The sequence below is a fragment of the Nelumbo nucifera genome, chromosome 1 (genome assembly GCF_055504915.1).
Source record: "Nelumbo nucifera cultivar China Antique chromosome 1, China Antique-T2T, whole genome shotgun sequence".
In the NCBI taxonomy this organism is placed as follows: Eukaryota; Viridiplantae; Streptophyta; class Magnoliopsida; order Proteales; family Nelumbonaceae; genus Nelumbo; species Nelumbo nucifera.
Genome location: NC_142649.1, coordinates 140,461,078 through 140,520,666, shown reverse-complemented (window position 1 = coordinate 140,520,666; position 59,589 = coordinate 140,461,078). Strand labels below are relative to the sequence as shown.

Here is a 59,589-nt window from a genome sequence, read left to right as displayed (position 1 = left end):
TTTTGTCGGTTCTATCAATAATTTAAGTTATTCATTGTATTCATTTCAGTCTGAATTTGATGGGTAGTCTTCGTTTGAAATTGATCGGGATATTAATAAATCAAATTTGGGTATAAATACATTGGATTTGATTCAATCCATTTACAGCTGCTACTAAATAAGAAGTTTCTGCAACCCCTGGAAACTTGACAATACAAACATGGTGGGATCCATGAAAAAGAAAAACCACATTAAAAGACACAGTTGGATACACGATACCTTCTTGTTTCTATAAATCTATGTAGGGGTATAGTAGAGTTGCATAAAGGGGTTGTTTACTTAGATATATAAAACCACTACTACTAGTCCAATGGATAAGCAATTTACAGTTTGGTTTCTTTTGTCAATAAAGAAAGATCCATTTTATTTTATAAATATACAAGGATAAATATTTCATAAGTACATCATCAGGGCCCAGAGCCCATACAAGAGGGGGTCAATCCGGCCCATAAGGAGTTCACAAAAGCCATGATGTTTTTGTCATGCCATGTCATGTCAGTCAATCGGGTCCGATTATGATATGAGAAAGATATGATATCTAAAAACTTCTAACCAATCAATTAGAATCATAAATGTAAAATCCAATCAGATGTTATTTATTAAAATTCATGAATAGATTTTGATTGATCAAAACTTTTCTCATACCGTGTCTTTCCCGCAGCATAATTTTCCCCAACCCGAAAACATATGTTGATTGGCGTACGGTCGGAGGTCCCCTCCCGCTCATGAACGATGAACGTCTGAACTCCTCACAGCCGTATTTGAATATCATTAGGTTGGGCAGGTCGGCAGTTTTGATATTGGGCCTATGTCAAACTAAGGCCCACAGAAGTGAAAGTGAAATGCTCTGACGTCCACTACTGTTTAGCCTTTTAATGTTTGAAAACCACCACTATCCAACAATTCTTATCTAATCGAATTCCAATCTATCCAAACAAAAGAAGAGGTCTACGAGCTACATGGATTCAACTGTGCTGCTTATGATACCTACAAACGTGTAATTTACCAGAGCAAGTCGCAAGACATCCCCACTTCAATTCTTATTTCTTAAATTGGTTGGCAACGCTTGTCACATTCTAACCTTTTTCTTTTTTTAATATGAGAATCAAACAATATGGTTTTCTTGTGAATCTAAACCTTTTTAATCAGAAGAGAAAAAAAAAGTGTTGGAATGGAAATGCTGCATTTGGATTTTATTATAATGGATCAATCTTTCAAGATCCACATTCAGCTTGTCTGGATCGGGTACTATGGATGTGGAATGAGATTTGGTTATTCTTATTTTCGAGTTCGGATGTACAAACTCTGTCCACATCTATTTACATAATGTCGCAGTTATACATGGAGTGTATCTCATCCTCCTATATAGTATTATGTAGGGGAGATGTTCACAATTCATGAGAGTAATGTGTTGTAGATAGACATGAATAGAATTTTTATGGACAAAAAATCGGGAGTCCTTATTTTCTGGCCCATTGGTCTTTTTTCGTACTTTTTTTTTTTTTAATTTAAATGCCTGTCCAAACATTATATAATAAAACAAGCATTCCTTACCCGGGAAGAGAAAAGGGAAGGAAAAACCAACAAGTAATGTTAGTTTTTGTTTGTTGTTTTTCTTTTGTTTGTTTCTTTAGGCTAAGAAGTGAGTTCTGTAGGAATCCAGTGTTTTGTAGCAGATGATCAGTCAGGGACCCATTAATGGTTAGCTTTTCAATTTGCAGCCCCATCTAGGTTTTGTTCAAGGGTATACTGAGAATTTTAATTTTTATTTTGAATTTCACGTGCTGCAATAAATGGGTGGTGGGTTTTGTACACATCAAACTCTTTAAATGAATATGAGTTTTCTTTATCTTTGCCCAGTCTCTGTCGCTCTTTGTTTTCATGGCATTCGTTGCTTGTTCATCTACAGACTCTAATCACTCCTGCCAATAATTCCATAAAGAATTGCTAAGCTGTTTTATTTTATTTTTTTAATGAATTGCTAAGTTGTTTCGTCTCACCCACCAGTCATCCACTCAATATTCACCTTGAAATAGAAAGAAGAAATCTATGCTTCTATTATCTCCTCTAAACTCCCTCAAATTCAATTTAGAGAGGCTATGTAGCAAAAACCAATGTTTAAAACCCATTGAAGCGGTTGAATTGTTTGAACTGTCTTTCAGTCGTGATTTCAGGTCTGATTTTCCTAAAATTTGGGCTTTGATAACAAATAGTTCAATCCAGATGATTGAACCATTGACCCATTCAATTCAACATGGTCACTAGGTCACAAATTACACATTAATGTATATACAAATATCTGGTGGTCATAATTTTGTATTTCCATGTCCAAACTTTTAACATTTTTATAAAAAATAAATAAAAATAGAAGTAAATGAATATAATTTAAACATAAATTAATACATGTATTTATTTATATATATATATATATATATATAATACATGTTGCAATTTGACCCATTTAACTTGGATGATCGAATCAGTGGAAAAAATGGTCCAACCTTTGGATTGGTTTCTAAAACATTGGCAAAAACCAAAAATTCATCACTTGGGTTTTTATCTATCGATCAAATCCGGTTTATAATTAATTTTGGGTCGGGTTTTACTGCTTTCCAGTTTCCATAGCCTTTCAAAATATAACAGTGTTTTGTGTTAGAATGTTCTTCCAACATATGATAATTTTATTTTACTATTTTACCCCTAGAATAGAATGTCGGGGTCTTCTTCTTCCTCCCTTCACCGAATGTTAGACCTAAATCATTTAAGCTTCGTCCTCTGACGACAAACAAAGAGTCCTAAATTTCAATGACCCATTTTCTCTTTCTCTCTCTCTCTCGACATCTTCCTTCTCGAAATACAATAGAATTACTATTCCTCTTCAACCTCCAAAATATAAGGTTTTGCACCCGCATACATTACCATTTCCAAACTGAGCCTAAATAACAACAATAAAAGATAATGTTTTTATGCGAATAATCTATGACACCAAAAGACATGATATAATAAAGACTTTAACTAATCACAACCCACCTGATTGATTACTACTTCTATAATGCCCGATTGATTGGTATTCAATTTTCCCATTAACATGTCTATCCGCCATCATAGTGGAAGCCTTTCTTCTATTGTTTGAGAGGAAATAACTGGAATTACGGGTTTAAAAGAAGAAGCAACATGGAACATCTTTCCAATCCAAGGGTTGAAAGGCCGTCATAGTTTTATATAATAGTACGTACAGCATTGCATTATTGAGTTAATATGTAGCGTCTAGCGTGTGTAGGTAGGTATATGTTTTAAATAAAGAGACAAAGTGCAAAAACAAACCTCGGTAACGACAACGATACTGTGCGGGGGATTGGATACCACACACCCTCATCCCTGCCTGATCCCTCCCAACCCATGTTCTTTGTTCTGAAAACACTGAATTCAATTTGTGGGTCCCACACCAGCGCAGGATTGTCTGAAATTTTATTTTTTATATATCATGTCTCCTTGTCGCGGTCCCGCCCAAATGGATGGATGATCAATGTGATCATCTGGATCTGGTCATCTACTACTAATCCAGTAACCGAACATGATCATCAGTTTCAATCCGACGGTTTAAAGAGGTCGACAGTACGTTCCAGTCATGGTGGTGTTGACTGTACAATGAATGTTTACTATCGGTCCATTTAATTTAATTAATTACTGGTTCCGGAATTGGGATTTCCGCGTACTGATGAAGTAAAGTCCCATCTCTGTTTAATTGGAATTATTGTTGGATGGGAGTAATTAATGCACATAAAATCCAAGGTGGTGTTTGATTCTGTTACCACATCAGATTTTTGTAAAACGCAAAAAAACACATCGGTGAGTGTTGTTTGATTAGCCATTTTCTTAAAAATACAGTAAATAAATGCGGTGCCACTTTTTAAAAAATCGGTTCACTTGAGAAGACGTTATTTCTGACATGTTTTTTCTTTCTCAAAATGTTTTCTGATATGATAGCCGACGTGGCTTCGATATTACACCGTTTTCTCACACAATAAAAGTATAATGTGATGTTTAACATTGATGCCCAAAAGGTGTCAGAGAAAGTGGTAATTTAAACAACATCGAACATCCTCTTATTTGGTACTACCTTTCTGAAAAAAATATTGTTCCAGACCATGAATTAAGAATCGGAAAAATGTAATTTAGAGCAACCGTTTTTTTGGAAAAGAGTGCATTACTGCCAGTGATGCAATGATATAACATCATCTTAGATGTTAATGTTAGATAATATATTGCTGCTGGCACCGAAACAAAATTGGTGCTGTTTTTTCATAAAACAGCCGATATGGTAGCACCAGTTCCAAACAAAACAATTCTCTTTGTTTGGTTACCCGAATTCTCCCAAGTTTAAAGAGCCACAATAAATTTGAGGACATGCTTCCGAGGTTTATAATAATGGGGAATCATATTTCATTCATCGCAACTTGAAATCTTCTTTGGATTCACCAAGCAATGCACCTTGCATGAAAAAAAATGTCTGTAATTAATTAAGTTGTTTCTTTCTCTGAAAAAGCAAAATTTATGAAAGCTAGTGTCCCTTTCTCTCCCTCCCTCTGTGTAATCACGTAATTTCTGTCTGTCCAAGCCTCTGTTCTGTTTTTTATTTATTAATTAATGCCACTGAGCAAGGAACTCTCAATTCTCAGTCTGGTTTCACGTCCCCAATAACCAAAGATTCTGTCAGTTTTTTTTTTTTTTTTCTTTCACTTGATTGTTTTATATATTTTTTCTTGTTTTTAGTACTGGGTTCCCTTGGTTTCTCCTAAGTAATTAATTTCTATATCTTTTTCTTCCTTTTCAAGACCCATTTAGGAAAACTTTCCAAAGCATCATTGCTTTGTTGGGATTTCCAAGTTCAGCTCCTGCAATGGTTGGTTTGATTCCTAAAAGACGAGCAGGTTGTTCGGGCTGCTTTGAAGTTTGAAACAATCCATCTTTATGAGTGTTTTATGAAGATTTTTGAGTTGAAATTTTCGGTAGTTGAGGTTTTATTGGCTGGTTGGTTTACAAATTGATATTGCAGAAGAAAGTGCAGATACGGAGGTTTCGTTCCGAAAATAGAAAGAAATTACAGATGACTGACCTTCCTTATTTCCTTAGTTGCTTTTTCCACCTCTACTAGTTGAAAGCTGGGTCAACAGGAATGGAAAGGAACATGGCTATAACAAGTGATGGGCTCTTCCGGGCAGTGCTGGTCAAGAGTTGCAGAGAAGATTTTTAAGTATTTAAAGCCCCATAATATAGGCACAAAATAAAGGAGGAAAGAAGAAGATGCCAACAGTTTGGTTTGTTCTGAAGAGATCCCTTCATTGCAAATCCGAGCCATCAGATGTTCACGACCCAAAAGCCAGGAGCCATTTGAGCACCTTCTTGACAAGAAAAACAGGGAGGTCCGGCTGTTCAAGATCCATAGCAAACCTGAAAGATGTAATCCATGGGAGCAAGAGACACTTAGAGAAGCCTCCGAGCTGCAGTCCGAGATCCATAGGAAGTAGTGAATTTCTCAACCCAATAACCCATGAAGTGATTCTCAGTAATTCGACCTGTGAGCTTAAGATTACTGGTTTTGGGGGTTTACATGAAGTTGCGGGTGGTGGGCTTGGTGGCGATGGCTCAACATTTGTGGGCACACTTCGGCCTGGAACGCCCGGGCCTGGAGGGCACCACACAATGCACTATTACAACCCTTCGCTTAAGAGCTCTGCAACCCCTCCAAGGAAGTCTCCTGGGTTTCTCTCTGATAGAGGTGGTTCCATATTTGGAGGCTCCGCTATATTTGGTGGCGGGGATGGTGGTGGTATTCCTTCAAATCCTAGGACTTCTCATGAGGTAGATTCTCATGGTTCTTCTACTGTGACCTGCCACAAATGTGGAGAGCAGTTCGGCAAGTGGGAAACTCTAGAGGCTCATCATCTATCCAAGCATGCTGGTAAGAGATGTTCATATTTTGTTCTTCTTGTACATATTATTCTTTTGTTTGTGCATTTCAGAAGGATGTTTATGTTTGATGCTTCTTGTTCGCCGTTAGATTACATCCAATCTTCTCCTATTCCAAGCCTTATTTGGGTACATTTCTGTCATTCTTCTCCTTCCTTCCTAGGTTTCGGGAGAGGGTAAGTAGCCATCTTAGTTTTCTTTGTACCAGAATTCGTTTTCCCCTCTTCAATCAGTTTTTACAGCATATGCACCCTTTACAATTCTACGTACAGTGAAATGTCTTCCTTCAATATCAAACAGAGATCATCTGACGTTAATCATAAACAAGTTCATGTATAAAAGATTAAGACTCGATTACCTATTCAGTTTTTCATTATCAAGTTCTACTTGATTTCATTGCCTTGACATTCTTTCCTTTTTATCTCTATCTTCCTGATAAGTATCTGGTTCCCTTGTGAATTATTTTCCTCTCATAACCTACACTGTTTCTCCTCTGTTAGATCCCCTTAAGTTCTTCCTTCCAAAACTCCAATATCTGTTTCTAAGGCTTTGCAGTTTTAAAATATTCAAAATTTTTTACCTAAAAGAAAAACCATTCAAATTCAGTAGCATCCATGAAGCTAGTAGGCTCAGGGACATGTCCTGTTTCGTTTCATCTTCTTGATCGTCTGAGTTATTTGAGTCAGTGTTAAGATGTAACGCATTATTCTCCATCATATGTTTGTAGGATTTAGGCTGTTAATTTTCTCTAATTTCTGGGTCTTTGCTTCATCTAATCCCCTGAATTTCGGATTCATTTCATCCAACTTTCAACTTTAAACCTGTCCCTTTCTTTCTTCTCTGGGTGGTTTTCTCTGTCAACGTTTCAGTTTTTGCTCTGTTGACTTGTGCAGTCACTGAACTTGTTGAAGGAGACTCGTCTAGGAAGATTGTAGAAATTATTTGCCGGACAAGCTGGTTAAAATCTGAAAACAATTGTGGGCGGATTGAGAGGGTTCTGAAGGTCCATAACATGCAAAAGACCCTTGCTCGTTTTGAAGAATACAGGGAAATGGTGAAGATGAAGGCCAGCAAACTCCCCAAGAAACACCCTCGTTGCCTAGCGGATGGAAATGAACTTCTAAGGTTCTATGGCACGACAGTGGCATGCTCCCTCGGCATGAATGGCTCCTCCAACCTCTGTATGTTGGAGAAATGCAGTGTGTGTCGGATTATCAGACATGGGTTTTCCACTAAGAAGGAGCTCAAGGGAGGGATTGGTGTGTTCACAACTTCAACAAGTGGAAGAGCCTTTGAGTCCATCCAACTCTATGAAGATGATCCATCTGTGAAGAAGGCTCTAATAGTTTGTCGAGTTATTGCCGGAAGGGTCCATAGACCATTGGAGAACTTCCAAGAACTGGCAGGCCAAACTGGGTTTGATTCATTGGCTGGGAAAGTTGGCCTTTATTCAAATATCGAAGAGCTCTATTTACTGAATCCTAGAGCTCTTCTCCCTTGCTTTGTGGTAATATGCAGACACTGAGAGATCAAAAGACTTCCTTACCTTACCAGCTTGTGAAAGGTTTGTGAAATTCTTTTTCCCCATTTTTGTCATTATCCTTCTTTCATGGTTTGATCAAGGTGCTTAATTTTCTGTGCAGTCCTTTTTTTCTTATAAATTTTTTGCTTTATATAATTACAAGAATGCTGATTCCTCTCCATTCTATCTACTACATGGCTACAGATCAATAGGTTGCAGGTTTCTTCTTTATGTTTGTATCAGGCATTTAGTAATGCTTTCATTTCTATCACTTTCACATACCCCAAAAATGAAAAAAAAAATACAAAGTTTATCTTCGTTCGCTGTATGTTTCGAAAATCCAGATCCACATTCAGTAAAAGAGGGAGAAATTGTAACCTAGTGTCTCACTTAGCCTTAGGGTTACATGGCTTACATCGTTTTGGGATTTGCTGTTATTTTAGAATTATATGTTGTTGTGCTTACCGGACTTTGTTATGATTTGAGCTGAACATCAAATATTTGAAGTTGACTAATGGTTTGTTTGGTTTGATAGAAAATAAGAGGAGGAAGTTGAGGAAAAAGTTCATTGCAAAATTTGTGAAAATCCTTAAGAACTTTCTTTCAGCTTTCTGTTCCTCTCTTATTTTCTGTCAAACCAAACACAGCCTAAAGGAATCTTGCTTCATCATTCCTCTCTGCTTCTGGGTTTGGAAGAGAACTGCTGGCTTTTAGGAATCTCATGCACTAGGCTTGAGTTTCCACCTCAATTGTGCCTGCTTAGAGCTGCAGAGTTTCCTTTTCATATGCTTGTCATATAAACAGAAACTCACTTACAGTTGCATACAAATGTTTAAGATTTTGAATAGGCGATCTGCCTGAGGTTCAGTGACAGGAAGAAGAAAACCCTGGAGTAAACCCTTTTTCTGCTCAATTCTCATCTTCATAATTGGCTTCATAGCCCTAGAAGGAAAAGAAGCAAATCAATAGTTTCTGTTTGTAGGTTCCATATGTCACAAATGAGGGGAGAGGTGTTCAAATCAGCCCCCCACAACGTCACACAGTACATCCCCGCCGTGTATCGAGAGATGTTCTCAATACACAGTGCGGATGTGCTGTGGGACGTTGTGGGGGGCTGATTCGGTCTCAGGGGAGAGGAGTCATGCAACCGAACAATTCCCCCACCCAAAACCCTAGATTTTAACTTTTTAGACGTAGCAAGGATCGGACACATTTATTGAATATCGATTAGAAAAAAAGGTAAAATAATACATTCTGTACGTGGATTCCCTGCTAACAAACAGATGACAGGGGCATGTGGTCCATGGCAGGATATTTGAGAAATGAGACAAAGGTTAGTCCAGAGTCCAGACTTGAAGGACAAGAAGCAAGTCGTCTTAAACGGCCTTTGCTCTAAGTGGTCAGATTGTTGTTTCTCCCACTGCTATCCAGCTTTGAATTTCTCCATTATATTTTTGTTCTTCTCAAAGTTCCAGCTCTGCATCCACTTGGGACTCTCCCCTTTGTTGGTCCCTTTGGATGAGTTTTGGCTTCCACTGCGTGCACGGATTCTGTGGCTATTTGCTGCAATCACTGTTTAATTTTGAACGCCATCTCTTAAATATAACTGTACCAAGTGAACCTTGCAATTTTGAATCAAACAGTTACTATATACTGGTGCAAAACAAAGTATGTGGTACATCGTTGGCATTAGCATTTATTCCTCTTAGTGGGCCTTAGTCAAAGTGATACGAACCCAAAAGGATGGAGAAGATAATAGTTTCTCTTGATATATCCAATTCAATAGGCTATAATTCTATTTATAATAGAGCTAATTATAATAGGGATACAATAGGGAGACAAGGTCAGTGACCTAAAGAGGATACAAAAAGGAAAGAAGAGAAGATAAGGTATGTACAGCTATCTCCTAGAAGGAAGGAGATAATGAAACTAATTTTGATAGATTATGCTAACATCCCCCCTCAAATTCAAGATGGTAATGTATCAGTCATCTGGAGTTTGCCAACGAGAGCACGAAAGCGAAGAGGAGAGTGAGCTTTAGTAAATATATCTGCAGACTGATCTTGGGAAGGGACAAGAATAAGACGAACAGTATCCTCGAGCACATGATGACGAATAAAGTGACAATCAATCTCAATATGCTTAGTGCGCTCATGAAATACGTCATTGTGGGCAATCTGTATGGCGCTACGATTGTCACAGTGAAGAGGGGTTGCAGATGAATGAGTAATTCCCATGTCATGGAATAATCATCGAAACCATAGCAGCTCGGAGGTAGTGTCAGCAAGAGCTCGATATTCAACTTCAGTACTGGAACGAGAGACAACGTTTGCTTCTTACTATGCTAAGATATAAGAGAGTCTCCAAGAAAGAAGTAATAACCAATAGTGGAGCGTCTATCAGTAGGATCACCGACCCAATCAGCATCAGAATATGCGATCAAATGAAGAGAGGAAGAACTGGAGTAGTGAAGTCCATGAAACAAAGTGCCCTTGACATAACAGATGATTCGAAGCACAACATAATGAGTAGTGCGAGGAGTAGACATGAACTGACTCACAATATGGACAACATACGCAATATTAGGACGAGTAACAGTAAGGTATACAAGACTACCAACTAGTTGCCGACATAAGGTGCAATCACTAAGAGGAGTACCATTAGTGGCTGACAAATGGGCTTTAGGCTCAATTGGAGTGTTAACAGTCTTAGTATCAGCGAGTCCTGCACAAGAAACAAGATCAGTGGCATACTTGGCCTGAGACAGGTAATATCCCGATTGGTCGGAGGAGACCTCAATGCTTAAAAAATAAGTTAGTCGACCAAGATCTTTCATTTCAAACTGTTTGCTAAGAAAGGTCTTAAGAGCAGAAATACCCTGCAAATCATCGCCAGTAATGATCATGTCATCCATATAAAAGAGGAGAAGTACACAACCCTAAGAGGTCTTTTGGATGAACAAGGCATGATCATAAGTGTTAGATTGAAAACCAAATTGACAAACAATAGAGATGAATTTGGAAAACCATGCTCGAGGCGCCTGCTTAAGTCCATATAGAGCCTTACGGAGACGACAAACCTAATTAGGGAGATGATCATAATCAGGATATAAATCTCTTCAGAAAGATCACCATTGAGAAAAGCATTCTTAACATCCATCTGAAAACTACCGGTGCTTAGTTGCAGCAATCGCAATAAGACTGCGAACAGAAGTGAGACAGGCTACTGGAGCAAAAGTCTCCTCATAATCAATGCCATACTCCTATGTGAACCTTTTAGCTACCAATCTAGCTTTATACCTTTCAACTGAACCATCTGCCCGAGTCTTGATTTTGTAGACCCATTTGCAACCAATCACGGATTTATTTGGAGGCAGGTCAACTAAATCACAAGTATGAGTGCTTGTAAGAGCTTGAATTTCTTCTGCCATTGCTTTCTGCCATAGAGGGTCAGCACTAGCCTCGCGATAGGTACAAGGCTCATATAAAGATACAATGGTAGAATAACAATGGTAGAATAGTGACCCTACTAGAGCGATAGAGTGAAACATTAGAATGAGCAGGGTTGAATTCATCAGGAGGAATCAAGGGCTCAGAAGAAGGCAGAGCTGGAGGATCCATAGCCAAGGTAGATGCATCAGGAGAGGTTGCAGGTTGTGCAGTATTGTTAGAGCTATTAGATGAAGTAGTCGGACCTACAGGTAAATCATCAGAAAAAAACGAGATAGTAGGATCAGTAAAAAAATGTGAAGATAGTGTGGTAACTCGAAATGGGGAGAGACTGGAAAACATTTTGTGTTCCCAAAAGGTAACATGACGAGATATGCGAAGTCGTTGGGAAAGAGGATCCCAACACCGATATCCTTTATGTTCAATACCATACCCGAGAAAACAACATAGACGTGCTTTTGGTTCCAATTTGGTATGTTTATGAGGTTGTAATAGAATAAAACAAGCACAACCAAATACACGAAGAGACTGGTAATCAGGGAAATGGCCATACAATCGTTCATAAGGAGAAATGTTACCAATAATAGGAGAAGGAATGCGATTGATGGTATAAACAGCAGTGAGGGCTGCTTCCCCCCAAAAATGTTCAGGATAAGAGGAAGAGATTAAAAGAGCTCGAACAATATCAAGAATATGCCTATGTTTTCGTTCTGCACGCCCATTTTGTTGAGAGGTACCGGGACAGGATCTATGAATGATAGTTCCATTTTGTGAAAGAAATCGGGTAAGGATAGATTCTCTATATTCCATGGCATTGTCAGTGCGAAAAATTTTGATGATAGAGGAAAATTGAGTTTTGATCATGGTGGCAAATTGAATATAAATTGCAGGTAATTCAGATTTATTACGCATGAGATAAATCCATGTATATTGAGAGAAATCATCAACGAATATCACAAAATAACGCGAACCACCCATGGTATTATGAGGCGAAGGGCCCCAAGTATCAGAATGGATAAGATCAAAAGGTGCAGAAGAAACATAATCACATATAGTAAAAGGCAAATCATGATGTTTTGAAAGAGGACATGAAACACAATCAAAGTCTGTTGTTTTAACATGACCCAAACATCCATTAGAAATTAAAGATCCTAATTTAGAGGTAGAAATGTGACCAAGACGAGAATGCCATACACTAGAGGTGACAATAGCAACAAGTGATGGTAATTGAAGAGATGATAGCTCAAATAGTCTCCCAAACTTACGGCCTGTCCCAATGATCTTCCCTGTCCATGGATCCTTCATAGTACAACCACGACTTGAGAATTGTAGTTCAAAACCAAGTTCACATAATTGTCCAACAGATATAAGATTTAGAGATAATTTAGGTACCAAAAAAGTGTTAGGAAGTGACAAACGAGATGTTAAAATAGTGCCTACACTTTTGACAGTTAAGGTGGAACTATCGACAGTATGAACAATTGGTGCAATAGAAGGATGTGACTTGGAAGTAAACAGTGATGAATTGGATGTCATATGATTGCAACAGGCAGAATCAAAATACCATGATGAGGTAGTACCTGGAGTGACGGACAAGACTGAATTAGAAGGCATACCAGAATCAGGTTGGAGCTAGTGAAGAAGAGCTTGAAGTTCTCTAAGAGAAAATTTTGGAGAGGTGTTATTAGAAGAATTCTTTGTGGCAGCAGCTGCAGTAGAACTCGAAGCCTGAGAACCCATGGATGAGGACTTCTATCCAGACGCCTTTTTGGCTTGCAAGCGGCGGCACTCCGAAATAGTGTGATCAGTCTTCTTGCAGTAATTGTAGAAAGTTCGTTTTGAATATTTAGTAGCAGACGTACCCGGAGTAGTAAGAACAACATCAGTAGATAATAAGGATCGCTCATCTCGAAGTGTTTTTAGACGAGTTTCTTCAGAGAGCAAATCTTTGATCACAACTTCAAGAGAAGGCAATGGGCTATGATGAAGTAGAGTACCGCTAATAGGTTCATACTCATCCCTGAGAGTCATCAGAAGATGCCAAACACGTTGGCGATCACGAAGCTTGGAATAAGTAGTAGCTGCAGAGGTACTATCCCATTCAGGTTCACACTGAGTTAACTGATCCCAAAGAACTTGTAATTCAGAGACATAACTGTGAATGGTCTGTTCAGGTTGCTGCTTCATACGGTGAAGACGCCTATAGAGCTGAAACCGATGCACATCATCAGAAATAGAATAACGAACATGTAAGAAATCCCATACCTCTTTAGGAGAGTCATATCTGCGAAATTCCAACTTGATGCTCGCAATACCATGTTAATATTTGATGATTTTTCCCATCCCATTTTTCTACTCGTTCAGCAAATTTATCTTCTGTTTCATCAGCAATTTTGGTAGGTTTGGGAATCTCACCCGTCACATATCGCCATAGAAGGCGTCCCTTGAGAAAACTGCACATCTCCTGCGACCATAAATCATAAGTTGAGCCATCGAAGGTAACAGTGATGGGATGAGAGATATGTTGAGTAGCTTCAGATGAATCCATGAGGAGAAACACAAAACTCTCGAGCAACGCAAATCACATGTTCCTTTTCTTGCTTTCTTCAGTTAATTCTGTTTCTGTCTTCCCCCAACTAAGCCTTAGCGACCAGCTCAGACAACAGCAATGGCGAGTCATGGATTGAGAATTACAGAGAGAAGGCCGAGATGCTCTCTGCAAGAAGAAATCGCTACAGCTTCTGGAGGAGATATCACTGCCCAAGAGTCTGTTGCCACTAGATGGAACGGAGGAGGTGGGCTACAACAGGGAAGCCGGGTTTGTCTGGCTTAAGGAGGAAGAACGCATCACACCTTCAAGTGCACGGGAAGCAGGTCTCGTACGCGAATGAGATTATCGCCTTCATGGAGAACCACCGGATGAAGAAGCTGATCAGCATCAAGAGTAAGGAGCTCCTGGTTCGAGTTGGGTCACCCTCTGGGATATCTACCTCGATGACCCTGCTTCCGGTAAGATCTCGTTCAAAACGCCAGCCGTTGGTATGGTCGCAAAGGATCCAAGCTTGTTCCACAGCCAACCGGAGCAGTGCAGAGGAGTCGTTGGTCTGGTCGCAGACTTGGAAGACGGAGGACAGAGGATTCAAGTTTGTTCCGTAGCCAACCGGAGGCAGAGGAGTTGTCGGTCTGGTCGCATACTTGGAAGATGAAGGATCCAAGCTTCAGTTCTCTGTTTACCTCTACACTGGGCTTGAAGAAGAAGAAGCAAATAAGAATTGAACTCAGTTTTCTGCGTGCACCAGAAGTCGTGTACAGGACGACGATCACGACGGGCAGTTATGCGAGGGAGCTAGCCTTCAACCCGAGGTGCTACGATAACCGGTGCAACGACAGTGTGTACTCATGAGAGGGCGCCAACGAAGCTCAAGTGGAGGGACGGATCTGATAAAGTATCACAGGCTCTGATACCATGATACGAACCAAGAAGGATGATACGAACCAAGAAGGATGGAGAAGATAATAGTTTCTCTTGATATATTCAATTCAATAGGCTACAACTCTATTTATAATAGAGCTAATTATAATAGGGATACAATAGGGAGACAAGGTCGGTGACCTAAAGAGGATACAATAAGAAAAGAAGAGAAGATACGGTATGTACAACTATCTCCTAAAAGGAAGGAGATAATGAAATAATTTTGATAGACTACGCTTACACAAAGAACACTGATTCCACTATGTTGTGACGTATTACAAACCATAAAACCAGAACAACTGATTTATTAATCTCAGGGTGGTAAGCTTGAAAATGTGGGTTCAAGTCTGAGAGCGGTCACTTTGTGTGAAAAGTGCTAAAGGTCTTCCCAAGACCCCATATAGCTGGGTTGGAAAAGTAGAAAAGGACCCCAGATGATAGAAACCCCACAATTGGGTAATGACCTTTTTCCATGGTCAACAGCTGATTAGTGTGGTTCCTGCTCATGCTAGGCTTCATGAGAGTGCAATGCATAGAGTTCTTCAATTAAATCAACTGCTAAAAGTATTGTAAGGTGGATTAATTAAACTACAGGTTTAGTAGTTTGTACTCGAAACCCAGAGTTCTTCAATTAAATCAATTTCTAAGAATACCGCAATTAATTAAACTGCATAGAGTTCTTCAATTAAATCAATTTCTAAGAATACCGCAATTAATTGCTGGTTTCGTGCAGAAAGCCATGCTGTATGCAGCTACTTACACTCTGAAGGATTATATCTCCTAAGCTGTATTTGTACTCGAAACCCAGAGCTTTTAACTTTCTGGAAGAAATCAATGAACGGACAGAGCTGTTTTCTTCCTCACAAAACCTGGAAAAACATGCAACAGCGTAGCAGTGATTGATATTACTCTCACTTCCCTAGCTAAAATTAGAGCTTATTGAGGTATGAAGGAGAAAGCTAAGCCTACCTTTGTTTATTGAAGCAAGGGTGCTCTTGAGCAAGAAGGTGGACCAATTGTCCCATAGTACAACTGTGGGCAGAGCAAATATATGGACCTTTGGCTGCAACTTCCTCCATCAAGAATATGTGGGCATTACATACGTCTTCAATATGAACTACTGAGATTGACCCCAATCTCGAATGCACGGCAGATAATATTGGATAAAATTCAGGGTCACCTGTACAGGAGTGCCAATTCAAACATGTTTTCATCCACATTCCTATATATATGTTGAGGTAGGATGAATTAAGATAGAAAGGTGATGATCACAATAGCTGAAATCACCTGTGATTGGTGACAAGAGAACTTGGATACTTGTTGGGACAGCCGATGTGAGGAATGGACCGGCCACGGTAGTTGGTATTATTGATACAACATCCAATCCGTAATTGTCTGCAAACTGGAAGGCAGCTTCCTCTGACATAAGCTTTGAGAGTGCGTAGACCTTTAATTTGGATATCTTTTATTAGTAGAGATGAACGTGATGAATATCTTTTACTGGTGGTGTGTGCTCGATCGGCATGTACCAGTAATAAAAATAAGATCAGCAGAAAAAGAAGTTTCTCCTTACCCATCCGCTTGCTTTTAAATTCCAGACATGATCAATCGGAACACGGCAAGATTCATCCACCTTTGGTCTCCATTTCCCCGCTTCGTCTTTTGCAGTTATGGTACTGATAGACGATGTGAAGACAACCCTTTTCACTGATTTTGCTTTGGAGCATGCCCTGAGGAGGTTTAAGGTCCCTTTGGTTGATGGTTTGAGTATATTTGATCGAACATAGCCATCTTCATATAAGAAAATTCACGTTAAAGAAGTTCAAAATTCAAATTTTTAGCCTCTTCAGAGTTCAGACCAGCACGAGAACAATCATACAAGAGACCTTCAAATGATGAACAACATTTTATATGCTTTGTATTGAAGGGATGAGAGATCCATCGTATGGACGCCCAAAGATTGCGGAATAAGGGGGCGAATTTCAAAAATTTTTCTCTCCCTTCAACTGGGAATCACATTCCCTATTTTAGAAAATCATATTTTCAAGGATAATTCTTGAACCATAAACTAAACCAGATCTGAACCAAAAGGAATAGGAGAGGATTATACCTGATCTGGAGAAATAGTATCTCCCAACGAAGGTGTTCATGCCCAAGGAAGGATCCAAAGACTGCTCCCACTGAAGATGGCGCAGTGCATGATGGAGCAGAATCAGCAGTGTTCTTCTTCAAGAACTCTGTCCTTTGCAAGAATTAGTAGGATGGTGCGTGAGCACAAATTCCTTTCAATCATTTCTCAAAGAACTGATGTCAAGATCTAATCTTGACTTCTCCCACAACTGGAGATCGAACTGGCAAACAGGGTGGCAAGAACAGGGAGGCGGCAAGAGAGTATTCGCAGGGTGCAGAATTCTCTCTTCTTGTTTTCAGCACTAAAGGAAATCTGAAAACAAGAAGAGATTAGCTTGTTTTGTTAACCTAAAAGATCAGCTCCTAATCCAATTAGGAGCAGCTTATCCAAATCATATTTGGATAAGACTTCTCTTTAGGTGATAGGGATAAACCCTTATCTTATCTGCAGATTAGATTAGCTTTCTCCTAATCTCATTAGGAGGTTTCTAGATCTGAATATGATTCAGATCTACACTCTCTGAGTGGATAGGATTAAGACCCTATCCTATCTGCTAATCCATCTCAGAATTTGCCCCTTTAATTAACTAAATGAATAGCCCAGTTCGAAATGGGCTTTAGGCCCATTAAGCTTATGTGCTCACTTAACCTTCCTAACTGCTGCACAGTTGGGCTTCCTTGTATGGCATGGGACCCAAGCATTGATCTACACATTAGCCACATGGGTTCGGCCCAACCTTTGTTACAAGGCCTGGCCAAATACACTATTAAAGACAGTGCACCCCTTGAAACCCATCGAATGGGCTCTATGGGCCCAACACTTACCCTAAGTGGTCCCTGGGCCAAGCCACCTTGTAACACCTAGGAACTGTGGGCAGATGCAAGATTATCCCATCAGGTATTATCCTCAATGGTCTTACACTTAACCTCACAGCCCATAATGATCATACACTACCTGACAAGAGAGGACCTCTCCCTCGGCTGCAAGGAACAGTGTTGCAATCTCTGCTTATATGGATCCCGGGAATTAAAACCTTTTTGCAAACATTTGAGAAGCCATAATATATATACTTTTATATCTCATATAAAATATACTTTGCAAAACAAATCTCAACGATTGAAATCGGCTGCCGACAGTCTTGGTTTCCATCAGTGAGAGTGCATCCCCGATCATTACCTTTGTCCGACAAAGGGGCTGATCCTGTCACTATGATCACCCACTAAGATGAATTCTCAAACAGTCCCAACATACCCAGGTTTTGACCCCCGCTAAGGATCTCATTGAATGGTATATCAAAGACAGCCCAATCCGACACCTAGTGCAGTATTATAATCGAGTCTAGGGGTTGGGTGTAACTTTCCAGCTTCAACAAGCATGGATACAGGCTCATCCTTTCTAATCAGTTCTTCAGCTCTTTGCAACATATTGCTAAGCTCTTGCAAGCTGACATTCAGCTTGTTCATGTTATAGTTCATGATGAACGGATTAAAGAAAGGAGGCAAAGAATTAAGGATAGCATCTATCTGAGTTGCAAGGTCTAGCCCGGATCCAAGAGCCTCCAGTTCGTTAATGTAACCCATCATCCGAAGACAATGGTCGTGAACTTGTTGACCCTTGGACATTTGTGCAGTCATAAACTGTTTCAAGACCTTTTGTCGAGTAGAACGATTCTGCTCTTCATACATTGTCCTGAGACTGTCCAATATGTCTTTGGCGAGTTCAATCTGATCGAACTGCCTCTGTATCGGGTTGTCCAAGGAGGCAATGATGTAACACCGGGCAAGGGAGTTTTTCTCCTCCCATTCTTGATAGTCTCTCCTTCGGGCCTTAGAAGCCCTATCACCCGGATGCTCCGAGGCAGGATTCTTTGCCACTTTGTCCAGCTTTTCAGAAGCTAGGACCAGCATAAGATTCCTGTACCAGTCAGCATAGTTTAGGCCCTTCAACTTATTGTCATCGTGCAGTTTTGCAAATGATCCGTTTGCCATTTTCTGATAAAAGAGCAAACATCAGTCCACAACCTAATTTGATTCATGTTCATTTCATAGATATGGATTTTAATCTACGTTCCATTTCCATTTATTCGTCTCTGAGATTTCCCTCATTTCTCAGTGACGGAGACTACGGGTTGTCTCTGGAAATGTGGGAAATCACATAGGGTGCATGGAGCCAACTGTTTCAGCTGCATAACCCCACCACCTTTCTGTGAAGGATCATATCCACTCATCACATGAGCTTTCCCTTTGGCCTCTGCCAGACAAAGTTCAGAGCCGTTTTCAGGTAAACCTTTCTGTCCAGTGAGTGCTTACCCATCATATTCGTGAACGCCAAGGTACCATGAGAGAGTTCCCATTTTCTGGTGAAGCCTCTCCCACATCGGTCTATGATGCCCCTATCATCTTATGAAACACTCAGACAAGCCCAACAACAAATGGATAGTCCATTTTCTAGTGCATTTCCTCATTACTGAAGGACTCATCCTCATGCTAATGATGGAAGGCCTTTAGAGAGTTCATCATATGAATCTCCCTATCTCATGCACTCATATTAGTTGGAGGGAACAGTTAATTACGCCCTAGTTCTTATTTTAGGTCAAACCAAAGTGGCTCCCATTGACTTTTATAAAGCCAGATTTCGGTGGGCCTAAAACGGCTAGGGTTTCGCATGTAACCTCTTGATGAGGTGTGGGGCCCACCACTGAGGGAGGTCATCCAATGACCAAAAGGGACACAATGGCAATGATGTGCATTCAGCCAGGGTGTGCGCAAGAGCCACTGTCGATGGAGCATGGGCCAAGTACTTATGGCCCATGTACGTAGCACATCACACATCCATACATCACATGTAGGTATAAATTGATCCAATCAATTAGTCATCTGTAAGGCCCATTTGAAGCCCATTTCAAATCCATAATATTAACCATTAATATTATCTAGGTACATGGGCCGAATGGTTCAGCCCATATAGCTTTAAATGTTAAGTGGGCTTTCAGTAGGTTTAACCTTTTAAAACTGGGCCTTTACAGGTTGGGCCGAATTAACCATTTAATTAAACACCAATCCTTAGGCCCATTAGTGGGAAAATTAGGGCTGACTTTCAGCCTTGATTAAACCCTAGATTCGGTTCAAACTATTTGAACCAATCTTGGTTCGAATGGGTCTAGGGTTTGATCTTTAATTAAATCTTTAATTCAAGAAAATAATCTGAAATTAAATACTGATGAAAGAAAACAAGAATCAGTCAATCAGGGCTGTTCGCACAATCCATCCTGCAAAACAGAGGTTAGATCACAGAATGCAGTTTCACAAACTGCAAATAGCAGATAGCGATTCTCCCATCTGCGAAATCTCCTTCTCTACGAAATCTCCTTTTCTACGCCGCCATCTTCGATCCAAAATAAAATAAATAGAAATCCTATTTCTATTAATAATTACATCAGATCGAATACCTATACATTGAGTCTAGAAAATAAAAAAAATTATTTACAGACCAAAATAATTCAAGAACTGCAAAATCGCAGGTTCCCTGCGCAAACCAAGAATTCGATCTCCTCTTGTACGAACAGCCCATGAATCAAGAAAATCATAAAGAACAATTCTAAATAATAATAAGATTTATGTAAAATTAATTTCAGATTATTCGCCCATTAATTTTGGGAACAGATTTCCCAAGACCTATATCTGCGCAAATCGGGTAGAACATCTTCTGCCCATTTGCGCGGGTTCAGATCTGAAACAAGATGGTTCAAGATTTGAACCTGGCTTTGATACCACTGAAGGGATGAGAGATCCATCGTATGGACGCCCAAAGATTGCGGAATAAGGGGGCGAATTTCAAAAATTTTTCTCTCCCTTCAACTGGGAACCGCATTCCCTATTTTAGAAAATCATATTTTCAAGGATCATTCTTGAACCATAAACTGAACCAGATCTGAACCAAAAGGAGTAGGAGAGGATTATACTTGATCCGGAGAAATAGTATCTCCCAACGAAGGTGTTCACGCCCAAGGAGGATCCAAAGACTGCTCCCACTGAAGATGGCGCAGTGCAGGATGGAGCAGAATCAACAGTGTTCTTCTTCAAGAACTCTGTCCTTCGCAAGAATCGGTAGGATGGTACGTGAGTAGAACTTCCTTTCTATCTTTTCTCAAAGAACTGATGTCAAGATCCAATCTTGACTTCTCCCACAACTGGAGATTGAACTGGCAAATAGGGCGGCAAGAACAGGGAGGCGGCAAGAGAGTATTCGCAGGGTGCAGAATTCTCTCTTCTTGTTTTCAGCACTGAAGGAAATCTAATGTGTGTCTCTCTTAGGCTGCCGCCCCCTTCTTTTGTTAACATAAAAGATCAGCTCCTAATCCAATTAGGAGTAGCTTATCCAAATCATATTTGGATAAGACTTCTCTTTAGGTGATAGGGATAAACCCTTATCTTATCTGCAGATTAGATTAGCTTTCTCTTAATCTCATTAGGAGGTTTCTAGATCTGAATCATATTCAGATTTGGACTCTCTCTGTGGATAGGATTAAGACCCTATCCTATCTGCTAATCCATCTCAGAATTTGCCCCTTTAATTAACTAAATGAATAGCCCAGTTCGAAATGGGCTTTAGGCCCATTAAGCTTATGTGCTCACTTAACCTTCCTAACTGCTGCCCAGTTGGGCTTCCTTGTATGGCGTGGGACCCAAGCATTGATGTACACATCAGCCACATGGGTTCGTCCTAGCCTTTGTTACAAGGCCTGGCCGAATACACTGTTAAAGACAGTGCACCCCCTGAAACCCATCGAATGGGCTCTATGGGCCCAACACTTACCCTAAGTGGTTCCTAGGCCAACCCATCATATAACACCCAGGGACTGTGGGCAGATGCAAGATTAGCCCATCAGGTATTATCTTCAATGGTCTTACACTTAACATCGCAGCCCATAATGATCATACAATGCCTGACAAGAGAGGACCTCTCCCTTGGCTGCAAGGAACAGTGTTGCACTCTCTGCTTATATGGATCCCGAGAATTAAAACCTTTTTGCAAACATTTGAGAAACCATAATATATATACTTTTATATCTCATATAAAATATACTTTGCAAAACAAATCTCAACGGTTGAAATCGGCTGCCGACAGTCTTGGTTTCCATCAGTGAGAGTGCATCCTCGATCATTACCTTTGTTCGACAAAGGGGCTGATCCTGTCACTATGATCACCCACTAAGATGGATTCTCAGACATTCCTAACATACCCAGGTTTTGACCCCCACTAAGGATCTCACTGAATGGTACATCAAAGACAACCCAATCCGACACCTAGTGCAGTATCATAATCGAGTCTAGGGGTTGGGTTTAAATTTCCAGTTTTACCCATCAATCTCCAAGGTCCAGGGCAATATTGAAAATCTGGTCCAGTTCAAAGATTCAATTAATCCTACACTGTATGTGCCTAGTGCAGTATCATAATCGAGTCTAGGGGTTGGGTTTAACTTTCCAGTTTTGCCCATCAATCTCCAAGGTCCAGGGCAATACTGAAAATCTGGTCTAGTTCAAAGATTCAATTAATCGTACACTGTATGTGCCTAGGGTCTCACTCTGACAGCTGAGACAGGTCACCCCAACCGACTTGGTGGCACCACAGTGTCAGCCTTGTCAAGATAGGTCTCCCCAGACCGACCCACTGGCTGTGAACATTCTAAACTAACACGAGTCTCATTAAGTGTCCAGTTTAAGGGTATTACACAAAAACATACCAAGGGAACATGAATCAAATATGCACTTTTATTCATTTACAATAAACTCATAAAATACATCATTCTGACTGAAGCTAAGGGCAAACAAAATTGTCTAACATGTATATGCTTATACTACGATCTGGTCACCCTTTCTTTATATTCAAGTCTTATTTGTCCAATGATTACCAATTTTTTTGACCCAAAATAACCAAACCCTGACTCAAGACTTTGGTTTATTTCTCCTCGTGCTTGGCTGCCGCATGTTAAAGACTGTGTCTGTCTCAAGGTAGGAGGTGGTAAGAATGACAAATGACAAATCAGAGTTTCAAACATACGAGATGCAAAACTGAATTAAGCACAAAAACTTTTATCCGATTCAGATTAGCAATGAAAACAGAGCCTAACACAAATGACTTGTGCCATTTAGATCAGTTGACTAAGTCTTTGGCTGGTTTTAGGGGAGATTTGCGATCAAATCCTGCCATGGGTCTCATCCCGGGTTATATACACCCATGAAAAAGCTAAAAATATTAAAGACGAGAAAAAAAAAAAGAGCAGACCACTCTCAGCTCCCTTCTCTATAAATCAATGGTAACTTGGCACCCCTCTAAATGACACACCATTTCCCAGATGGTAACGCTCCCAATCAGAACCCGTGATTGCCCTACTGTGCTTATCATTATCGTCAGATCATCACTCCCTTTCGAGGTTGTAAAACTTTTCAGTCCATGAATGTCCTATCCAACAGATGAACGGCCTTCTGCTGCCACCTAAATTCTAACCAACTCTTTGTTGGATACTTGGATCAGATCTCTCCAAAGCCCAAATCTCACTGAATATCCATAAGCCTTCAACACTTTGTATGTAGGAAAATAGTTTTATAGTAAGCGTTTTGTCACTGGCCCGTGACTCTTCAGTCCTTTGTTAGTTTTATGATAAACATCATAAGTCCAAAATCTTCAACATCCACCCGTCCACCTCACAAAGCATGCGTTGCTCCGTCACTGATGCTCTAACTCATATAGCTACCCCACATCTTTCATTTCTTCCTTCTAATAATACAATTACTTTGTCTAATTGGCTTCTTCCGAATTGCACTCTAGCCTCTAGGGTTTATTGCTATGACATACAACGCTGATTCGTGGAGTGGGGCCTTGGGTTTGGATTTGTGAGTGTTGCTCCAGACCCCTGTCTTCTTCTTTTGGTATAACATAGAAATGGGGGTGGGATAGAGTAGGGTGCATATGAGACGCAGACATACCGAGAAATTTCATTCACTCCCATTGGTGTAGCCTTGGCTAAAATCATGGATCACAGCCTTTGATATATTGCTGCAGCCCCACTTAGAATTAGGGATGGAAATTTTTTCTCTAAAACCGCCCCATGCCCCACCTCGAATGGGGCAGGTTCCCGATCTTCAATGGGGATGAGACGGGGATGAGGAAAATATGTTTTTCCTGAAGTGGTGACGGGGCGGGGAAGAGATTTGCATATAATTCCTCAAATTCATTCCGAACCCGATGGTAAATTAATAAAATATCCCTATATTTAATATTGATTTTTAAATTTTTTTCAATTTCTTAAAACCCTAGGATTCCATAATTTCATTTATAAAGTACCCCTAAATTATCATAATTCTATTCCTAAAACACCCCAAAATTCTCATAATTTATTTGTAAAATATCCAACAATTAAACTATTTTTAGATGATTATTTCATAGTGAAAAAAATTCAAGAATTCTCCATCCGTGACAGACAGAAGTAGATGCCTGCCCTATTGACATTCCTAATTAGAATTGGATGAAATAATGTCATAGTTTAGCCCGAGGCTATCCCATCCGGCATAGCTGATTTGTCCTCATCCCTTACAATGGAGAGTTTGAAGCTTCACTGCTTTGATCATGCGCCTCCTGTTTGGAGGGATGTCAAGTGGCAATCATTCATTTAGAAAATGACAATTATTTTTTGAAGTCATACAATATAGAGAGTTTATTTTATTTTTGTACCATGTGATAGTGAGCATTGATTATATGATTCACAATTTGAACAGATTAGACGGTCCAAACATTGAATTGGACTGGTGCAGCATATTCATCGAATTGGGTTAGACCTAGTCCGTCTATTAATTCATATTAGTACAGATCAGATTGAACCAAATCTGCTTCAATTGAAATCAGCCCCCAAATGCCCCTATCCCCAATTTATAGAAACTCCATTTCTCCTGTTATTTCGCAACGCTTCATGTCAATGAAAACATTGCAAAAACTAAACTTTATCACATTTTGGTGGATTTGCTAACCCCCACTCTCCCCAAATTCTGCAGGTGGCCTATCTAGTGATTGAGCTTCAATATGAATGGTTCTGATTTATTATATAATGCTTCTGATTTTATGTTATTTAATTGGACGGTGGAGATAAGTTTCTTCTAAACTAACAAAGCTCTATAAAGACATTCCCAGTCAGAAGCCGTAGTAATTAACTAATTATGCAGGTTTATCATATAAACTTTATCCATGACCCATTCAGTTGAAGATCAAAATAGGATAGGTGATAAGTTATTGTGCAAAATTTGGAAATGAGCAGATTGCATTTTCGTTTTTTGCCGCTGAACCAAAATAAGGCGTAAGAGAAAGATTAAAAAGTATTACCAATGTTGTCTTCAACGGGTACACTGAATTCCATTGACGCTGCAACATGAAATACACCATCACAACCTTCCACGGCCTCATCGAAACTCCCTTCTTCTTGCAAATCAGCTTTAAATACTTTCAACCGATCACCACCGCACCATGATGACATTATATCGGAGGTCTTGGCTGCAAATTAAAATAACGAATAAATCAGCAGCTCTGGTTATTATGATGTTGGTGTTTAACGGAAGGATTCAACCAGGTCCGGTTGAAGTCCATTTTATCCTGGCCCGGCCCACCGTGGAAGGCTCAATCTTAACTTGGCCAATGGCCACACCAACAGCAGCCAAGTTATTTATTTACTTTTAATTGAAGTAGTTAGAATACAAACGTGAGATTTTCAACTATAATAATAGTACAAAGCATCTATCTATTCACAACAATTAAAATCCTGTCATTGATCATTGATATGGTATCCCAATCCTTCATCTACGGAACACGATATACGGGAAAGTCAACCTTCTGCTACCCATCAACAAGTGTTTTGGCTAAGCACCATATATCATAATTGCCTTGTTTCAATACTCCTCATGGTGCACAATATTATGGCTTTCTAATGTTGATGAATCACTGCTTATTAGAAGAAAGTTTCAATATAGACAAGCAAGCAGATATTTATTGTTATTGTAGTATTACTTTTGATTTAAAGCGCAATACCATTAAAAAATAAAATAAAAAATTTGAACTTGTAATTTATTACCACATCCTTATCTTTTCGTGCTTTTGGGGTGGAACGAAGGAAATCAGTATTCATTGCCTTTGCCTTGGAAAGTTGGAATCTCGGATTCGGAATTCATACTTTTAGATTGATTATATTATTATGTGCCAGCAGATCTCATGGATTGATCCTTGATCTTCCAAATTATTGAAGTTCACGACCATACAATTTAATGTCAGTGATGCTCAAATCGAGGATTTCTTTAACCATTTTTCGAGAAGTAAGAAATGAGTGCAAATGCTGTCAGATACATAATAAAGATTTTCCTACACTTTCAGTGTCTCCATTGGATATATCTGACCGACTTTTTTTCTTGAGTTAAAATGTCTCATGAATACTGAGTTTTTAGAGGGAAAAAGGAAACAAATCCTTCAAATAGTGAATGCCAAATGCAGCCATAGCCCGTCCAATACGATTGAATATATAAATGTATGAATTAAAATTAATTATTTATTGAACTTCTTTAATCATTTTATCCTAAGATGAATGTGGATTATCCGATTATAAGATTTCGGATCAGATTCCGATCCAAGAGTCTGATCTGATGAGTGATTGACTCGGGAGTACAAAAAAAAGAGTAGAAGAAATCTGGATTCTTTATCCACTCCAATGGGAGTGGCTCAGCTACAGTAGATCAACTCATCAACCTGTAGATTTGGGATCTTATACCTTAGGGCATCGTTTTTAAAACCGATCTGGAGACCGAATCGGTCAGGGATCCGGTTGCCAGGTTGAACGCTCAACTCGTTCTAACAAAAAAAATAAAAATCGGTCAAAACTGTTCAACTGGTCGAATGGTTAATTTCCCAGGTCAGCGATTTGCTGACCAAAATCTACGATTTTTGGAGAAATTCCGGTTTTGAGGAAAACTGGAACCGGTTTTTCCAATCCAACCATCTAGTCCAGTCCGATTTTGAAAACTATGGATTGGGTGATCTTTATTTTATTATAGGACAATTTTTGAAGGCATCTTGCTTTGCTACTTTTACTGAAAAAACCATTTTTCTGGTCTCAAATTCTAATTTTTAACATTTTAATAAACGAAAATTTAAAAATTGAAATATAAATATAAATTAAACAATAAAATAATATATATATATATATATATATATGTATATATATCTGAATGTTTGGACTAGTGATCTATGATGTGGAGGCAAAATAGTTCGGCCTTAGGGTCAATTTTTTAAAACATTGTTTAAAATAAAATGAATATGACAAACTCCCTATAACTTTGTACGAAATCCCTCTTTGTGAGGTTTGAAGCATTGCAACTCTGCCTTTCCAAGGTAAACCTCACATAGATAGAAATTTGGATTACTGGATCGTGATAGCTTTTGTAGCGGGCTATGGAATCAATGAGTAATGCCCCTATCCCAGCCATATATGCCATATGGCTGGGATAGGGGCCATATGCATTTAATGGCTAGCCATTCACAACCAGCTACACAGCCATTGTATTTAGCTAATTTTATCTGCACATATGAAGGGCTGTTTGCTTCATCCTCTTTGAATAGTTTCTCCAAACGCTTCAAACCAGTTGAACAAGGCTAGTTGAATCTTCATCTCAGCTATCTCAAAAGGGACCCAAAATCATTTTTAAGGTTGTTTTGGTTTGATAGAAAATATGAAAGAAACAAAGGGGAAAGATTTACCAAAAAAGAAAAGGAAACAGAAATTATAAAAGGGAGTGGAACCATGAAATTTTAGAGGGCTACTAAAACCAATATATTATCATTCTTCTTCTCAAAAATAAAAGGGTAAACTACAAAGACCTCCCCTATCCTATATGGTCAGTGACAATTCCTCCCTTACTTTCATTTGCGACAAACACCCTCCCACTATATAGTTCTGTTAATTAATATAGGGTCAATGACAATTTACTATTAGGAAATATAAATTAGTTTATTAAATTATTATTATATTAATATAATATTAGTTTATAAAAGTATACTAAAAATAAGATATTTCGTGTATAGATCGGGTTTCAGGCTCGGGCTCGAGCTTCGGGCTTTATATAAGGACTAGGCTTGGGCTCAAGATTTAGGCCTGATGGTCGGGCCAGGCTCGAGCTCGGGCTTGCACATTTTCTGTTGATAAAGAGATCTGTGTTAATTATTAAACTATGATTTTAATTAAATTTTTTATTTAATTATAGTCTAGTATAAAAAATATATATAACATTTCTATATATATATTAAAAGTTTAAAACTATCAATTAATATTTTTATATTTAAATTTCTTATTTTTATTAGCGCTTATAAAGTTGGATTTTTAAGTGTAATTGAAACACATTTTTAATATTTACTAAGTTTTGTTAATATTGATTTTTAGTGAAAGTTTAGTGGATTTTTAAATTAATAATTTTTTGATTGTTTAACCTCAACCTATTTATATTATTAATATTCTCTCTCTCTCTCTTTATATATATATATTGCATGACTGATATTATATGATTTATGAAAATGTGATATCAAACCACTAAATGAAAATATGGTCCCCAAACCCTAAAAAAAAAGTTTTTGGCTTCAGTTTTAGACCGGGGATATGCTTTATATGTTTTTATTTTAAGATTTTTTTTTTCAATTAGATGGTTTTTTGGACTTGTTTCTGAAACTTAAAACAAGAAAAATAGTTCAAACTGAAAAAAAGGAGAGCTTGGATCTCTACCCACAAATTCTTCCTACATACCTTGTCGGTGGTAGTATCTTTGTGGGTATATAGGGACGTGAGAAGTGTTTGTGGGTAGGAGATCCAGAATGGGAGAACACCCCGTTAATGTATATAAAAGTTTTTTTTCAAGTTTAAAATAGATAAATTCTTATTACTATTGTTGGATTGATAACTCATGTTACTTTGTCCTTATCCACACTCAGCTAGGACCCGCAAATAATTGAAAGAAAATTGTGGGACCTGAGTTCATTTTTCAGTACTTGAACTTGTATCGACTCTGCCATGGTTTTGGTTCTTTTAGATCAATCAATCGCAACAAAGCATTTCTTCTTCTTCTTAATATCAATTTTATTTTTGAGTTGTATTTGGTTTAATTGATAATATATCTTTTTCCTGCTAAAAGAAAACTTGGGCACTGATTAGATTTTAAAGATAGACAGAAAAATAGATTTTAAAGGAACACTAGTATAAACTCGAGCATCTTCAATTTCTTTTCACCGGGGATGTGTTGTTTTAGAGTAGACGAAAGAGATGTGCCCAAATGAAATCAACGCCAATAACAAAACAACGGAACTTACTAGAAAACAACAATACAAAATGAAAACAAAGAAGTAAATTTGTAATCTAAACTACCCATGCAAAGGCCAAAGCTAAAAAGTAAAAACCCCACAGGCCACACCCACTGCCTATAAGAAAGAATTTCTTGTACTTGCAAGTTTCACATGTACTGTTTGGCTCAGAAGTAGATCATTAATCCTGTGTCCATCACTCCATCTAGTTGGCTGAGCAAGATTGATATCCGTATCAATCATTTCCGTGCACGTGGCATACATTCATGTCCAACCAATGGAATCCTAAATTTGGTGGAGACCTCCCCTCCCTTCACCCACGATTACCGATCATCCCTCAACTCAACCTATGCAACCGGCCCGCCGGAACATTCTTAATTTGGGGACAAAAGTCATGGTGGATGGAGAGAACTAAAATCAAAGAGGATGAGAGTGGTGGTGGATCCATCAAAGGGATTCAATCCTAAGTCTCACTGCATAGTGCAGGTTGCTAAGACCACCCATCATGCAATCAGGCCTAGTCAGAAGTGAGAAGACCAGACTTCAGACTTCACACTATATATATAGTGTTGTTGTTCATACTCTATATTAGATAGATGATCAGATGAATAAGATACATAGAGCCGGGTGAAGTGAGATGAGCATCCTCCAATTCTTCCAAGAAAACAATAAACAAGGAGAAGACGGGAAAGAGGAGCACAAACCTGGATCTCTAGCGGTGGCGTGAACCTTGTAGCCCTTTTGGAGGAGAGACTTCACCAACCAAGATCCTATGTAACCGGTTGCGCCCGTCACACAGAAGGCCACCGTGCTGTCTGTTTTGTCCCCAAGCTGATCTCTACCTTCCATGTCGATATGCCTTCCAAGTTCTATTCCAAAATCGGTTGGTGTTGAAGAATGATTTAAAACAGAGGCCGGAGTTTTTTTTTTTGGTAATCATAGAGACTGGGGTTGGACTCTATATTATATGGATTATGGAGGCATGGAGCTTTTTTAAATTATTTCATGTCAATTGTCAAGCACTCAATCCTATGCATGTTTCATGTCGAAACGGGCCCAAACAGCCCAGGCGTTATATGAGCTGTTTGTCAGAACCCAGAAACCTGTTTCGATTTGGCATCTGCTGATTAGACGTGCTTTCGGCGTTTTGTCAGAATTCTATTTGTATTTGTTATGGAAAATTTCTAATTTTACTTTAAAAATAAATAATTCTGTCATCCAATTTTTTATATAAACCATTCAAACATTCATAAAAATTAACTCTCCAAATTGTTTCTCTTCTATTCAAGAAAGTCCATCACTAAAACATGACCATTACTTTATTGAATAGAACAGCTAAGAATTTAAGACCGTTAATTTTTTGTCAATGTTTAAATAGTTTATAAAAAATATTCGATGTGTCTTTTTAAATGTTATATAACAATAAATTAGCAATAGGTATTGGATTAGCGTATTTTGAAAGTTTGAGTACTGAATTATCACATTTTAAAATTTGAGGACCAAAATGACATTAAACCCAAAATATAGAGTACTGTTGGTGCTCGGATTGGCCGAGGACAACAAAGTAATTTTGCCCCTAGACTCCGAAGGTTGGCTGAAAGCTTAGAGGGTTTAGAGAGCTTGTTGTTGAGACCGAGATATGTAGGCCGAGGTACTACAAAACAGAATACGTCAGAGGCCCCGGGTGAGAACCTGAGGCAGAGTCTCCGATGGTCAAGTTAGTACGGGGTACGAAGAGGGGAACTAAAATATAGTTTTTGAGACTAGTTCCAAATCCAAATTCAAATTGTATTCAATTTGCCCCCCCCCCCCCTTTTACTTGGAGGGGGGCACCCCTATTTATACTTGAGTTACCTAGAGGTAGGTGGAGATGAACGCCTGAGATGGGAGCTGTACAGAAGCGTACAACGGGCTTGAAAGGATCATGTGAATGCTCTGCAATTGGCTCTGTACGAGGGGAGCAGGGTGATCCCTACTATAGCGGATCTCGTCCCCGGATCTGGGACTCGTGGGCTGGGCCTCCTAGCCTAGAATGGGCTGGGTTGGGTCACCCCACATCACTTGCCCCACTTCCAATGCCGAGGAGAAAAGTTCGGCTTCGGTTGATGGGAGTAGTAATGGTGAGCGCCAATGGGCCCGGTAGTCGAGGTGTACCCTGCAGTGGCGTCCTCTTTCGCATCTCTGCCTGGTTCGTCTTCGTAAGTTCAGCTGGGGCTGCGAGTGGTCTATGGCACTATTGCTTCGGACAGGTGACCCGGGAGGCGCACTCAATGTGGATGCTCTGGTGCTGTCATTTGGGCCAAGGACCTAGGGGAGCCTATTTAGGCCCGAGACTTGTGAAGTCAAAGGCTGTTTAGGTTGAGGACCTATGAAGCCAAAGGCCGTTTAGGCCGAGGACCTGTGAAGTCGAGGGGCCCATGAGGCCCGAGGATTCGATGTGCATGCTCACGGGAACGGGCCACCCGGACCGATGGGTCGCTTTGGGCAGACGCGTTGGTTCGTCTTGAGCGTCATTTTGTCTTCCGAGGGTGCGCACTCAGGGGTGCAGCACAAATGGATCGTAGGTGTGGAGGTGCTTCTCATCCATTAGATTTGAAACGATCCGAGTCGTTATCAGCGCGTCGCTTTGCCTTTCGAGGCTAAGCATCACGCGGCGCGCCATGATTGGGTAGTAGAGGCGGTGGCTTCTCAGCTATTGGATCTCGAGAATCTGGGTCATTCGTTCTTCTTTAAATAGGGGTTTCAACAGTAGAATTCTTGTCATTTTGCCTCCAAGTGCTTTTGCCTTCAAGTGAACTCAGCTCCCAGATTCTCCAGCCTTTAACACTCTACCTTCACTTCTTTCTCCCCTTTCCCCTCTAAGCCCTTTTGTTTCTATTCCCCTTCAGTGCGAGGTGGAGGTGCTCCGGGAGAGGGTAACCTCCAGGGGATCTGAAGACATCTGTCGAGGCAATGACCCTCCCTGTGAGAGCGCTGCATCTATGACGCTGAGGGAGGACGAGGGGTCCCCGCAAGCCGAGGGGGAGCAGGACCTGGACATTGTCCCCGGGATGAGGGTTGAGTGTTGTTGGGTGGCGGCCAAGACTGATCCTTCTCGCCCAGAGTTTGAAGGTTTTCTAAATTGGGATTAGGTCAAGGCCCTGACAAGGCAGTACTTCATCCCTTTGAAGGGATGAGAGATCCATCGTATGGACGCCCAAAGATTGCGGAATAAGGGGGCGAATTTCAAAAAGTTTTCTCTCCCTTCAACTGGGAATCACATTCCCTATTTTAGAAAATCATATTTTCAAGGATCATTCTTGAACCATAAACTGAACCAGATCTGAACCAAAAGGAGTAGAAAATGGTTATACCTAATACGGAGAAATAGTATCTCCCAACGAAGGTGTTCACGCCCATGGAATGATCCAAAGACTGCTCCCACAGAAGATGGCGCAGTGCAGGATGGAGCAGAATCAGTAGTGTTCTTCTCCAAGAACTCTGTCCTTCACAAGAATTAGTAGGATGGCACGTGAGCATAGCTTCCTATCAATTCTTTCTCAAAGAAGATGTCAAGATCGAATCTTGACTTCTCCCACAACTGGAGATCGAACTGGCAAACAGGGGCGGCAAAAAAGAATTCTGCAGGGATGCTTAATTCTTCCTTCTTTGATTTCAACACTAAAGAGGATCTGAATGTGTGTCTTTCCAAGACTGCCGCCCCCTCCTTCTTTTGTTAACCTAAAAGATCAGCTCCTAATCCAATTAGGAGCTGCTTATCCAAATCATATTTGGATAAGACCTCTCTTTAGGTGATAAGGATAAACCTTTATCTTATCTGTAGATTAGATTAGCTTTCTCCTAATCTCATTAGGAGGTTTCAAGATCTGAATCACATTCAGATCTGGACTCTATGAGTGGATAGGGTCAAGACCCTATCCTATCTGCTAATCCATCTCAGAATTTGCCCCATTATTAACTAATAAAATAGCCCAGTTCGAAATGGGCTTTAGGCCCATTAAGCTTATGTGCTCACTTAACCTTCCTAACTGCTGCCCAGTTGGGCTTTCTTGTATGGCGGGGGACCCAAGCATTGATCTACACATCAGCCACATGGGTTCGGCCCAGCCTTCGTTACAATGCCTGGCCGAATACATTGTTATGGACAGTGCACCCCCTGAAACCCATCAAATGGGCTCTATGAGCCCAACACTTACCCTAAGTGGTCCCTGGGCCAAGCCACCTTGTAACACCCAAGGACTGTGGGCAGATGCAAGATTAGCCCATTAGGTATTATCCTCAATGGTCTTACACTTAACCTCTCAGCCCATAATGATCATACACTGCCCGACAAGAGAGGACCTCTCCCTCGACTGCAAGGAACAGGGTTGCACTCTCTACTTATATGGATCCCGGGAATTAAAACCTTTTGCAAACCTTTTGGAAACCATAATATATATACTTTTATATCTCATATAAAATATACTTTGCAAAACAAATCTCAACGATTGAAATCGGCTGCCGGTAGTCTTGGTTTCCATCAGTGAGAGTGCATCCCAATCATTACCTTTGTCTGACAAAGTGGCTGATCCTGTCACTATGATCACCCACTAAGATGAATTCTCAAACTGTCTCAATATACCCAGGTTTTGACCCCCACTAAGGATCTCACTGATTGGTACATCAAAGACAGCCCAATCCGACACCCAGTGTAGTATCATAATCGAGTCTAGGGGTCGGGTGTAACTTTCCAGTTTTGCCCATCAATCTCTAAGGTCCAGGGCAATACTAGAAATCTGGTCCAGTTCATAGATTCAATTAATCCTACACTGTATGTGCCTAGGGTCTCACACTGGCAGCTGAGACAGGCCACCCCAACCGACTTGGTGGCACCACAGTGTCAGCCTTGTCAGGATAGGTCTCCCCAGACCGACCCCCCGGCTGTGAACATTCTAAACTAACACGAGTCTCATTAAGTGTCCAGTTTAAGAGTATTGCACAGAAACAAACTAAGGGAACTTGAATCAAATATGCACTTTTATTCATTTACAATAAACTCATAAAGTACATCATTCTGATTGTATCTAAGGCATACAAAACTATCTAACACCCTTCATCCTACGAAGTGAGGGTGCATGAGGCGAGTGATCTGCCGTGGACTTCCAAGGAGGGGGAGATCTGTGTTTATCAACACTTCCTCCAATTTGGTCTTCGGTTCCCCCTTCATCCATTGATCTCTAACCTACTAAGGATGTATGGGATTACCCTTAGCCAAATGGCGCCCAATGCGATAGGAACCATTGTGGCAATCCTGGTGGTGGCCCGGCTCCAGGGGGTGGAGCTGACGCCGAAGCTCTTCTGAGCGATCTTCACGCTGAGGAAGCACACTTCCGAAGCCGCTGTCTTCTACTTCCAACCCCGCAAGTCTAAGCCCATAGATAACCTTTCTTCTATGCACAACTGAAAGAGTAAATACTTCTTTTTATCTTGTCCCGAGGGTTGGGCATTCAAGTCAGGGTGGGGAGAAGCCAGCTTGTCTATGGAGAAAAGTGTCCCCTTGCTTACGAGTGAGGAGAGTGACGATCTCGCGTAGCTGCTCAACCTGGGGAGAGCCCGTGTCCACCCCTTGGTGGAAGAGGAGGTCCCATTGGTTTTCGCAGGGCTCAGCCCTACCCCCTTCGGTAGGATAGGCCACACAATCCCTTTCCACGTTTTCCTCATCTTTGTCTTTGTGTAGTGGTACTAACTGTTATTTTGTTTGTAGAGGTGCCAATGGACGCTCGGAAGGCTATAGTTGACTATGCTCGCGTGATACAGAAGGAGCGGGTGAAGGCTGGAAGACAGACGCCTCAAAGGTCCACCAGGGGCACTCCAGCCCAGAAGGAGAAGGCACCATCCTTTACGAAGGGGGGTTCTTCCCGTCAGGTCCCTGCCAAGGGGACGAGAGCACAGGTCCCTGCGAAAGGGACTTCTTCAATAGCTCCCCCGAAGGGAGCCACTCCACAGATCCCCATGATGGGGAAGGGGCCCGTCGAGGAGGGCCAGCCGGGGTGCAAGGAGCAAGCGCCACAGCAACCAGTCGAGGCAGGGAGGAAGAGACCGACTGAGGGGGCCGTAGGGGGTCAACCGTAGTAGAAGGTGGCCCGCACTGGGAGTTTTGCCGATGACTCCCCAAGGAGGCCCTATAAGGAGCAAATGGGGCCATTTTCTACTCCCATGCCATTGGAGAAGCTCGCCCAACAGTCTAACCAAATCTTTCACCCTGAGTGGTAGATCCACGAGGGGGACTCTATCCGCAGTGCGGGAGTTGGCCCGACATTGGTGAGTGGGGCTCTTCTGGCACAGGACCGCTTCCAAATGCTGGGGATGGCCCTGAATAAGTTGTATGACTAGGGACTGTAGAGCCTGACTGAGGTAACAACTTGCTTCTCTTCCCTTTTCTTCTTTTCTTCATTTTGCTGCTAGGTACTAATTGTTTCCTTGTTACAGGTCTGCCTTCATTTTGTTGGGATAGGGGATCGGCTGAACTTGACCCTAGCCAATATTGATAAGCTGGAGGCTGAGAAAGACAAGCTTCAGCAAGTCACCACCAATGCCGTGGAGAAGTGCCGCGAGCTACCGCAATACTTCGGCGACGAACAAAAATTCCGCACGGAGGCCGAAGAGAAGCTGAAGAAGACGCAGGATCTCCTCTCCAAAGAGCAAATGGAGAGGGCTCATGTAGAGAGCCTCATTTCTGAGGCCGAACGGTGTCTCCAACAGGCCAAGGCAAACACTGTTGAGGTGAATAAGCTGGTGGCCGAGGCAGCTAAGAGGGTTGTGGAGGCCGAACAGAAGCTAGCTAATGCTGAGAAGAGGGCCCAGGAGGTGGGGAAACGAGCTAATGAGTTGGCCGATCTCACTTTTAGGGCTTACTTGGATGGGATTGAGGACACCAAGAAGGCACTTGCGGCAATGCTTCCAGATTTTGATGTCGAATCTTTGAAGGTAATCCTTGACTCTCCTGAAGAGGCTACTGATTCTGCACTTCCTCCTCTGGTTGATGGCGAGGCTTAGGCCAGGCTTTTTCTCTTTTTTCTTTCTCTCTCTCTCTCTCTTTTTTTATGCTTTTTGACATTGTACATATGTTCAGCCTGAGGGGCCAAAAGTTTTTGTATATAATGAAAAAAGTGGCACTTTTGATCTTTGCCTCAAATGTTGTACTTGTGCTTTGCTGTGTTGTTTTTCCTTGTGTTCTTTGCACTGTTTTTGCACTTATGCTTTTGTTGCCGAAGGGTCTTGCCCCTCCAAGAGAAAAAAATCATAGCGTGAGACAAGTGTAGTTCTCTTCAGTTTACTTTACTTTGTGCGTCAGAAGCATGGCGGAGGGGTTACCGAGGCGAAGCCTCCGCGGCTAGGCCGGGACTTGCCTGGCCTAATGCCCTTCTAAATGTTCACTTAGGCAAGGCCAAAGAGGCCTGTGGTGGGGGGAGGCCGAAGCGGAGCATGAGGCTCACCTAACTCTCTTCCCCTTATACTTGAGTAAATGGCAAGATGACCTGTCGACGTGAGAGTGGGGCCAAGGCTGAGCTGAGGCTCGCCTGTCTCCCAATCTTCCAAGGGTTGGCTTCAACGAGGCCGAAGTGGCCTTCTGTATTGAGGGGTGGCCGAGACAGAGCTGAGGCCCATCTGGCTCCATGGGGCCGAGGCTCTCCTGGCTCCCGTATCCCTGCGCATTAGCTTCGGTGCGACCGAGACAGAGCTAAGACTCGTCTGGCTCCGTGGGGCCTAGGCAGTGTTGAAGCTCGCATGGCTCCCATATCCCCGCGTACTTGTTTTGACGATGTCGAACACAACGCTCCGTGGAGGCTGGCTTCCTTTGCTGGTAGCACTAAGTGTGAAAGTTCAGGGGGCTAGTCACCGTCGAGGTAGGGCGTTGAGGCATATGGGGCCTCAACCGTCTTAGTGTATTATGCTGCATTAAGTCTTTAGCTAGGGTGTTCGCTACTTATTCGTTAAATCTTGGCATCGGTCCAGCGAGGGGGTACGGTCCTCGGAGGAGGCCATGCGCCCCTGTCAGTCATGAGGCCGAAGAGTTGTACGAATTTAGTAGGTACACGCACTGAGAATAGAGACGAAGAGGAACTTTGCTTCATTAATCAATAGTTTCAAAAAGATATTACAATCACTTGTAGTACATCCGGAGGTTCTCCGAGTTCCATGTCCGAGTTACAGGTCTTCCATCTAGGTACTCCAGGTGAAAAGTATCGGGGCCGACAACTCGCTTGATTTTGTAGGGGCCTTCCCAATTGGGGCCCAACTTTCCTACTCCGGGTTCAAGGACTATGACTTTCCTGAGGACAAGGACTCCCTCTTGATAGTGTCTTTCTTTTACCCTAGAGTTGTAGTAGCGGGCCACTCGTTGCTAGTAAGTGGATACCCATATCTGTGCTTGCTCTCAGGCTTCTTCCAATAGGTCTAAGTTCACTCTAAGGGCTTCATTATTCTTGGCTTCATTGTACGTCTCAACTCGAAGTGTTGGCTGGCTGATCTCTGCTAAAATTACTGCTTCTGTGTTGTAGGTTAAGCCGAAGCTGACGGGTCTGTCGAAGCCCTCAAAATTAATGCTAGTCCCACAATCAAATAATTGCAGTAAAAGTGGTACTAGGTCGAATCCCACAGGGAGCAAATCAATAATCTCTTAGCCGAATGGATAATATAACTGAGTGGGAAAATAAAATAACTAAAATTAAAAGAACAAGAAACCAATAACAAACTAAACAAACAAGAGAAAATCAGTCTTATTGAATTCTGGTTCAAGGGTTCAGGTTGAATCGATTGGCCATCGATCCTAGGTACATTTCAGCATTCTTGCAATTCAAGCATTTAACCTTAGATTTATTAGGATAGCCATAATAAACCTTGTGTTTTCCTAATTCAGTTGACCAAACCCAGCATTCGATCAACACTTATCACCACTCAACTGGGTACGGTAGCGTTCCATATTAACTAGCGATAGCATTAAGATTTGTGAAAACAGTTAAACCAAAACAATAATAATTGAGATAGCTACAATTATAGAATCTTGTTCCATCGATTCCTTTAGGTTGAACCATGTTAAAACATTGGTCAAAGGCTGTCACGAACAATTGACCCAAAAGGATATCAACCTAATTGCTACTTGTACCACTATTCGTGACAATTACGGATCACCGAAATCATGGATAGCAGTAGGAAAATCAACATTAATTCAGTTTGTCAAACTAATTAACATTAACATCCAATAAAAAATATGCGCAAGAATCAATGAATACTTGAATTAAAAAGCAAGAAAATAAATTAACTATAGAACCTCACAATGACACAATCGAACCTCCCCCCTTGAACCAGAAAAAGAAGCTTAGCTGCTCATGATTTGCGCAATCTCCATGCTTTGCTTCTCCATGGCCGAACTGATCTTCTTGAGTTGCTTGATGCTTGATTGCTGGATGATTGAGTGATCCTAGAGCTGGTTTGCCCCCCTCTTTATATAGCCAAAGGAGATGGCTGTTTTCCAACTCCTTCTAGGAGATCATCTTATCTTTAGGGAGTCTTGATCTTCATTGAACTAACCCTATCCTATCTCTTATCTAATGATCTAATCTCAATCTTCTTATCTCTCTAGGATTACATTCAAGACTTTAGATCTGATAAGACTCTATCATTGGAGATTACATTCGAAATTCGGACTCTTAACTCTTGAATTCGAGTTGGGTTGCTTTAAAACTTGGGCTGCTTCAAGGTAGTTCTGCGAGTTGGGCTTAAGTTGTGAAATGGGCCTGGCTGCGAACTTGCTCCGACTTCGGGCCCATTTTCGTAGTCGATTCGGGCCGAATCTGTAGAAACCCAAAACATAAAAGTTGTGGGCCTTTCTTTCATCTTTCTAATGCTTCTTGAATTGTCCAATTCGGAGTCCGGAATTGAGAGTTAGGCCCAGATTACTGACTGTCGCTGAAACTATGCAAAATCACCCGATTTGCCCTGTTTTATTCCAATTGCCTTCTTTATTGCCCTGAATCGAAATACAAGAGTAATGAGTCCATTTAATTGCTAAATAAATGTAAAAGAGTGAATATTAGGGGATAAAAATAGGGTTCTTTTTGGTCTCATCAGAAGCCACCATAGGTGAGATGCGAGACTTGATATACGAGCTGCATCAAAACATTGAAGCCATGAACAGTACACTGGTCGAGATGGAAGGTCGCCTGAGTGGAGTCGTGGACGAAGTCCGTGACATAATCAATGGCACACTCAAGGAAATTTGCAGCATTGCGCGCCAACAAGAAGCCAGCTCATCCAACTCGTAGGTCCAAGACTGGCTTGATAGTTTTCAAGCCTAGCTCGATGAGATGAAGAAAGAATGGGCAACGTAGAGAAGAACCATCTCTACATCAATGACCGTTCAGGCCCAATTAGACGAAATGAAAGCAGAGTGGGCCTTAATGAAGTCAGCCGCGTGTGCCTCCTCTGACATCCAAGCTCAACTAGACGAAATCAAAGCTGAATGTGCAATCCTGAAGAGGGTCGTTGCCAATCCAGCTAGTACCTCATTTGCACATACTCCCTCCCACATCAAGATTATGGAGCCAACACCCTGTTCGGGTACTCGCAACGCATGAGAGCTTGACAACTTCTTGTGGTAAATGGAGCAGTACCTTGTCGTCGCCAATGTGACTAATGAAACGACTTAGGTGCGTACTGCTACTATGTATTTGACTGATGTCACTATGTTGTGGTGGCACAGAAGGTGTGTTGTCATAGAACGTGGTACGTGTGTTATTCGTACTTGGGCTGACTTTAAACGAGAGCTGAAGAGATAGTTCTACCCAGAGAATGTGGAGTACCTCACTCGTTGCAAGATGAAGACTCTCAAGCATGGCGACTCGCTCCATGAATATGTCAAAGAGTTTTCAGCCCTCACATTAGAAGTCACCGATATGTCAGACAAGGACTTATTGTTCAACTTCATGGATGGCCTAAAGCCTTGGGCCGAGCTCGAGCTCCAACGACGTAATGTTCAGGACCTTGCCTCCACCATGGTCGTGGCTGAACAATTTAGTGAATAGAGACTGTCAGATGATGAAGGTAGCAGACCAGCTATCCCGCATACCACACATTTGAGTGGGGGAGATAGACAACCAAGTCCCCCAAAGGAGAAGTAGCCCTTCAACCACAAACCAGTCTAGCACCACAAAGGAAAGCAACCACAAGAAAGTTGAAGCTACTACAACCACAGATATCAAGGGAGACCCAGTCGTCCTCCCACTTGCTACATTTGTGGGGAGGAGCACTTGACTAGGAATTGCCCAAAGCAAGCGAAGTTGAATGCCCTCATTGCCAAACTAAGTGATGGTGAACAGAGTGATGGGGAACGGAGTACCCAAGCGCCAAGAGTGGGTGCCCTCCAACTTTTCAATGTTATGATGAAGAAGGGGGCTACTTCGAAGCAGCCCGCCTCAGTCAAGAGAGGATTGACATAGGGGCCACTCACAATTTTATCTCCACTACAGAGGCCAAGAGACTTAACTTGGTCATTTCAAAAGAGCCTAGCTGGCTCAAAGCTGTTAACATAGGTGCAAAACCCATTGAAGGCATGGCTCATTGAGTAAGGCTTCAAGTCGGAACCTAGGACAAGGAGATTGATCTCTCCATAGTACCCATGGATGACTTTAACGTTGTCCTAGGCATGGACTTTTTGACACAGGCAAAAGCTGCACCAGCACCTCATCTAAACGTCTTGCTTGATCATGGACCAGCCGTCACCCTGTATGGTCGAAATGATTGTTTCAACTGACACCAAGAAGAAACAAGTCTCAACCCTTCAGCTCCAACATCCAACCCCACATCAAGAAACGTCAAAGGACTCGGCAACAACAACCAAGGACACTACCACCAGACGTGATGGTGCTAACTCCAACAAGAAGACAGCGCCACAACAGCAACAACATTAGCAGAAGCCACATCCGCAGCAGAAGCCTCATATGCCCTTAACTGATGGGCCCAACAAAAGACCCAAGGCCGTGTCCAATTTCACCCGCATCTACTACCACAACCACCAGGGAGAGCGAGTGCCACCCAAGCCATTTAGGGACTACTATCGCACCATCCCTTAGGCTAAATCCCGTAGTAGCCCTACATGTAATCCTTGGGGAAAAATTCATGGGAACCAATACCCCAATAATCCAAAATACCATTTTGACCCTTACCTGGCCAAAACCTTCCCTATAGCCAAGCTGAACCAGCCACTAACATACATTGAGGCTGCCAAGAAAGGACTTAGCCATAGGAAACCCCAACAGAACAGGCTAACCCAACCATGCCACCAAAATATACACCTCAGCCTTGGACGATAGTCAGTTCGTGGAACAGCAGAAGAACCTTCCTTCCGCATCAGTGACTCTAAGGTACCAGTCGAAGCCGATCTCTAAGGACGTAGATCGAATTGAATGGGGGAGATTGTCACAAGTGACTCTTTCACCGTGCCATCAAGCACCTACCTTCGTGCCATTAGAGTGCCTACACCGTGCCTTGATGGGGTCATTATGTCTGTCATGGGTGGGCTATGTATGTATCTTGTAAGGGGGGACCCCCAATGGTGCTATTGTAAATACCTAGTATGATTTTCCACTCTTTTGATGTTTTCTTATGTCACTCCCCCAAAAGCTTAACGTACTCTTTGAGGGGAGGTAGGTAGACGAGTGAATCAGTAGCGTGTAAAGGTTAAGCACGAGATCCCCTCGACATTGAATTGTGTGCTTGTGCTTGCCGTTTATTAGTGCAATACAAATAGCCTTTTGCTAATTCGTGTGCCATCTTGTTGCCTTTTTTGTGTGTTTGCTTTGTTTCTTAGGCTTACTCGCCCCATTCAAGTGCCGCACGGGGCATCAACGATTAACCCCGTGACACAACGGCATTGAGTCTAAGGAAACTTACTAGTTTGGATAGGCTCTCGGGGGGAAGGTTGGACCCAATGCAGACTTCTTTGTCGGGCTCGCCCTCGTCTAGGGGGACCGAGATGAGGTCCTCGGCTCGTTGGCTCCTCCCTGAGGTCGAGACCCTCTAGTGGCAGAACTTCTTTATTCTTGGCCTTCAACGCTGCCACATAGCACTGACGAGCGGCATGCTGGCCCCCACAAACAACTCCGACACCGTGCTCGGTGGGAAACTTCAAGGTGAGGTGGTAGGAGGAGATAGCTGCCCAGAATGCGTGAAGAGTTGGTTTCCCCATGATGGTGTTGTAGGGTGAGCCAATCTTCACGACCAGGAACTTCCTGTCATCCTTGTCACCTGTTGGGGCTTTGTCCCTACTGTGACTAGTAAGGAAATCTTACCCTTTGGTTTGACGATGTTGACGGAGAAGCCGACTAGTGGGCATCTACTGGTTGGAAGTGCTCTAGTGCTATCTTCATCTTTTCAAAGGCTTCATAGAAAAGGATGTCGGTTGCGGAGCCACTGTCTACAAGGATCCTTTTGACTACGAAGTTTGCAATGACAGCTGAAACCACCAATGCGTCGTCATGGGGGACTGCCACCCCCTTCAAGTCCTCGTCTGTGAAGGAGAGGGGTTCTTGCTTCTGCTTCTTGGGGGTCGGCCCTGGATGTTCAATTGCCTGGCATAGGATTTGTGAGTCGAGGCCGAGGATCCACCCGAGGTCGTGCCTCTCAATATGATGTCGATGACGCCTGCTACTTGTTGGTGGTGGTGGTGTTGTTGTTAGGAGGATGAGGCGCTGGCCTCGCCTCTGACGTACGGCTTGAGGTGGCCCCAACAAATGAGGGACTCTATCTCGTTTTTGAGATCATAACAGTCCTTGGTGTTGTGGTTGATACCTTAGTGAAACTTGCAGTATGTTTTGGAGTTCCCCCGGTGGGGGTTCTTCTTTAACTTTTCAAGCCACTTCATATATTTCTCTTGCCCGATCTGCATCAGAATCTGTGTGTGGGTGGAGTTGAGTGTCGTGTACTAATTGTAACCCAAGGCCAAGGCTGGTGGCTTCCTGTTATTGTTGTTGTTGTTGCGGCCCTGGTCTTCATTCTTCCTCTTTTTCTCAGGGGCTCCGTGTCGGTGCTCTATGCCTCTCTCATGGGCATCCATAGCCGAAGCCTCTTCGGCGGCAATGTATTTTTGGGCCCTCTCTAGGAACTCCAGCTTCGTCTTTGGCTGGCTTTTGGCAACGGAGCATTTGAGGGTCGAGCTGGGGAGGAGTCTGCTGATGTCGGCATGCATGGAGACCAGAGGGTCAAGGTCGCAGACCTCACGTTCTTGTTTCTTGAAGTGGTCGATGTATGACCGCATACTCTCTCCTCACTTCTGCTTAACAGTCATCAACGAGACAACGCTTTTTTGGGGGCGCTGGCTACTAATGAAGCATGCGAGGAACATGCTGGAAAACTGCTCCCACGAGTTGATGGATCAAGGTGGGAGGCTTGAGAACCATCGCTGAGCGGCTCCCTTGAAGGTTGCTTGGAAAGTTTGACATGTCAAGGCGTCGGAATATCCATACAAGATCATGAGCGCTCTGAAGCTCTCCAGGTGGTCATCCAGGTCAGTGTTCTTGTCATACATCTCCAACGCGAGAACTTTGAAGTTTGGGGGTAGAGGATCGATGATGATGTCAAGGGAGAAGGCATCCATTCTCCCTAGGAAGTTGCTTTGTTCGGCCGAGGTGTTAGTTCGGCCTTCCTTAACTTGTTGGAGATCGACTTTGACAGCACTGAGCTCAATTCGGAGTTTGGCGAACATGGGGTCGGGCATGGCCTGCGCACCATCCTGGCCTTCACGGACATGATGGTGCTCGACGCGGACTCTGGAGTGCTCGGAGTTGAGACAGTGTGCTTCGCGCTTAGCGCGGTGGTCATTCAAGACGTCCCGGAGGTCCGAGACGCGTGAGGGGAAAAGGCTCGACGCCGGCCCTCGACCCTAGAATGGGTGCTGGGGCGATCACGGCGTCCGCCTTCATCCTTCAAATTGGCCCTTCGGCATCGGTGATGTTGCTCGAAGGGCTGACGGCTATCCTCCAATCATTCCGGTTCTTCCTCCCTTCAGCTAGGAGGTTTACGGTTGTCCTCCCTTCCGCTGGAAGGTTTGGAGGTTCGGGAGAACGGGTCGGCTGGACCACTACTACCCAACTGTGAGGGCTCGGTCCGTTGCGTGTTGCCAAGGCTGGGGACCGATTGCCTGGTGGACCCATGCCGGCCCGGATGTGTTGACTCCTCGACGGGGCGGTCACCTTGGGGGTGACCTCCTGCCTAGGGGTAGTTCTACTCAACTTGTTATGTCATGTACTCCAGGCGTTCGAGCATGGCCTGGAACTATTCATTGGTGACAAGATTTTGTGTATTTCTTGTTCTTCGTACCATGTTGGTTGGTCGGAGTTTGGGGACTTGTTAGCTTGTTAAAGTTCTTTTAGGGAATGTCTTAGCGACTTTTCCATAAACGGTGCCAATTGTTGGTGCTTGGATTGGCTGATGACAACAAAGTAATTTCGCCCCTAGACTTCTAAGGCTTTCTGAAAGCTTCGAGGGTTCGGAGAGCTTGCTACTAAGGCCGAGGCAGATAGGGCTCCGAATATTGTAGAAGCCGAAGCAAGTGGCCGAGGTACTGCAAGACAGAATACGTCAGCGGCCCCGGGTGAAAACCCGTGGCAGAGTCTCTAACAGTCAAGTTAGTATGGGGTACGAAGAGGGGAACCAGAATATAGTTTTTGAGACCAGATCTAGATTCAGATTGTATTCGATTTGCCCCCCCCCCTCTTCCCCTTCCCCTTTACTTGGAGGGGGGCACCCCTATTTATACTTGAGTTGCCTGGAGGTAGTTGGAGATGAACGCCTGAAATGAGAGCCATACAGAAGCATACAACGGGCTTGGTAGGATCATGTGAATACTCCGCAATTGGCTCCGTACAAGAAAAACAGTGTAACCCATGCTGTAGCGGATCTCATTCTCGGATCTAGCGCTCGTGGACTGGACCTCCCAGCCTCAAATGGGCTAGATTGGGTCACCCCACATCAAGTACTAATTAAAATTTTCCCTATTTATTATTAACCGAATTTTCAGCTCTTGAACAACTTTCGTTATTGGTTAGAGACAGACTATGATATCACAACAAATTGTGACCAATCCAATGGCCAGTATCGTAAGCTCTTGACGTCTTCTATTTGTCTTTTGTTCATTTATTACTACTATTAACAAATCCCCCTCCTACAAGTGCTTACCATACAAAAGGAAAACGTTAACAAGAAAAAGCGACATTAACACCAATTCAATTCATTAATTCATCAACACAGGAATTTACACCAATGTGGACGCGTTACCAGTAGTACTGTTCACGGGCAGCGCCCATTAGAATTTTGACAAAAGCCAAATCTAAGCCTGGCCCATGAATATGTCTAGTTACCAGTTTGTAGTTATCCAAGATATAGAAGACTAAGTTGGTGTTCGACATTGTGGAATGTCTATGAGATATTGCATTTGGGAACACGCAACACCTGTTTAGGATATTCGGTTCACTTGCTTGTGGATTGGTCCACACCATAGGCCAAAATCTCATCCACGGGTTTTTTTCGTGGATCAAACCAAGCAACCCCATTTTATGTTATGAGCATTGATCCTGTGTTTCACATATGATATTTATCCTAAATTAACCCTATTTCTTTTTACTGTTGCAGTATCTCATAGAGCATTGCCACATTGCTTCTTCAGTCGCCACCGCTTTCTTCTGCTCTTGCCGATGCAACTCCGACCATTAGTGCTCACTCACTTGCTTCTACAACTTCAACCATTGCTGCATTGAACCGCGAGCAGTAAGTGCTCCTTCTCCGACTACCCCTTGGCTTCTTTTTTTTTTTTTTCTTTCGTTGGTGTTCTTTTTCTGCAAGTTAGAATATAGACGTTGAGATCCTCTATGGCATGTTCTTTGAATATTTTCTTCGTTCTTTTCTTGCCTTTTGTTTTCAACTTTTCTTGAAAACAAAAGTTGTTACTGCTCAAATATTATTAATATTATTTAAATTAATGTTAATATTTTTTAATTATTAAGCTTTGAATATTACTTTTATTAATAATAAATTTTATTGATATTATTACTTATTATTAAATGTTATTAATATTATAAAATATCATTAATGTTACTATTCATTTATTATTATTATTATTATGTGTTATTTAATATTATTATTATTAATATTAATTTTTTGAATTATTAAAATTCTTAACAATTTACTATTATTATTATATTGTGTATATTACTAAAAAAATAAAATATTATTTTTTAATGATTAATGGCATAGGTTATCTTAAATGTTGTAGTTGAGATGCATGGAATCAAACACAAGGTGTGGATTGAAATACACCACACCTTGTAGAATGTTCATAGAGGTGTGTGGATTGGTCTACACATTTTTATCTACAGTGTAGAACAATTACCCTATTTGGGGTGTGGTGTGTTTTCATCCACACCACAGGTGTAGTGTGAATTAAAACACACTACCTAATTTCTCATCTACGCTATAGAACACCCCCTAAAATGTTCAGGTAGTTGGAAAACTTGAGGAATACCGGTTCAATGCAAGTATAGGAATTGCTACTCCTCTATACCTCAAATTTGTAGCCCTAATTAGATCACCCAAAAGTGTTCATGTTTTTCCATAAGGCTTAGTTTGAAAGGAGTATAAATACAAATATGTATAGTACAAATATATACAAAATACAAGGATTTACACTCTACATATTTGTATTTGTACTCCTTCCAAACTAAGCCTAAGCGGATAACTTCAATCGAAACAAAAATGAAACCTAGAGGCCAGATTCGAACAAATGGAGAGAAGAAGAAACAAGAAGTTGCTTACTCGGTGGGGGACTGGAAATGCTACAAATGTCTCGTGCCAAAGAAACAAGAGTCATGGTTTTAAACCGAAAAAACTTGGTAAAAAATGTGAGGGGTATTTTTATCTTTTAAAACATTAATAGAGTTAAATCAATAAAAAGAAATATTTTCTAAAACATGGGATTAAATAAGTTAAGCAAAAAAGGAGCTCCGAGCTCCTTATTTGAATCGACAATTTTTAACTTTTTTTGGGTCTGATGAGCCGATTTAATAAAGTGGCATTCGGTAAATCTAAAGTTTGAAGTCTAAAAGGCAAAAAACCTCTGAAAGCATTTAGAAGAAATTTTACTTTAATGCTTTTGTAGACATCTGATATAGTAGGATTGTACAATAATCTGAATGCTATGACGTTTGAGAAGTTTGCATTTTACAAATTTACCCCTAAAAGTCATTATGTAAGTAAAAGTAATTGAAAATGATTAAAGTAATAGGATATATAAAATTATTAAAAAAATAATAGAAAATATAAAATATGATAAAAATCAATAAATAGTATCAATAAAAAATAAAAATAATGTAAAAATGATAAAATAGTAAAAACTATTATAAATATAATGAAATGTAGAAAATAAAACAATAATGGTAATAAAATTAAATATATAAAACAGATAATTTAATGATAAAAATAATATATAAATAGTAAAAAACCGTGTCAAAGAAATCAATAAATGATAAGATAATATAAAAAGAGATAAAATAGTAAACATTTATTAATATTATAGTAGTAGTAGTAGTAGTAGTAATAATAATAATAATAATAATAATAATAATAATAATAATAAATAACTCAAACAAGAATAAATTAGTAAAAATTTATTAAAATTATAATGAAAAGTGTAAAAAAATACAATAATAATGGTAATAATAATTAAAAATATAAAAACACATAATACTATTAAAAAATAATATAAGACTAAAACAAAATATTACAAATAGATTGGAAAATATTAAAATAATATAAAAAAGGTAAAAATAAAAAATCAATATAAATATAATAAAATGTAAGAGATTAATAAAAGTAATAGTAATAAAAATTATAAAATAGAAAAAATCAGATAGTATTAATAAAAAATAAAAAATTTAAATAAATGATACTACTACTAATAATAATAATAATAATAAGAGAAAAGCAAGTTATTATTAAAAATAAGAATAAAAATGTGCATTATACAAGTTTACCCTCACATTATTATTTAAATAATAATACAAGAAATTGACTGAATTATTGTAGTATAAAAGAAAATATTATAAAATAGTGTTTAAATATTAAGAAATAATATTAATTGAATAAATAAATTCTCAAAAAATTGAATAAATAAAATAAGAGGTTGTCTTCAACCTCTCGACACTTGAAATAGAGGTGCTTAGCCATTGACAACCAACCACAAGATGATACATTTGATCGCTAGACTTTGATGCTAAGGTTGTCCGGTGCTTACAATGCTACGGTTGGTGGTGAAGAGGTTGAAACAGAGAAGGTTGTTAGAGAGCCAACGTTTAAAAGGTTTGATTTCTGTAACACCAAAATTTTAATCTTTGGAATATACTAAACCAAAGGAGGTTGTCAGAGAGCCATGGACTACTCATACGTCAAAAGCCGGATTTATCTCCTTTTTTTAATCGCAACAAGGACATAAAGCCTTATTAATCGCACGGCCAAATGCAGCATTCGAAATATACATATACATTAATTGAACTCGGACATTAATCTGGATGGGATTGTGGGCCCAGTCCCTATTAATCGGGGTCCAAGTACGTAGTAGCAAAGTTGATGCTTGATGCTCCATCAGATAGTTTTTACGTTTTTATATTTTCTCATTATGTTAAATATTAGGGTGAATTGCTTAAACCTCTCTTGCAGTTTTTTTACTAATGTTGAAACCTCTCTTAAAATTTACAGTTTGGTAATTGCAGTAATCTCTTTTAAACTTTTTGACATAATCGAAAATAGATTCCTTTATTGTTGGAATCCTCTAACAAGATTACAATAAGCATGGTAATGTGTAATCCATGCGATTACTATTAACTCTGGTTTCTCGGTACAAAAATAATATAAATTTTATGAAAAAAAATATTTTAAACATTTTAATGCTTTTTATTAAAAGATTTTACTTGCAACCATATCAGAAAGTTTAAGGAAAATAATTGCAAAGACCAAATTACTTCATGCCTTAATAGGAGGTTTCAGGAATTAAAAAGAAGAAAGCAGATTTCCTGACATGCGAGTGGAAAGTATTGCGAGAGGAAATGAACAAAGTAAGCCACCTTAGTGTGGTGGCAAGTGTTTGACGTTTGTTCGTGGGCCTCGTGGCATGGCCTAATAATTATAAAACACTCTTTTTCAAATTGGGATCTGCTCGAACAGAGGGCGGCGCCTCATAACTGTATCACAGCCACAGAAAATAACACAAAAGTTGGATAAATTATGGGACATACGAAATGATCTGTGCTCACACACACACATAGAATTAAAAAATGCGCTGTCTTAAGATCACCACAGGGCTCAATACATGAATGGCAGAAACATGAACAAATACGTACTCCCAAATTAGGGATAACACAGCAACCATATTGATGATCTGGTTTGGTGGGCCCTTGTCATTCCTTTTACACCATATCGGAACATCTACTGTCCTTAAATTTATTATTTATGGGGAGATATTCCCAATATAGGGTGGAATGTGACTGTGAGATCGGTGTGTGGCGTGTAACGTGAAGAGCAGATCCCAATTTGTGTTAATTGGGCTGTGCCATATCGATCTGTGGGTCAAGCAGGGCCATGCTTTCATTTTCTAAGATACTTTAGGGGGTCAGTTCGGTATGGCCCATGGCCCAGGCCCAGGCCCGTGTCGTGCCATGGACCGGAACTGGTCCACAGGTCAAGTCTTGGGCCAAGTCGAGTCACAGACAGGACTAAGCCATGTTTTTTAAAAATTAAAAAAATAAAAATTTAACATAAATTAAAAAATATATATCTTAGAATTTTATTTTATATAAATTTTAATGTATACAATTATTTATATGTGCATTAATAAAATGAAATAATATAATAAAACTGAAAATAAAATTATATACATATTATATAATATATAGATATATATAATTATATACATACTATATATATAAGTCGTGCCACAGGCCATGGGCGGCACAACCCGCTCAGTTGCACCATGCCATATCGGCCCATGGACCTAAAACTCTAGGCCTAGCATGATGTGACCCATACGATCGTGCTATGCCTAGCATGACTCGCAATCCATCATGGCAAGCCATGCCGGGCCGACTAAAAATCATGCTCTATTTGACACAATCGTGTGCAAGTAATAGTAAAATAAAAAGGGCATGCATGTTCATCTTATTCTTATGCCATCTCGGTATAAAGCGAGAGGTGGATATGTTCATCATCAGAATGGTACCATCAATTCACCAATTCCTTTTGCTATTGTTCTTAATGTTGTCGATTAATCCCTGTTATTTTTAATTTTTTTATTTTTGTTGGAATGGGCTATCCATTCAAATCGGATAGTCAAACTGCCGACCTAGAAACCGGTGGCCATAACGGTTACGGTTCCATGTCGTTTTTTAAAACATTGCTTGGCAATGTTCCTTGGGAAATAGTTATACAGATGGGGAACCATTCAAGACCAATCTCGATAAACTATTGGCTTCTCTCGCAGCCAATGGACCAAGCACAAGCTTTTACAAAGACGGTACAGTCGACAAAAAGTCGAACCAGGTCTATGGCCTCTTCCAATGCAGATGTGATATTTCAGGACTAAGGATCCATTTGATTGACAGTCGGAATCTGAATTGAAATTCTTCAGAATTAGAATCGGAATGGTCTATTCCCATAGTTGTTTGATTCAGATAATAATGGAAATAGAAATGAAAATTAAAATCAGCAAGAATAAGATTTCATTTCTAAGAGAGGGACAGGGAATGATCATTCCCTCAAACGTGGAATGTCATTTCAGCTGAAAATTCCCTCAAACGTGGAATGTCATTTCAGCTGAAATAGAAATAGGATTCCATGCACCCAATCAAACGGTTAGAATTAGAATAGCCCATTATGATAACGAATCGTTGTACCAAATGCATTAATGACTAGATTGATTATTTTTCAAAATACCTATTTTACTTTTTTACAAATTAACGTATATCTGTTTTATCTTGGTAAATCAGGGATTCTCTCTACTTCACTCTACATGAGAACTGTCTTGATCCCAGCCTCGTCAAGGGGGAAATTGTTGTCTATGATCGCGGAAGTTGTCCCCAAGTTGCCAAAGGTTTGGTCGACAAGAAAGCGGGCGGTGTGGGAATGATTCTCACCAACGGAGTTTCCAACGGTGAAGGCCTCGTCGGTGACGCTCATCTGCTCCCAGCTTGTGCTGTCGGTGCCAACGAAGGAGATGTGGTGAAGTCCTACATTTCATCGTCTTGCTTCCGACAGCCACAATCACATTTGGTGGGACCGTGGTCGGTATCAAGCCCGCGCCAGTAGTGGCTTCGCTCTCTGGTCGTGGACCCAACGGTTTAACTCCGGAGATACTCAAACTGGGTTTGATCGCACCCAGAGTAAACATTCTAGCTGCCTGGACCAGCGCCGTGAGTCCGATCGGATTAGATTCCGATAGCCGGAATACTGAATTCAACATCTTGTCTGCAACGTCGATGGCATGCCCACACGTAAGCGGTGCTGCAGCTTTATTGAAATCTGCCCACCCGGATTGGACTCCAGCGGCGATTCGTTCGGCAATGATGACCACTGCGAACATCGTTGATAATCGTCTTCAGACCATGACCGATGAGTCCACCGGGAAACCAGCAACGTCGTACGGTTTCGGCTCCGGTCATCTTAACCTGGACCATGCAATGGACCCTGGTCTAGTGTATGACATTTCCCCCACCGACTACGTAAACTTCTTGTGTTCGATCGGTTACCTACCGAACACAATCCAAGTGATTACGAGAATACCGGCGACTTGCCCAATGAAGAAACCGTTGCCGGAGAATCTGAATTATCCGTCAATCATGACACTATTTCTGAGCACTTCGAGCGGGGTTTTGAGCAAGTCGTTTATTAGGATGGTGACGAATGTGGGGCCGGTAAATTACGTGTACAGGGTGAAGATCGAGGCGCCTCAGAAGTGTGTATCGGTGTTGGTGAAGCCGGTGAAACTGGTGTTCTCGGAGATGGTGAAGAAGCATAGCTTTGTAGTTACCGTAATGGCCAACACTCCCGTTTTTAACCTATTTGGTTCTACTATGGAATTGCTAAGAGATGCACGTTAATTCATAAAAGGGTAAAATAGGTATTTTAAAAAATAACGATCAAGGAAGGTATTTTTGAATTTTTCAAAAATAAATTGGAGGCTTTTGCTAAAGTAAATTTATAGGGAATGTTTTTATGATTGTCAAAAACTACAGGGGAGGTTTTTGTATTTTACCCTTATTATTTTGCTTGGCATCAATGATGTCATATAGACTGTTTTGTTGAGAAAATATCACTGGTTTTGTTTGATATTATAGTTGTATAACCATTTTCAGCATTGCTCTATATTATCAACGCCCAAGATGATGCCACATCATTGCACCGCCGACAACAATAGACTGTTTTTTGAGAAAACATTAAATTTAACATTTCTTCAAACCACACTTTATCGACGGTTTTGAGCAACGTTAGAAAAAAAAATGATACCAAATAAAAAGCTATTTTCTGAAACACCACCCTTTTTTATGTTTTTTTGACATGGCACCAATGTGATGCAGTTTTTCAGAAAACAGCACCAATGCCAAACACTGCCTAATGCTCGATCTTGGTTCAGGCAGCTACAACAAACGTGGATGGGAGATTTCTACAATAAGTTGTCGTATGTGGTACCACCATTACCAATTCTTCTCCAACTATTCCTTGCCTTCTAATCAAGGTAAAAGAGTTTAAATTTTTTTAGGGAAATCTTTGGGTAGCACCCCCTCAGAAATCGAAATATCAATTGAGGACGTATGGAAATCAAAATCAATGCCACCCCCACGTTATCATAATTTTAGTGTTGTATCCAGTATACCCCTCCACCCCAATGTCTTTTTCATTGTCTTCTTCCTCATTTCGAACCTACAACATCCTTGCCGTTTCTCAGATCCGTTAATCACAGATCATCGGAGTTCTACAGAAAGTTACAACATTCACCCTCTTCTCCGTTTGTCAGAGTCTTTAATCATTGCCGAAGGTTCATCTCTCATAGCCGGAGCTACAATGTCTTCCCCATTTTTCAGAGCCGTTAATCATTGCAACTTCATCTCTCATCACTAGAGCTACAGGATCTTTCCCATTTCAAAGCTAGAGTGTCTTCCCCATTTTTTAGAGTTGTTAATCACTGGAGCTTCGGAGCTTCATCTCTCATCACCAGCGCTACAACGTCTTTCCCATTTCAATGCTACAGCGTCTTCCCCATTTTTAGAGCCTTTAATCATCGGAGCTTCATTTCTCATCACCGGAGGTAATTTCTTAAAGTCGTTTTTCGTCGGATCTTCATCTCCCATCACCAGAGCTACAACATCTTCCCCAACATCTTAAAGTCGTTTTTCGTTAATCACTGAAGCTTCATCTCTCCTCACATGTTCCATTGCTTTGAGTGCGATAAGCATCTAGTTGTGTCTGCATTTTGTACAGTTCGTTTATTTTGGTTTTTATGATTTCTTGGTTTGTTGTTGAAATTCAAATGGTACTATGTTTTGTTTGTTACTTGTGCTAAGACTAGGGTGTTAAAATACCGACAGAAAAATGTCAGGTGACAAAGTTGGGACTAGGTGCTCCACGAAACAATTTAGGGAGATGCTGAAAAGTTTGTCTCTAAGTTTGGAGCACAAGAGAAGGCTCCAAGAGACTCCCTTTGGAAACTTCTTGGATCTTCCACAGGTGATTGTAGAGACGTCCATTTTCAGTTATTTAGTAAAATCGTGGGACTTGACTAGCCAGTGCTTTATAGTTGGTGAAAGGATTGTGCAATTTAGCGAGGCTGATGTTGCCTTGATAACGGGTCTTGGTCTGTCGGGTAGTACAGTTTCCCTATCAGAAGGATTTCTTGGTAATAGATTGTAACAAAAATCTTTTGGCTTTGATGAAAATCACTCTGCCTCTATAGAGCTGGATCTGGTGTGGCATAGGATAAAAAAGATTGTACTATTAGATGGTGAGGAGTACATTGAGGAGGTGGTGAAATTGATTATTCTGTTCTTATTTGGTTGTGTGTTGCTTCCCTAAGGCAGTTCGAGGGTGAGCTCCTTCTGGGTTGGATATGTTGATGATTTACAACATACCGATGATTATGCCTGGGTAAATGTGTACATGAATTCTTGGTTGATGGATAGTGTGGATGCAGCGCTGTGTTGATTGCTAGTGTGGATGACATTCATTTTTTTTATTTATTCTTTATGTTATTCTCATTCAATTGATGATCGCTTATTGGCTTATTTCTTTTTTGTAGGCATGGCTTTACGAGCACACAACGCTATTCAATCTTTCAGTTCCTGATGCCAATCCTCGTCTATTTAAGTGGGGGAATATATCAGTGGAAGTTGAAGAGAGCTGATTTGTTGAAGAAAGCTAGGCCAGAAACGGTTTTCACTTCTGTTCCTCTACTTATGGTGTTTGTAGTTTTTATTTATTTAGTTTTGTGGAAACTGAAGATCTCATATGGATCTATAAACCTATTACAGGCTGTCGAGGTTTTGAACCCTATTAGCGATGAGATGACCTTAGTGGAGGTTCGGTCGGGGGTTATGTAAGTTGAATTAATGATATTTTTTTTCTTTATAGTGGAGTCCTTTATGTGATCCAAGTACATGGTAGTTATTAACTTTTTGTGTTCATATGTAGTTTGTGGTCCAAGGGGGCCATAGTGTGGGTGAGGAACCATTTTCTAATAGAGAGGATGTTGGTCACGGGTGGTGTCGGCGTGGGCAAAAAGATGATTAGCGTAGCATACATGTTTTGTGATAGCTATAAATATATAACCCTAGCAAGTGCACTAGTTATCAAGTAGTATAAAATATCGTTCCCACAGGGATTTAACAAAATAAGTATTAAAACCACAGTCTTTCCTAATTATCTGGACAAACGAAATTCAGATTTGAGCAAGAACTACTGAAATTAAAAACTAGAAAAAGAAACTAGAAGCAAGGGTGATCACTAATCGAATATGCAATGGATTAAATCGCTAGGGCTTTTGGTCCACCTAATCAATGTAATGAATATTAATGGATTCGATTAACCAAGATTATTTTCCATTCTCATAAGCTGAGGTTTTTCCAATTTTATTTAATATTCTCTCTCGAGGAATGAGTGCATTTTATGCTCCATCTCACCCTTTTCTTATATTTTTAGTGTGAGTGCATTTTATGCTCCATCTCACACTTATTCAAAAATATATTTTTTTTAAGATAAAAATCACGTTCCAATCCATGAACTCATTATTGTGGTCTCGACATGCCTAATAAGACAAGTTCTAGAATAATCAAACCATGTTTGTCCATCAGAAACCGAATGCTCACAAGGGTCAAATCTGTATTGCATCTTGCCTGTTGATCATTCAAACTACTGAGAGACCTTCCACAGCCGAAAATTCCAGCTAGATTTGCCTACATCTTTTCTTGTTTATCCTACCTAAGCACATGATTCAAGGTAGTTTGCAATCATTCAAAAACAAGTCTCTAAGGAACAGAAATTTCAAAAGGAAATGTTAAAAAGTGATGATCAAAGCATGCTAGGGTCCGAAAAAAATTTATCAACCCCTTAATCCTCCCCCACACTTAAGATATACATTGTCCTCAATGTATGGAATATGCATAACAAGAACAAGGAGAGAGATTTAAGAGGACTTCCCTGAATGCCTCGTTGAGATCCTGTAAATGTGAGATATGAAAAAAAAAACACACTCATAAGAAAGAAAGAAAAAAACTGAACAAAACAAACAACTAAACTTAATGGTTTGCCTCTCATAAGTGCTCTTTTTAAGTTGTGAGCTTGACTTTCACCTTTCTTTCATGGCGGTTTCAAGGAGAGAATGGACCCATGGTGGATGGGTTGCTCTTCTTCAATATAATGTTTCAACCGCTGTCCATTTACCTTGGATGTATTGCCCTTACCAATATGCAATTCAATCACTCCATGAGGGAATACCTTAGCCACTTTAAAGGGTCCACCCCACTTGGTTTTAACTTCCGATGTTTCCCCCTTTCATCCTTCATAGGTGGGTTTAAACCTGGAATAGGGACCTGCACAATAGATGGGAGGGGTTTTGTTTGAGATAGAGGTAAAGATGCATTATGAGTTGTAATTTCAAAAGAATCTGGCTCAGAAGTCAAATTTTGCAATTCTGATTTCAATACAAACTTCTTTCTATTTGTTGCAATTGATTGTTGTTATGTTCAACTTTCAGCATGTCTTCTGATTTAGATGTATCAATGCCTTCAATTGCATAGATTTCAAGTTCAATTGTGTTGGGACATTTCATGTTTTTAAATACATTAAACACCACTTCCTCACCATTGATTCTAAGAGTAAGTAGACATTCTTTTACGTCAATTAAAGCATTACTCGTAACAAGAAAGGGTTTCCCTAGAATCAACGACATTGTCTTATTTTCCTCTATATCCAACACAATGAAATCAACAGGAATGATGAAATTACCCACTTTGACTAAAACATTTTCTACTATTCCCCTAGGATATTTAATGCTTCGATTAGCTAATTGCAGGATAATAGTTGTAGATGTTAGTTCATGCAGTCCAAGTTTTTCAAAAATAGAATAAGGCATTAAATTTATACTAGCACCTAAATCGCATAAAGCTTTTTCAAATTCAGTATTCCCTATGGTGCAAGGTATAGAAAAACTCCCTGGATCCTTAAGCTTTGGGGGCAATTTCTTTTGAAGAATGGCTGAACATTCTTCGTTTAGTTTTACCATCTCACCATCCTCCCACTTTCTTTTATTAGACATCACCTCCTTCAGGAATTTGGCATACTTCGGCATCTGTGACAATACATCAAGAAGATGAAGGTTAATATTAATCTTTTTAAACACTTCTAAAAATTTTTCAAATTTTTTATCTAATTTAGCCTTCAAGACTCTTCTTGGGTAGGGAATAGGAAGTATAATTTCATGTAAATTTAGTTTAGGGGTACTTCCCTCATTCTCCTTTTGCAGATCGGCCACTTCAGCTTCCTTGTCTTCTCTTTGAATTTCGCCAACAGTTTTCCCACTTCTTAAAGTTATGGCGTTTACTTGCTCTCTGGAATTCTTCTCCGTATTGCTGGGTAGTCGTCCCTCTTTTCTTTTTGACAGCATACTTACAATCTGCCCCACTTGAACTTCTAAGTTCTTAATCGATGCGTCATGGCTTAAAAACCTCTTATTTTTCTCTTGAAACCTTGCTTCAGTAGCATTAATGAACTTAGAGATCATTTCTTCCAAATTACTCTTTTTTTCTTGTGGAGGCAGCTGTTGTTGGAATCCCATGGGTGCCATTGGTTGATTGTTGCTCCATGAAAAGTTTGGATGATTCCTCCACCCTGGGTTGTATGTATTTGAATATGGGTTGAAGTTTGACCTGCCAACATGAGAGATAAAATTAGCATTATCATGGGAAACAAAAGAACTATTTAATTGACAATCAGAATTACTATGTCCCATTTGACCACATAAATCGCATGAGATGCTAGATGGTGTATTAATGGCTGCAATATTAAAAGTATCAAGTTTCTTATTCAGATTGGCAATTTGCGCAGATAGGGCTGCAAAGGAATCGATGTGGTGTACTCCCCTCTGATTGGTTCGGTCATTGCTCCACTGGTAGCTGTTTGATACCATCTCCTCCACTAGGTCATATGCTTCCTCTGGAGTTTTCCTCATGATCGTACCACCTGCGGCTGCATCAATAATGGATCGGTTAGAGGGGGTAATACCATTATAAAAAGTCTGAATTTGACGTCAAGTTGTTATCCCATGGTGAGGACACTTCCTAAGCATCTCCTTGAATCGTTCACATGCTTCATACAAGGATTCCCTCTCAAATTGAGCAAAAGTAGTAATATCATTAATTAACTTTGCTGTTTTGGAGGGTGGAAAATATTTAGCCAAAAATTTTTGGGTTAGATCATTCCAAGTGGTGATACTTCCTGCAGGGAGTGAGTTAAGCCAATCTTTAGCTCTATCATGCAATGAAAAAGGAAATAATCTAAGCCTAATTGCATCATCACTAACTCCATTATGTTTAAAAGTATCACATATTTCCAAAAAGTTAACAATGTTTGCATTAGGGTCATCACTTGGTAACCCACTAAACTGAATACTTGTTTGGATCATCTGAATTATTGTAGGCTTGATTTCGAAATTATTGGCATGAATGGTGGGCTTGCAAATGCTGGATGTCGCCCCATCAACATTTGGACAAGCATAGTTCAAGAGGGTGCGATTTTCTTCTACCATCTCTCCTTCAATCTCTATTGCTGGCTCGCCAATAACAACCTCCTCTCTTGTCTTACCTTTCTTGGCCCTTTGCAACAAGTGAAGGGTCATCTCAATTTTTGGATTGAATTCAGCTAGTCCCTCTTGTCTAGTGCGTGTCATGCATTAGTAAATCTGAACCAACAAGAAATCGAACAAGTAGAATAAAAATAAAATAATAACAAAATAAAAACAGCAATAAAAAAATCCAAATTAATCAAGGTCAATAAGTTCTAATATTATTTTAGGATCAAATCCCCGGTAGCGGCGCCAAAAACTTGATAGCTATAAATATATAACCCTAGCAAGTGCACTAGTTATCAAGTAGTATAAAATATCGTTCCCACGGGGATTTAACAAAATAAGTATTAGAACCACAGTCTTCCCTAATTATCTAGACAAACAAAATTCAGATTTGAGCAAGAACTATTGAAATTAAAAACTAGAAAAAGAAACTAGAAGCAAGGGTGATCACTAATCGAATATGCAATGGATTAAATCGCTAGGGCTTTTGGTCCACCTAATCAATGTAATGAATATTAATGGATTCGATTAACCAAGATTATTTGCCATTCCCATAAGTTGAGGTTTTTCCAATTTTATTTAATATTCTTTCTCGAGATATACTAAAACTACATCCATCAGGTAACCCTTCGATCTCTCGAATAGAGCTCTCAAGATGGAAATGCATTAAGTCCAAGAAAAACCATTAAATTTAGATGAATCATGTATATATATCTCTATATACCATTCAATTCACACTATAAATTATTCAGTCGATTATGTGAATTCCTCTCTTGATTCATTCACATAACACAAATCAATTAAGAGGTGGCAAAGCTCTTAATTGCATTAAGCACAATAATTCAAAGACTATATGGAAATCACAATCTTGGATAAATCATAAGGATAACAATATATTCATTAACATGGTTAGGCTTTCCACAGCCCTAGCAAGAAACAAATCAATTCATGATAAGAGAATTAAATCCAACAAAGGGAAAGAAAGAACTCTTGAATTCGCCCATGGTGCTGAGATCTCCTCTTCTTGCCGCCACCATCTTCTTGAGATTTCTTGAATTCTTTATCTCATTTCCTCTATTTCTTGACTTCTTTTCTCCTCTCTTGACTGATAGCTCAATGCAATTCATGATTCCCTAGGGTTGGTACCCCCAACTCTCATATAGATTACAATTTTCTTTGAGTTATTTCAAGAATGGATGATCCAGCCTTGATCCAAACTCC

General features: G+C 40.5%; 2 protein-coding genes, 1 long non-coding RNA gene and 1 other non-coding gene across 11 annotated transcripts; 3 read left to right on the top strand and 1 right to left on the bottom strand.

The window, feature by feature from the left end:
• The first annotated feature begins 4,235 nt into the window (after positions 1–4,235).
• Positions 4,236–7,721, top strand: LOC104585747 (uncharacterized). Its single transcript, XM_010242721.3, has 2 exons — positions 4,236–6,001; positions 6,903–7,721. The coding sequence occupies exons 1-2, from the start codon at positions 5,344–5,346 to the stop codon at positions 7,532–7,534; spliced, it is 1,290 nt and encodes a 429-aa protein (XP_010241023.1). The 5' UTR covers positions 4,236–5,343; the 3' UTR covers positions 7,535–7,721.
• Positions 7,722–8,743: 1,022 nt separating this feature from the next.
• On the bottom strand, positions 8,744–30,043 carry LOC104585748 (NAD(P)-binding Rossmann-fold superfamily protein). 7 transcript variants are annotated; one of them, XM_088894476.1, is made up of 7 exons: positions 29,663–29,998; positions 24,957–25,124; positions 16,026–16,243; positions 15,740–15,899; positions 15,422–15,632; positions 15,213–15,321; positions 8,744–9,094 (listed from the first exon to the last, which is right to left on the bottom strand). In XM_088894476.1, the coding sequence occupies exons 1-7, from the start codon at positions 29,805–29,807 to the stop codon at positions 8,978–8,980; spliced, it is 1,128 nt and encodes a 375-aa protein (XP_088750602.1). In that variant the 5' UTR covers positions 29,808–29,998; the 3' UTR covers positions 8,744–8,977. The 7 variants fall into 7 exon arrangements, with proteins under 7 accessions (XP_088750602.1, XP_010241026.1, XP_010241027.1 ...); XM_010242724.3 differs by having other exon boundaries at positions 8,744–9,137; positions 29,663–29,996; XM_010242725.3 differs by having other exon boundaries at positions 8,744–9,103; positions 29,663–29,995.
• A 20,880-nt stretch (positions 30,044–50,923) lies between these two features.
• On the top strand, positions 50,924–54,874 carry LOC104585765 (uncharacterized). Of its 2 annotated transcripts, XR_016081468.1 has the most exons (4): positions 50,924–52,063; positions 52,610–52,767; positions 54,325–54,457; positions 54,557–54,874. It is a non-coding gene; the product is annotated as an uncharacterized LOC104585765 (long non-coding RNA). The 2 variants fall into 2 exon arrangements; XR_016081467.1 differs by having other exon boundaries at positions 54,325–54,874.
• A 2,964-nt stretch (positions 54,875–57,838) lies between these two features.
• On the top strand, positions 57,839–57,945 carry LOC148803905 (small nucleolar RNA R71). Its single transcript, XR_016081593.1, has one exon. It is a non-coding gene; the product is annotated as a small nucleolar RNA R71 (small nucleolar RNA).
• Positions 57,946–59,589: the final 1,644 nt, after the last annotated feature.

What these genes read in the sequence shown, in the direction of transcription:
- LOC104585747 (XM_010242721.3), top strand. Translation starts at nt 5,344, where the DNA reads ATGCCAACAGTTTGGTTTGTTCTGAAGAGATCCCTTCATTGCAAATCC. An exon ending in TCATCTATCCAAGCATGCTG is followed by an intron (nt 6,002 to 6,902) that starts GTAAGAGATGTT and finishes TGACTTGTGCAG; the next exon opens with TCACTGAACTTGTTGAAGGA.
- LOC104585748 (XM_088894472.1), bottom strand. Translation starts at nt 29,807, where the DNA reads ATGGAAGGTAGAGATCAGCTTGGGGACAAAACAGACAGCACGGTGGCC. An exon ending in ACCCGTTGAAGACAACATTG is followed by an intron (nt 16,244 to 24,956) that starts GTAATACTTTTT and finishes TCTTATATGAAG; the next exon opens with ATGGCTATGTTCGATCAAAT. An exon ending in TCTCTTGTCACCAATCACAG is followed by an intron (nt 15,633 to 15,739) that starts GTGATTTCAGCT and finishes ACTCCTGTACAG; the next exon opens with GTGACCCTGAATTTTATCCA.